Source organism: Salmo salar, unplaced genomic scaffold (genome assembly GCF_965601325.2).
Source record: "Salmo salar unplaced genomic scaffold, fSalSal1 ptg000152l, whole genome shotgun sequence".
Classification (NCBI taxonomy): Eukaryota; Metazoa; Chordata; class Actinopteri; order Salmoniformes; family Salmonidae; genus Salmo; species Salmo salar.
In genome coordinates this window covers 95,524-167,612 of record NW_027675323.1, presented here as the reverse complement: position 1 = coordinate 167,612, position 72,089 = coordinate 95,524, and the positions used below count along the sequence as shown (strand labels likewise).

Below are 72,089 nucleotides of genomic sequence, written 5' to 3'. Positions count from 1 at the left end.
TCACCTTAACTTTATTGACAACACCCAAATGGTTACTGTCATTAATGTGGTTCTTCAGTAATTAGACATAATTCTTAATACTGTAGCTGTTTAGTTACAGTCACATGTTCAACTATCATCAGCTGATCCAGAAAATCATTTTCTGAATGACAGTCATATGACAAACATCACGACATGCAACAACAACCAAAGTGCTTCTTCATTCATTACTCTGGTAAAGACAATTATGCCGTGCTCCATGTTGGATCCAACATCCCTAACAAATTGATGTTTATAATGTGTTATTGTCTGCTTGATTTACTGTAGGGTCTCGTTAGTCTGTTTGGACACAGAGATACTTAGCTCATAATGTGTAGAGAACTGTTCCTTGATGGATAGGCTATTGTACAACACACAGCTATTTTCCTATATTTGTTGTTAAGTGAAGTTATGGGTCCTACAGTAGGTCTATGTTATTGTTAGGTGAAGTTATGGGTCCTACAGTAGGTCTATGTTATTGTTAGGTGAAGTTATGGGCCATTTTGACAAACCCTCATTGTCTCATTGATGAAAAAGCCAAAGAGTTGAAGTGTTTTTTAAGTACAAAGAGGTTGATTTGCGATGATGACACAAACATTATATTAAGCAGGACATTCAAACAAGCCTTACAATTATAATCCAAAGTATTGTGAAATGAACTCATAAGCAACCTGGAAATGGAGGTTACTCCCCCAAGGAAAAATCTTTTCTCACCAGCAAACACAGAAAGGGGCTACAATCTTAGATGTTACTATTAATGTAAAAACAAGACAAAATAAGGCTATTGTTGCTCATTTTAAGACAAATGTCAAATAATAATTACATTCATTACAGACGTCAATTGTTGTCCAACATCATGGCTCCGCTGTTGGCATCACCTTTTACAGTGGATTTCTGCTGTTGTGGACCTTTAACCATCTGTCTGACTTTGTTGTTCACACAGGAGAGATACGGGACTATCGTGGATCCTCTGGGGAGCCTCAACAACCTCATGATGCTGACGAGGCAGAGAAGAGTCTCTCTAGATCAGAACTCCTCAAGAAACACCAGCAGAGACCCACAGGGAAGATAATTCACCGCTCTGACTGTGGGAAGAGATTCACCTCATCAGCAGGCATTAAAATTCATCGGAGAAGCCACACAGTAGAGAAACCTTATTGCTGTACTCAATGTGGGAAGAGTTTTGATAAATCTAGCCATCTGAAGATGCACCAAAGAACACACACAGGAGAGAAATCTTATAGCTGTGATCAATGTGGGAAGAGTTTTACTCAGCTAATCCACCTGATTTCACACCAGAGAATACACACAGGAGAGAAACCTTATAGCTGTGGTCATTGTGGGAAGAGTTTTACAACATCTGGCTCTCTGACTCTACACCAGAGAACACACACAGGAGAGAAATCTTATATCTGTGGTCAATGTGGGAAGATTTTACTACATCTGGCTCTCTGACTCTACACCAGAGAACACACACAGGAGAGAAACCTTATAGCTGTGATAAACGTGGGAAGAGTTTTACTACATCTAGCTCTGACTCTACACCAGAGAACACACACAGGAGAGAAATCTTATAGCTGTGATAAATGTGGGAAGAGTTTTACTACATCTGGCTCTCTGACTCTACACCAGAGAACACACACAGGAGAGAAACCTTATAGCTGTGGTCAATGTGGGAATAGTTTTACAACATCTGGCCATCTGACTCAACACCAGAGAACACACACAGGAGAGAAACCTTATAGCCTTATAGCTGTGAACATTCTCCGATAAGACATCTGATCAAACACCAGAAAATACATGAAGGGGTTGTTTCATGATATCAATGATATGTCACAATGTAGAATGTTTTAACATTGTAGAAGGAGTATTTTAGTGATGTCACAATGTAGAACCCTAAACGTTTGTCCCCTGTTCTATTGATTTCAGCATGATATGGATATCAGCCTCATAGAAAAATACAAGCTCTGAATTGAAAGAGTTACTATTTATGAGATTTAACAAAAAAGAGTTGTATTTCACTTACCACGTTGGTGACGCACTTGAATCAAAATGTATCTGGCTGTTTTCTACAAATTGTCCTCTAACCAGGGATGTACACATTATTCCCACATTCCGTGTGGTTTTTGAGCTGTTAGTTTTAACAGGACGTGCAACCTCATCTCCCTCCTCTCGCACAAATGATTTTAGCATGATATCGATGAGTTATGACAAATAAATGTTGTGTTCCTTTGTTTAGTGACCCCTAAATTTAAATGCATCACTCCAAAATGTAGCTGACTGTCTTCTGCAGGTTGTCCTCTAACCAGTGAGGTAAAAGATATCTCCATTTCCATCTGTTTTTTGTTTTGTTGTGTTAGTTTCAGGAGCAGATTCAACCTGATTTCCCCCCAAATGGATATAAGATTTGTGTTTTGCATTTAGCTAGTGCGTTGCTATGGATCTTTATTTATTTTGACTGCACGTTTTTCCGTATTGGAGATTAGTTTTGTTTGGGCTCGTTCCAAGGGGACGAGAGTTCTAGAAGCTAGTGAGTTTTAGGTAGAGGAGAGTTCTAGAAGCTAGTGAGTTTTAGGATTCTATAGAAAGAAAAAGGAGAAAAATAAAACTATTGTATATTATTATTTAGAAATACGTGTTTTTTTTCTTGTTTTTAATTGTTGACAGCCAGTGATTATATTGTAGAAGGTGAAGCATTGTAGTTGATTAAAATGTGAAATGGAAGTTGTTTTCTGTTGGTGGTGAGCAAACTTGTCCAACAAAAATATAGGATATATTTGTCTTAAGGGGGAAGGTGTTACAGGCTTTGGTTTTTACATTTATGTTTTGAGGTTGGACTTTAGCACGTCTAGCTGGTTAGCCCGTCTAGCTCGTTAGCACGTCTAGCTCGTTAGCACGTCTAGCTCCGTCAGCACGTCTAGCTCGTTAGCACGTAGGACGCACTGATTGGTGTCACCTCGTTAGTCAGTATGTGTTACACCTGTGCTGGCTTGTCCATCTCGTTAGTGGGAAGGTGTTTCACCTGAGCTGGTCCAGGTTCTATTTAAGAGTGTCTGGCCCAGTGCTCCAGTTGTCTTGATACATGTGGAGAGTCAACACCTTTAGTTGCTCCACCTTTTTGGTTTACTTCCTGTCTTTAAGTTTGGTGTGGGTTTTTCTTTTGTTTTCCTCTTCTTGGGCAGATTTAGTGGGTCTCATGGTGGGTGTCTTTTAGGTCCCAGTTGTTGTTACTAGTCAACTTTCAGTGGACACCCCCATAGTGTCTTTCAGAGCCCCTCCTAAAAAACAAGCTTATATTTTGGGTTGGATATTGCATCCAATTAATATTTTAATCAATGGCATTTCCTTAGAATGTTCATTAGTATTTCAGTTGTTAGTCTTCTGTTTTTTTATCCTCATATTTGTGTACTAAATTTTTCTGTTTATTTTTATTGTTTTTTCCTGTGAAGCCATTGTGTTGCATCCATGTCTGACATGTGCTGTATAAATAAAGCTTGATTTGATTTGAACATATTGCAAAACTAATGAACCCAATGACCGACCAATCAACAGACTCTTGGTCCCTCTTAGTATGAAAAACAGTATCAATCCCACTTTTCCAGCCTGCTGAAGGCGTGGTGGAGTGGTAAACACCACCCCCGGCTCTACCAGGGGCTTGAGGTGGTCTCACACAGCTCTGCTTATGTCATGTTCTGTGGCCTTGCTGTTCCATTTCTTGACTGTCCCTGCAACACAGAAACACATTTAGTCATATTATATAAAACACTCAAAGTAATGGATATGGAGCATCTATGGCCTCAGTTATACCTGGCACCTAAATGTGACTTCTGTCATCCGATCACTCCAAGCTGCATTAGGTTCAGATCTACCAGGATGGGCCTTTGACAACGTCTGGACACAGTCAGGCCACTGAATATGCATCAGCAATGTAAAGAGATGGGGTGAATGAGTGGGGACAAGTACATTCCACACAAATAACCTTCATAATATCAAAGAACAAATGTGTGTACCTGAGGGGAAATTAACTTTAATACAGCCAAAAGGAGTGAGAAATTACACCAATATCAGTAGACAATTTGCACTAATGTAAATAAACATAGATGATGGAACATATTCCCTTTTTCTGACGTGATGAACCGCTAAGGGGACATAAATATTTACCATCTAAACCATGTGTGACCTCTCACCTCTCTGGCTGTAGAAGTGTTCTTCCTAACCAGTCCCTCAACAGCTCTCTGACTGAGCTCCACCCTCACTGGGTCTTCAGAGGAGAGGAAGGCTGAGGAGGGATTTAAGGATGAATGGATCAGTCAGTCAATAAAGTGTTGAGCTGCTGTCTGACAAAATCACTATTTTTAGTAGTTCATTAAATTAAATAAGGCTTTATGACTGCTGAATACCAACTATCAATCACTTAGATCATGTATTTTCAGGTAGAGCTACATCCTTGGGACGTCCCTAGCCCATTGAAGTTGACATTTAAAATGGTTAAGGTAGGGGTTAAGGTTAGGGTTTAGGGTAGGGATGTCCCAAGGATCCCAGATAGCATTGACCATTGTGCATTCTTCTGTCTCTTTTACATAGCAGGTGATGGGTTCTGACTTCTGAACTTGAAAATATTAAATATCCTTATTATGTGAAATTGAATGAAACAATAATGTATGTTGATGGTCATATAATGTACAATATTCCATGATGTTTCTATATGATAACAATAGAGTAATATATTTAATATGATGTACAATATTCCATGATGTTTCTATATGATAACAATAGAGTAATATATTTAATATGATGTACAATATTCCATGATGTTTCTATATGATAACAATACAGTAATATATTTAATATGATGTACAATATTCCATGATGTTTCTATATGATAACAATACAGTAATATATTTAATATGTCATATTTTTTAACAATTTCACTAATTCATTTTAATGAACTTAATCATTATGACACACCCCTCTCTATTGTCATTGGTTGCACTAATTGCACTGTTTGTCTAGATAACCTGGTTCAAGTATTCATGACATCACCCTGAAGAAGGCACAGTGATGCTGAAACGTTGGTAAATACCCATTCAATTGCTGGGAGTTTATACATGGAGTGTGCGACTTTATTTATTTTGATAGTTTATAGTTTATTCGCCGTTAGTCAGCACCTCCTCACAAACTATTTTTCTGGGTGTGCGCCAGCTCATGTTTTTTAACCTGTTAGGGGTAGGGGGCAGTATTTACACGGCCGGATAAAAAACGCCCCTGATTTAATCTGGTTATTACTGCTGCCCAGAAACTAGAATATGCATATAATTGGCTTTGGATAGAAAATACCCTAAAGTTTCTAAAACTGTTTGAATGGTGTCTGTGAGTATAACAGAACTCATATGGCAGGCAAAAACCTGAGAAGATTCTGTACAGGAAGTGCCCTCTCTGACCATTCCTAGGGCTTCTTGACTCTCTTTATTGAAAACTTAGGATCTTTGCTGTAACGTGACACTTCCTACGGCTCCCATAGGCTCTCAGAACTCGGGAAAAAGCTGAATGATGTCTTTGCAGCCCCTGGCTGAAAAACATTAGCGCCTTTGGTAAGTGGTCTATCAGAGGACAATGAGACTGAGGCGCATGCACGAGGCGACCCCATGTTTTTATTTTCTCTGTCTTTGAACTAAACACGCTTTCCCGGTCGGAATATTATCGCTTTTTTACGAGAAAAATGGCATCAAAATTGATTTTAAACAGCGGTTGACATGCTTCGAAGTACGGTAATGGAATATTTAGAAATGTTTTGTCACGAAACGCGTCGGGCGCGTCACCCTTATTTACCCTTCGGATAGTGTCTTGAACGCACGAACAAAACAGAGGATATTTGAACATAACTATGGATTATTTTGAACCAAACCAACATTTGTTATTGAAGTAGAAGTCCTGGGAGTGTATTCTGACGAAGAACAGCAAAGGTAATAACATTTTTCGTATAGTAAATCTGACTTTGGTGAGGGCTAAACTTGGTGGGTGTCTAAATAGCCCTGTGATGCTGGGCTATCTACTCAAAATATTGCAAAATGTGCTTTCACCGAAAAGCTATTTTAAAATCGGACATAGCGAGTGCATAAAGGAATTCTGTATCTATAATTCTTAAAATAATTGTTATGTTTTTTGTGAACGTTTATCGTGAGTAATTTAGTAAATTCACCGGAAGTGTTCGGTGCGAATGCTAGTTCTGAACGTCACATGCTAATGTAAAAAGCTGGTTTTTGATATAAATATGAACTTGATTGAACAAAACATGCATGTATTGTATAACATAATGTCCTAGGATTGTCATCTGATGAAGATCATCAAAGGTTAGTGCTGCATTTAGCTGTGGTTTGGGTTTATGTGACATTATATGCTAGCTTGAAAAATGGGTGTCTGATTATTTCTGGCTGGGTACTCCGCTGACATAATCTAATGTTTTGCTTTCGTTGTAAAGCCTTTTTGAAATCGGACAGTGTGGTTAGATTAACGAGAGTCTTGTCTTTAAAATGGTGTAAAATAGTCATATGTTTGAGAAATTGAAGTAATAGCATTTCTAAGGTATTTGAATATCGCGCCACGGGATTACACTGGCTGTTGCGTAGCCCAGAGAGGTTTTTTAAGGGTAGGTAACAACACACCCGCCACGCTGATCCTCAACACAGGGGCCCCTCTGGGGTGCTGCTCAGTCTCCTCCTGTAGTCCCTGTTCACTCATGACTGCACGGCCAGGCACGACTCCAACACCATCATTAAGTTTGCCGATGCCACAACAGTGGTAGGCCTGATCACCAACAACGATGAGACAGCCTATAGGGAGGTCAGAGACCTGGCCATGTGGTACCAGAAAAACAACCTCCCCCTCAACGTGATCAAGACAAAGGAGATGATTGTGGACTACAGGAAAAGGAAGACAGCACGCCCCCATTCTCATCGACGGGGCTGTAGTGGAGCAGGTTGAGAGCTTCAAGTTCCTTGGTGTCCACATCACTAACAAACTATCATGGTCCAAGCACACCAAGATAATTGTGAAGAGGGCACGACAAAACCTATTCCTCCTCAGGAGACTGAAAAGATTTAGCATGGGTCCTCAGATCCTCAAAAGCTTCTACAGCTGCACCATCGAGAGCATCCTGACTGGTTGCATCCCTGCCTGGTATGGCAACTGCTCTGCCTCCGACCGCAAGGCACTACAGAGGGTAGTGCGTACAGCCCAGTACATCACTGGGGCCAAGCTCCCTGCCATCCAAGACCTCTTTACCAGGCGGTGTCAGAGGAAGCCCCCCCCCCACTCTCTGTTATCATCTATGCATAGTCACTTTAATAACTCTACCTACATGTACATATTCACCGTCTCACCTCATACTGTATTGGAGCAGCAGCAGCTGACTGCCCGGTTCAACATCAGTTCACCGTCTCACCTCATGCTGTATTGGAGCAGCAGCAGCTGACTGCCCAGTTCAACATCAGTTCACCGTCTCACCTCATGCTGTATTGGAGCAGCAGCAGCTGACTGCCCAGTTCAACATCAGTTCACCGTCTCACCTCATACTGTATTGGAGCAGCAGCAGCTGACTGCCCAGTTCAACATCAGTTCACCGTCTCACCTCATACTGTATTGGAGCAGCAGCAGCTGACTGCCCAGTTCAACATCAGTTCACCGTCTCACCTCACACTGTATTGGAGCAGCAGCAGCTGACTGCCCAGTTCAACATCAGTTCACCGTCTCACCTCATACTGTATTGGAGCAGCAGCAGCTGACTGCCCAGTTCAACATCAGTTCACCATCTCACCTCATACTGTATTGGAGCAGCAGCAGCTGACTGCCCAGTTCAACATCAGTTCACCGTCTCACCTCATACTGTATTGGAGCAGCAGCAGCTGACTGCCCAGTTCAACATCAGTTCACCGTCTCACCTCATACTGTATTGGAGCAGCAGCAGCTGACTTGATCGTTGATACTAATCATCATGTTTGAATCTGAGAGTAAATAGAGCCGACTACACTCTAAAAATGAAGGGTTCAACTGGAGTTGTTCTCAGATCCCCTAAGAACCGTAGGGTTCTTGGTCAATGAAAAACAGCCCCAAAAGGTTCTTCAAAGAACTTGTTAGAAGGTGGGTTCATCGAGGAACCTCCGTTGTTGCTGGACTTCTTCCGGGAACTTCGCAATTACAACTGAAAACGATGGTGACAAGTTTGGATGCGACAACAGTTAAAAAGGTTATGTTGGGTTGATGTTTGGCTCTGAATATGTCTCGAAATAATTTATTATAATAATATAACATACTAATAATGAATAACGAAGACAATGATGGTTTTCTGTGAATATCTTCCATAACGTTACTATAGTTAATGAACGTAAATATTAGAAAGCCGGGTTTGACCGTCGGCGTTGTATGAGCTACAGTACAGTACCGTTAGCTAGCTAGCTAACGTTATGTCCTAACTAGGCACAACTAGGTTTGGATTATTTCCTCAACTATATTCTTTCCCATATATTGTATATCGTTTCCATAAAGCCAACATGGCTTTACACTCATTAACGTAAGTTTCCAATCTAGAGCAGTTCTCACTTTTGTGATAATGAACTAGCTAATGTTAGCTTCGTTAACTAACTAACTAACTAAGGACGGTGACCTGTCCAAATGAGATGTTACAACTAACTAACTAACTAAACTCCCCCCCAACTCCTCTCATACCAGGAAGAACCCCCCCCCCCCCATTTCAAATGTAGATTTACATGTATTTGAAATATAGTACCCGGACGGAGAAAATCCAATAAGCGTTTTATAGTTACATTGTTAGGGTAACTTACCCTAAAGTGGACACACTCCCATCAGTTTCTGAGACAACTGCTCAGACTTTGTAGACAGTTTAATAATGCTTAAACCTCATCTTTATCAAATGATCCATTAAAGATACCAACTCAAAACCTACGTTCGTCTACATATGGGTTGTTTAAATTGTATCTAATTATATTCCCAGTATTACTTCATCAAATCTCTAGTAATCATTATACACACATACAATTCATCATATTTTCATATATTCACAGAATCCATATAAAACGTAAGAAATTCTCAGGTAGTCACGACAACCATTCCATTTGCTTTTTCAGGGACTCTCCATAGCAACGAAGCATCTCTCCAAACATCCTCCCAGCAGAACCAAAAATTAACTTTAGTTTCCCAGACAATGACCATGGGATCCTCAACGGTTCTCTAACCTCCCAGAGACCACGGCAAAATCAAGCCTCCCAGGAACTATAGACCTTCTGCTGCTTTCTAAAATATCATCCCGCTTATTATCCACATTTCAATCATCTGATTAAGCATATTTCTATATGTTACTATCCAGACGACAGATTAAGACTCATATCACAGTCACACAACTCTCATATCACAGTCACACAACTCGCATATCACAGTCACACAACTCTCATATCACAGTCACAACTCTCATACCACATTCACACAATGCTATTCCCAAACATACCTAATCAATTAGTTGTTTTTCAACAATATTTTAACCTGCAGGAATATTTCCACATTTCTATCTAATGGTTAGTTCCTAGGATAATGAAACTCATACATTTACATCTTTCAATACTTCTAAAATGGGGTCCAGGTTTAAAACAATTACAGGTGCACCTTACTATCTTATACTATATCATAAATGGTCATAACTAGTAAACACAGATTCTAGTTCTCATCCAGTTTACAGAGATAGCTGACTCAGCCTCAGAGCCTCCTGACTGGGCCCTGTTTACACCTACACACAGGAATACACACTCAGAGCCTCCTGACTGGGCCCTGTTTACACCTCCACAAAGGAATACACACTCAGAGCCTACGAGGATTTTCTAAAAACTCAACTTTGTGTTTCGCTCACCTCTTTCTTTTTTTAAACTACGTTCGAGATGTGGTATCCACTCGGCTCACTGCCTCTCAGATCAAAGGTGGGTCCATTTGCTCCGTTCTCTAAGTGTGGTCTCCCTGAGATCCCAAGTTAGAGGAATCCCTTGTGGACCATTTACCCAGGTCACCAGGAGCGCTCACCAAGTCAAGATTCACATCCCCATACGTGGTGGTTAATTTCTTTAATATCAATTGAGACAAACTTATCACACAAGTCAGAGTTATTCTAAAACTAAATCTTTATTCACTTACTAATACGGAAGCAGGTCAAAACAACACACACATATAAAGTGAATCAATTGAGTGCTCTACGATAAATGATGGCTGGTCGACGAATCTTGAGAGCCACGATACAAATGTACAAAGGTATTTTACAGCCAAGATACACCCCTTTCAACCTAAATGACCAACAGATGTATAGAACGGGTCACAAGGTTAAGATTTGTATGAAAGATACTTATAATTCTCAGCAGACAGTATCTGCTGTAAAAACAGTACTCTTTATGTAGAGACCAGGGTCTGGCCCTGAGGTCATCTCTCCCTGGTACCATATAGAACAGAAACATTAACTCATGTTCTGGAATGCGGTCTCTTTAGGTTTTATCACCCAAAAGACATTGTAAATCTCCTGTCAGTGTTTTCTCCCAGAGGCCCATCCTCAGTAGAACACAGACACAATAGTTCTAAGAACCCTCTATTCTGTTGCATTAAACAACCATTTGATGCAATACAAGTATAATATCATAATCTTGCAATTTTGCTCTCACAGTGTCCACTGAAAGTTGACTAGTAACAACAACTGGGACATAAAAGACACCCACCATGAGACCCACTAAATCTGCCCAAGAAGAGACAAACAAAAGAAAAACCCACACCAAACTTAAAGACAGGAAGCAAACCAAAAAGGTGGAGCAACTAAAGGTGTTGACTCTCCACATGTATCAAGACAACTGGAGCACTGGGCCAGACACTCTTAAATAGAACCTGGACCAGCTCAGGTGAAACACCTTCCCACTAACGAGATGGACAAGCCAGCACAGGTGTAACACATACTGACTAACCAGGCGACACCAATCAGTGCACCCAAGACACATTTCAGTTGAATGCATTCAGTTGTACAATCAATCAATTCAGATCAAATTTATTTATATAGCCCTTCTTACATCAGCTGATATCTCAAAGTGCTGTACAGAAACCCAGCCTAAAACCCCAAACAACAAACAATGCAGGTGTAGATGCACGGTGCCGAGGAAAAACTCCCTAGAAAGGCCAAAACCTAGGAAGAAACCTAGAGAGGAACCAGGCTATGAGGGGTGGCCAGTCCTCTTCTGGCTGTGCAGGGTGGATATTATAACAGAACATGGCCAAGATGTTTAAATGTTCATAGATGACCAGCAGGGTCAAATAATAATAATCACAGTGGTTGTCGAGGGTGCAACAAGTACCTCAGGAGTAAATGTCAATTGGCTTTTCATAGCCAATCATTCAGAGTATCTCTACAACTTCCATTTCACATTATAATCAACCACAATGCTTCACCTTCACCAATATAAACATGGTGTCTACTGGCTGTCAACAATTAAACACAAGAAAAAACACGTATTTCTAAATAATAATATACAATAGGATTATTTGTTTCTCCTTTTTCTTTCTATAGAATCCTAAAACTCACTAGCTTCTAGAACTCTCCTCTTTCTAGATCCCACTAGCTTCTAGAACTCTCCTCTTCCTAAAACTCACTAGATTCTAGAACTCTCCTCTTCCTAAAACTCACTAGCTTCTAGAACACTCGTCTTCCTAAAACTCACTAGATTCTAGAACTCTCCTCTTCCTAAAACTCACTAGCTTCTAGAACTCTCGTCTCCTTGGAACGAGCCCAAACAAAACTCATCTCCAATACGGAAAAACGTGCAGTCAAAATAAATTCTGATCCATGGCAACGCACTGCCTAAACACAAAACACAAATCTTATATCCATTTGGGGGGAAATCAGGTTGAACCTGCTCCTGAAACTAGCACAACTAAAAAAACACATGGAAACGGAGATATCTTTTTCCTCACTGGTTAGAGGACAACCTGCAGAAGACAGTCAGCTACATTTTGGAGTGATGCATTTAAATGTAGGGGTCACTAAACAAAGGAACACAACACTTATTTGTCATCACTCATCGATATCATGTTGAAATCAATTGTGCGAGAGGAGGGAGATGAAGTTGCACGTCCTGTAAAAACTAACAGCTCCAAAACCACACGGAATCTGGGAATAATGTGTACATCCCTGGTTAGAGGACAATTTGTAGAAAACAGCTATCTACATTTTGATTCAAGTGGGTCACCAATGCTGTAAATGTAACACAGCTCTTTTTTTGTTAGTCACTTTTTGTTAAATCTCATAAATAGTAATCCTCCAATTCAGAGCCTGGATTTTCCCCCTGAGGCTAATATCCATATCATGCTGAAATCAATAGAACAGGGTTCTACATTGTGACATCATTAAAATATATTGATATCATTTAACAACTCCTTCATGTATTTTCTGATATTTGATCAGAGGTCTTTTATCAGATCATCTCTGGTCACAGCTATAAGGCTGTGTGTGTTCTCTTGTGTACTGTCAGCTCTCCAGATCGACCAAAACTCTTCCCACAATGATTACAGCTAAAAGGTTTCTCTCCTGTGTGTATTCTCTGGTGCACTGTCAGCTCTCCAGATCGACCATAACTCTTCCCACACTGATCACAGCTAAAAGATTTCTCTCCTGTGTGTGTTCTCTGGTGTAAAGTCAGAGAGCCAGACTTACTAAAACTCTTCCCACATTGATCACAGCTATAAGGTTTCTCTCCTGTGTGTATTCTCTGGTGCACTGTCAGCTCTCCAGATCGACCATAACTCTTCCCACACTGATCACAGCTATAAGGTTTCTCTCCTGTGTGTATTCTCTGGTGTAGAGTCAGCGTGCTAGATGCAGCAAAACTCTTCCCACATTGACCACAGCTATAAGGTTTCTCTCCTGTGTGTGTTCTCTGGTGTAAAGTCAGAGAGCCAGACATACTAAAACCCTTCCCACATTGATCACAGCTATAAGGTTTCTCTCCTGTGTGTGTTCTCTGGTGTGATATCAGGCTGGTTGACTGAGTAAACCTCTTCCCACATTGACCACAGCTATAAGATTTCTCTCCTGTGTGGGTTCTCTGGTGTAAAGTCAGAGAGCCAGACTTACTAAAACTCTTCCCACATTGATCACAGCTATAAGGTTTCTCTCCTGTGTGTGTTCTCTGGTGCACTGTCAGATCTCCAGATCGACCAAAACGCTTCCCACACTGATCACAGCTATAAGGTTTCTCTCCTGTGTGCGTTCTCTGGTGTCGAGTCAGAGAGCCAGACTTACTAAAACTCTTCCCACATTGATCACAGATATAAGATTTCTCTCCTGTGTGTGTTCTCTGGTGTAATGTCAGCTGGCCAGATTGAACAAAACTCTTCCCACATTGACCACAGCTATAAGATGTCTCTCCTGTGTGGATTCTCTGATGAATTTTAATGCCTGATGAGGTGCATCTCTTCCCACAGTCAGAGCAGCAGTGAGTTCTCTTCCCTGTGGATCTCTGCAGGTGTTTCTTGAGGTGTTCTGATCTGGAGAGACTCTTCTCTGCCTCTTCAGCATCATGAGGTTGTTGAGGCTCCCCAGAGGATCCACGATAGTTAAGTATCTCTCCTGTGTGAACAACAAAGTCAGACAGATGATTAAAGGCCCACAACAGCGGTAATCCACTGTAAAAGGTGATGCCAACAGCGTAGCCATGATGTTATACAACAATTGACGTCTGTAATGAATGTTAAAATTATTTAACAATTGTCTTAAAATGAGCAAGAACATTCATATTTTGTCTTGTTTTCACATTAGTAGTAACATCTAAGATGGTAGGCTAGAAATAAGTTATTCATGTTGTTGAACCTCTAAGCAGTGTGCCAGACGACTTTTGGTCTCCAATATAGGCCCCTTTCTGTGTTTCCTAAAATTGCGGCACGAGGGCGATGCACATGCAATTTGGTTGTAGAAACTCCTCCCTGCTAATGAGGAAACCGATAGTTATGGATGTAGTGTATCTGCTAATGAGGAAACCGATAGTTATGGATGTAGTATATCTGCCTGGAGCAAAAATGGTGAGCAAAGATTTTAGTTTTTCACAATGTATTCTGAATGTGAACGGGGAAAAACTCAGGGAAGTAACTTCCATTTCCAGGTTGCTTATGAGTGCATTTCACGCTACTTTGGATTATAATTGTAAAGCTCGCTTGAATGTCCTGCTTAATATAATGTTTGCTACAGTATTAAGAACCGAGTTAATGACCGTATCCATTTGGGTGTTGTCAATAAAGTTATGATTTTTTAAATGTATTTTTAATTACATTTAGTTTTTCACCTTTATTTAAGCAGGTAGGCCAGTTGAGAACAAGTTCTCATTTACAACTGCGACCTGGCCAAGATAAAGCAAAGCAGTGCGACACAAACAACACAGAGTTACACATGGAATAAACAAACACACAGTCAATAACACAATAGAAAAATCTATATACAGTGTGTGCAAATGGAGTATGGAGGTAAGGCAATAAATAGGCCATAGTAGCGAAGTAATTACAATTTAACAAATGAACACTGGAGTGATAGATGTGCAGATGATGATGTGCAAGTAGAAATACTGGGGTGCAAAAGAGCAAAAAAACGTAAATAAAAACATGGGGATGAGGTAGGCAGTTGGATGGGCTATTTACAGATGGGCTGTGTACAGCTGCAGCGATCGGTTAGCTGCTCAGATAGCTGATGCTTAAAGTTAGTGAGGAAGATATATGTCTCCAACTTCAGCGATTTTTGCAATTCGTTCAAGTCATTGGCAGCAGAGAACTGGAAAGAAATGTGTCCAAAGTAGGTGTTGGCTTTGGTGATGACCAGTGAGATATACCTCTTTGAGTGCGTGCTATGGGTGGGTGTTGCTATGGTGACCTGTGAGCTGAGTGAATGCGGCCTAGCAAAGACCTATAGATGACCTGGAGCCAGTGGGTTTGGCGACGAATATGTAGAGAAGGCCAGCCAACGAGAGCATACAGGTCGCAGTGGTGGGTGGTATATGGGGATTTGGTGACAAAACGGATGGCACTGTGATAGACTGCCTCCAGTTTGCTGAGTAGAGTGTTGGAGGCTATTTTGAAAATGACATCGCCGAAGTCAAGGATCGGCAGGAAAGTCAGTTTAACGAGGGTATGTTTGGCAGCGTGAGTGAAGGAGGCTTTGTTGCGAAATATGAAGCTGATTCTAGATTTCATTTTGGATTGGAAATGCTTAACTTCATCGGGGTAGGGGGCAGTATTTTCACGTCCGGATGAAAAGCGTGCCCAGAGTAAACTGCCTGCTACTCAGGCCCAAAAGCTAGAATATGCATATAATTAGTAGATTTGGATAGAAAACACTGAAGTGTCTAAAACGGTTTGAATAATGTCTGTGAGTATAACAGAACTCATATGGCAGGCAAACCTTAGAAAAATCCAACCAGGAAGTGTGGAAATCTGAGGTTTGTAGTTTTTCAAGTGATTGCCTATCTAACACACAATATACATCCAATATACAGTGTCTATGGGGTCATATTGCACTTCCTAAGGCTTCCACTAGATGTCAACAGTCTTTAGAATGTTGTTTCAGGCTTCTACTGTGAATGGGGAGAGAATAAGAGCTGATTGAGTCAGGTGTCTGGCCGTCAGCCATTATTTTAGTTACGCACGCAGCCATGAGCACAAGCTCAGTTCTCTTTCCTTTATGAAGACAAAGGAATTATCCGGTTGGAATATTTTTGAAGATTTATGATAAAAACATCCTAAAGATTGATTCTACACATCGTTTGACGTGTTTCTACAAACTGTAATATAACTTTTTTGACTTTTCGTCTGGACTTTAGTGCGTGCGCCTTCTGCATTTGGAATAGTGAACCTAACACGCGAACAAAATGGAGGTATTTGGACATAAACATGAACTTTATCGAACAAAACGTACATGTATTGTGGAACTGGCATTCCTGGGAGTGCATTCCGATGAAAATCATCAAAGGTAAGTGAATATTTATAATGGTATTTCTGACTTCTGTTGACTCCACAACATGGCGGGTATCTGTATGGCTTGTTTTGGTGTCTGAGCGTTTTTGTGACGCCTCTCATTGCTTGGAAAATGGCTGTGTGGTTTTTCTTGTCTAGGTGGTGTCCTAACATAATCTTTCGCCGTAAAGTGTTTTTGAAATCGGACACTGTGGTTGGATTAATGAGAAGTGTACCTTTACAATGGTGTATAATACTTGTATGTGTGAGAAATTTGAATTATGAGATTTTTGTTGTTTTGAATTTGGCGCCCTGCTATTTCAATGGCTGTTGGCGAGGTGTGACGGTAGCGTCCCACCTACCCCAGAGAGGTTTTAACATGCCGGTACATACTGCTGTAATAACATGCAAGCAAATTGTCAGCCAAAATATCGTGTAAGGTAACTTACTTGAAAAGAAATGTCTTTATTACATTGCTTAACATGTTCTTAACATTTGTCATAATTAGTTAAAGCAATGAATTTGTATCGGCTCTCGTTGGACTTCGGCTGCATATTTTCCGCCATTTTCTTCAAATCTGAAAATGATGTGAAGCTACGTCCATTTCCTGAAGAATTGCATTATGGGCCCTAAAGTACTGCGTGTATACGTCATATTTTGGCGAATTTAGTACGACATCCGGGAACTTTTGGCATACTAACTACATCAACGACATCATAACCGCCATCGATAAGAGACATTACTGTGCAGCCGTATTCATCGACCTGGCCAAGGCTTTCGACTCTGTCAATCACCACATTCTTATTGGCAAACTCGACAGCCTTGGTTTCTCAAATGATTGCCTCGCCTGGTTTACCTACTACTTCTCTGATAGAGTTCAGTGTGTCAAATCGGAGGGCCTGTTGTCCGGGCCTCTGGCAGTCTATGGGGGTGCCACAGGGTTCAATTCTCAGGCCGACTCTCTTCTCTGTATACATCAATGATGTCGCTCTTGCTGCTGGTGAGTCTCTGATCCACCTCTACGCAGATGACACCATTCTGTATACTTCTGGCCCCTCTTTGGACACTGTGTTAACCTGTTAGGGCTAGGGGGCAGTATTTACACGGCCGGATAAAAAACGTACCCGATTTAATCTGGTTATTACTACTGCCCAGAAACTAGAATATGCATATAATTATTGGCTTTGGATAGAAAACACCCTACAGTTTCTAAAACTGTTTGAATGGTGTCTGTGAGTATAACAGAACTCATATGGCAGGCAAAAACCTGAGAAGATTCCAAACAGGAAGTACCCTCTCTGACCATTCCTTGGGCTTCTTGGCTCTGTTTAAAGAAAATTTAGGATATTTGCTCTAACGTGACACTTCCTACGGCTCCCATAGGCTCTCAGAACCCGGGAAAAAGCTGAATGATGTAATTCCAGCCGCTGGCTGAAAAACTTTAGCGCGTTTGGATGGAAGTCGATCAGAGGGCCATCAGACTGAGGCTCGTGCACGAGGGGATCCCATGCTTTTACTTTCTCTCTCTTTGAACGTAAACACGCTTTCCCTGTCGGAATATTATCGCTTTTTTACGAGAAAAATTGCATAAAAATTGATTTTAAACAGCGGTTGACATGCTTCGAAGTACGGTAATGGAATATTTAGAATTTTTTTGTCACAAAACGCGTCGGGCGCGTAACCCTTATTTACCCTTTCAGATAGTGTCTTGAACGCACGAACAAAACGCCGCTATTTGGATATAACTATGGATTATTTGGGACCAAACCAACATTTGTTATTGAAGTAGAAGTCCTGGGAGTGCATTCTGACGAAGAACAGCAAAGGTAATAACATTTTTCTTATAGTAAATCTGAGTTTGGTGAGTGCTAAACTTGCTGGGTGTCTAAATAGCTAGCCCTGTGATGCCGGGCTATCTACTTAGAATATTGCAAAATGTGCTTTCACCGAAAAGCTATTTTAAAATCGGACATATCGAGTGCATAGAGGAGTTCTGTATCTATAATTCTTAAAATAATTGTTATGCTTTTTGTGAACGTTTATCGTGAGTAATTTAGTACATTTTTAGTAAATTCACCGGAAGTTTGCGGGGGGTATGCTAGTTCTGAACGTCACATGCTAATGTAAAAAGCTGTTTTTTGATATAAATATGAACTTGATTGAACAAAACATGCATGTATTGTATAACATAATGTCCTAGGGTTGTCATCTGATGAAGATCATCAAAGGTTAGTGCTGCATTTAGCTGTCTTTTGGGTTTATGTGACATTATATGCTAGCTTGAAAAATGGGTGTCTGATTATTTCTGGCTGGGTACTCTGCTGACATAATCTAATGTTTTGCTTTCGTTGTAAAGCCTTTTTGAAATCGGACAGTGTGGTTAGATTAACAAGAGTCTTGTCTTTAAAATGGTGTAAAATAGTCATATGTTTGAGAAATTGAAGTAATAGCATTTCTAAGGTATTTGAATAACGCGCCACTGGCTGTTACGTAGGTGGGACGAAATCGTCCCACTGGCCCTAGAGAAGTTAACTAACCTCCAAACGAGCTTCAATGCCATACAACTCTCCTTCCGTGGCCTCCAACTGCTCTTAAACGCAGGTAAAACTAAATGCATGCTATTCAATCGATCACTGCCCGCACCTGCTCGCCCGTCCAGCATCACTACTTTGAACGGCTCTGACTTAGAATACGTGGACAACTACAAATACCTGGGTGTCTGGTTAGACTGTAAACTCTCCTTCCAGACTCACATTAAGCATCTTCAATCCAAAATTAAATCTAGAATCGGCTTCCTATATCTCAACAAAGCATCCTTCATACCCTCGTAAAACTGACCATCCTACCGATCCTCGACTTCGGTGATGTCATCTATAAAATAGCCTCCAAATCTCTACTCAGCAAACTGGATGCAGTCTATCACAGTGCCATCCGTTTTGTCACCAAAGTCCCATATACCACCCACCATTGCGACCTGTACGCTCTCGTTGGTTGGCCCTCGTTTCATACTCGTCGCCAAACCCACTGGCTACAGGTTATCTACAAGTCTCTGCTAGGTAAAGCCCCGTCTTATCTCAACTCACTGGTCACCATAGCACCACCCACTCGTAGCATGCGCTCCAGCAGGTATATCTCACTGGTCACCCCCAAAGCCAACACCTCCTTTGGTCGTCTTTCCTTACAGTTCTCTGCTGCCAATGACTGGAACGAACTGCAAAAATCTCTGAAGCTGGAGAGTCATATCTCCCTCACTAGCTTTAAGCACCAGCTGTCAGAGCAGCTCACAGATCACTGCACCTGTACATAGCCCATCTGTAAACAGCCCATCTATCTACCTACCTCATCCCCATACTGTATTTATTTATCTTGCTCCTTTGCACCCCAGTATCTCTACTTGCACATTCGTCTTCTGCACATCTACCATTCCAGTGTTTAATTGCTTTATTGTAATTATTTGACCACCATGGTCTATTTATTGTCTTAACTTACCTCATTTGCACTCACTGTATATAGACCTTTTGTTTTCTTTTGTTCTACTGTATTATTGACTGTATGTTTTGTTTATTCCATGTGTTGTTGTATGTGTCGAATTGCTACGCTTTATCTTGGCCAGGTCGCAGTTGCAGTTGCAAATGAGAACTTGTTCTCAACTAGCCTACCTGGTTAACAATTTGACCCCCACAGGAAATCTTCACTGGCAGTTATAGAAAGACCCATTTACTATATAACCATTGATTCTTGAAGAATATAAATTATAAATGCCTCAAACTGTATTACCCCACCAGAAACCAAAACATAAGCTTGTATAACGCCACTGTTTGTAAACAAGCACTGTATAGCTGTGAAATCTGGTTAAAACTATCATTTTGACCTGATGGATGGCCAGTCCTTGTATTTATAGTGTAGTCAATTCAGGGGGTAGCCCTGAGCTGGACTCAGGTCCAGCGACTGTCAAGCCAACATCTTATAACTGTTACGCCAAGATGTCTGAACTTCTTGAACAGGTCGCTAGGTGTTGGGTTAAGGTTGCTACAATAGCTTTCTCTATGAATGTGAGAGTGGTTACACTCCTCCTTCCCCCATCCCTCAGCTGTTTACCAAACCAAGACTCAGGGCGGATAATTTTTTGCTATTTAAATCCTAGGTTATCCCTATAAAATAGCCACACATCTATCAACCAATCTGCAGTTCAAACAATAACAAAGCTGTCATTCCACCACTAGTTTGGTTATAAGATGATGATGGGGCTGGAGAAATGTAACTAATCTCAAATTCATAGACAGACCTGCGGATGCAAGGACTGACCATCCATGATATCAACATTATAGTTTTAACCATGTTGAGGCTATACAGTGTTGATTTACATTGTTTCTAAACATTGGAGTAAAAAAAGCTTATTTGGGGTTCTGATGGGGTACAACAGTTGAACTAAGCTCATGAGACGTGTGTTATATTCTTCAAGAATACATGGCTATAAAAAAATCATTAAAAAGTCTAAATATGGATGTAGCTATTGCATATTTCCCCTTTAACACCAAACATCAGTTCAACAACTGCAGAGTTTGTGCCTCTGTTTTTAAGACAGTACTTACTAGTGTTAATCAGGGAACGGTTTCTCAAAACCATCTTATGGCTAAGTTCACCGTTAGAACCATTGGACGCCTTAAGATGCGTTTGGGAAACCGGGCCCAGATGTCCAGTTTCCTCCTCTTCATCTTCTTCCAATGTGACAGTCATCTCCCCCTCCTCCTCTTTCACCCCATAAACTGCATCCTCCTCTTTCTCTTCCTCCTCGTCTTTTACTGTAACATCCTCCTCCTCTTTCACTCTGAACGGGTCTTCCTCTTCTTTCACTGAAACGTCTTTCTCCTCTTTCACTCTGAACGCGACTTCCTCTTCTTTCACTGAAACGTCTTTCTCTTCTTCTTTCACAGTTACAGCCTCACCCTCCACTTGTTTTTGTATTGAAACAGCCTCCTCTTCCTTCTCCTCTTTCACGAAAACGTTCAGCCACAGTCCCTCTTTCTCCGTCCAGCAGACCTCTTCTTTAGCAGGAGGAGAGTAGCTTGGTGAGCTCATGGTCGGGGATGTTAGCTAAGCTAATGCTAACTTAACCAGCCCGCTAGCTGATCAATAACAAAAACACCGTAAATATGAAATTAAAACGGATAACTAACTAGACGACAGAAGTGGGTTTAAAACACAGTGGCTAATATACACTAAAGCATCTAAAGAGCTTTATTGGTTCGGCTATTTTGTCTAGCAAGCTACCGAGGTGGCTGAATAACTGTTGTTGCTGTTGAAAGAAGCGTTCCGTCCACTAGATTATACGTCACAACAACAGCATTACCTTAAATTCCCAGACCGCCATCTGCTGACTGGAGTGGGTAACGCAGTTGAGTAAAATGTCTATTTTATTTTCAGACAAGTTTGATTGTAGGAAGATTTTTTTACTCACCAGTGTAACAACACGGTGTGGTTAAAGACTTAGTAAGCTAGTTGTAGTCACGATCTGGTTCCCTATAAGGACAAACAGTTATGTTTTTTGCGTTATTACAAATGTATTGTAATGAAACAGCAGGGAGCAGGTCTCGAACCCTCGACCTTCAAGCCCGAAGTCCAGCGCGCTATCGACTGTGCCGCAAAAGCTCGAACGGCAGAGTCAATATCCGTGCTTATAAACCCAGGGTCGTTACAGTATTAACTTATTTAGGGAAATCTTCTAAACTACCCACAATGCACTATTTTCCAACGTCATATGTATTATCAACTCTATGCTACCGGGTTTGTATGCCAGTGTAACGGTGTAATGAAGTTACATTTAAAACATTTATTTAACCTTTATTTAACAAGGCAAACCAGCTAAGGACAAATTCTTATTTACAATAACGGACCCGTGTCTGTAGTTTTGATCCCGGGTCTGTAGTGATGCCTCTACCACTGAGATGCAGGACCTTAGACTGCTGCTCGTGTGTTTACATTACATTCAGTGATAAAGGTATGGGATTCTGGGTAATCCACAATAGATTTATGGAGAATTTGAAAATTGGGTGGTCCTGGGATAGAAATGTATAAAGTTGACATTAGATCATAAAATCCACCTTTTAAATCATAAATTAGCAATTTATGTTTTAGTAACTTCTGTTGTTGGTTTGGCCTCTCTTTATATGTTATTTGCCGAATCTCAGTTTTCCATGTGGGTTTTATGCTAAAGTTCCCTCTATCAAGTTGGTAGCAAACTGGAAAATGCCTCATCTATAGGAGTGCTATTTATATCCTGATCATTCATCCACACTGCATCTTCTTTAGGAGTGCTATTTATATCCTGATCATTCATCCACACTGCATCTTCTTTAGGAGTGCTATTTATATCCTGATCATTCATCCACACTGCATCTTCTTTAGGAGTGCTATTTATATCCTGATCATTCATCCACACTGCATCTTCTTTAGGAGTGCTATTTATATCCTGATCATTCATCCACACTGCATCTTCTATAGGATTGCTATTTATATCCTGATCATTCATCCACACTGCATCTTCTTTAGGAGTGTTATTTATATCCTGATCATTCATCCACACTGCATCTTCTTTAGGAGTGCTATTTATATCCTGATCATTCATCCACACTGCATCTTCTTTAGGAGTGCTATTTATATCCTGATCATTCATCCACACTGCATCTTCTTTAGGAGTGCTATTTATATCCTGATCATTCATCCACACTGCATCTTCTTTAGGAGTGCTATTTATATCCTGATCATTCATCCACACTGCATCTTCTTTAGGAGTGCTATTTATATCCTGTCACTACTGATCATTCATCCACACTGCATCTTCTTTAGGAGTGCTATTTATATCCTGATCATTCATCCACACTGCATCTTCTATAGGAGTGCTATTTATATCCTGATCATTCATCCACACTGCATCTTCTTTAGGAGTGCTATTTATATCCTGATCATTCATCCACACTGCATCTTCTTTAGGAGGGCTATGTATATCCTGATCATTCATCCACACTGCATCTTCTATAGGAGTGCTATTTATATCCTGATCATTCATCCACACTGCATCTTCTTTAGGAGTGCTATTTATATCCTGATCATTCATCCACACTGCATCTTCTTTAGGAGTGCTATTTATATCCTGATGATTCATCCACACTGCATCTTCTATAGGAGTGCTATTTATATCCTGATCATTCATCCACACTGCATCTTCTTTAGGAGTGCTATTTATATCCTGATCATTCATCCTCACTGCATCTTCTTTAGGAGTGCTATTTATATCCTGATCATTCATCCACACTGCATCTTCTTTAGGAGTGCTATTTATATCCTGATCATTCATCCACACTGCATCTTCTTTAGGAGTGCTATTTATATTCTGATCATTCATCCACACTGCATCTTCTTTAGGAGTGCTATTTATATCCTGTCACTACTGATCATTCATCCACACTGCATCTTCTTTAGGATTGCTATTTATATCCTGATCATTCATCCACACTGCATCTTCTTTAGGAGTGCTATTTATATCCTGATCATTCATCCACACTGCATCTTCTTTAGGAGTGCTATTTATATCCTGATCATTCATCCACACTGCATCTTCTTTAGGAGTGCTATTTATATCCTGTCACTACTGATCATTCATCCACACTGCATCTTCTTTAGGAGTGCTATTTATATCCTGATCATTCATCCACACTGCATCTTCTTTAGGAGTGCTATTTATATCCTGATCATTCATCCTCACTGCATCTTCTTTAGGAGTGCTATTTATATCCTGATCATTCATCCACACTGCATCTTCTTTAGGAGTGCTATTTATATCCTGATCATTCATCCACACTGCATCTTCTTTAGGAGTGCTATTTATATCCTGATCATTCATCCACACTGCATCTTCTATAGGAGTGCTATTTATATTCTGATCATTCATCCACACTGCATCTTCTTTAGGAGTGCTATTTATATCCTGATCATTCATCCACACTGCATCTTCTTTAGGAGTGCTATTTATATCCTGATCATTCATCCACACTGCATCTTCTTTAGGAGTGCTATTTATATCCTGATCATTCATCCACACTGCATCTTCTTTAGGAGTGCTATTTATATCCTGATCATTCATCCACACTGCATCTTCTTTAGGAGTGCTATTTATATCCTGATCATTCATCCTCACTGCATCTTCTTTAGGAGAGCTATTTATATCCTGTCACTACTGATCATTCATCCACACTGCATCTTCTTTAGGAGTGCTATTTATATCCTGATCATTCATCCACACTGCATCTTCTTTAGGAGTGCTATATATATCCTGATCATTCATCCACATTGCATCTTCTTTAGGAGTGCTATTTATATCCTGATCATTCATCCACACTGCATCTTCTTTAGGAGTGCTATTTATATCCTGATCATTCATCCACACTGCATCTTCTTTAGGAGTGCTATTTATATCCTGATCATTCATCCACACTGCATCTTCTTTAGGAGTGCTATTTATATCCTGATCATTCATCCACACTGCATCTTCTTTAGGAGTGCTATTTATATCCTGATCATTCATCCACACTGTGTGTCTCATCAATGCAGGTAATTTATGACATGTATAAAGTATGTGTTTTATAAACTCATGAACACCAGCCAGTTTATCAGCCCGGTTCTGTTAGTTTAGGTGGATTATACTTCTTCACCACCAGAGGGGGACGTTGAGTAATATTTCAGGTTAATTTGATATATTTTGATACTAAAATGGATGACAGTTTATTCTGATGTTGTATTTATTTTATTATAGTAAATTAGGAATTATTAGGAATTGTTAAATCCACTATATGATCACAATAACTTTGACAGACATCTTGATAGTTTTTTGATAGTATATTATAGGGCAGATTTATGGATAATTACTATGGGAGTGCTATTTATATCCCGTCACTACTGATCATTCATCCATACTGTGTGTGTCCCATCATTGCAGCTTTGGAAATAAATGAACTGTCCATCCATTGCTCTTTCCTGTGTTGACTCACTGACTTGAGGGACAGGAACAGGAAGGTCACACTAGGTTGATATCTAGCTCAAGCTTGCAAACGTTAACCACACCTTTCCATGTACTGTGTGATTGGGTTATCTAGAGGGAACCCGTTAGCACGGTAGGCTCTGGTGCCTTTTTGCTGTGGGCTCAAATCGACAGAGGAAATCAACCTGCTTGCTACTTTTTGTTTTGTCAACTTTTCATTAGGGATGTTATGTTTGATACCGGAGCTACGAGGGCTGCGTCCAAATCGCTAAGCAGTAAACTTCAAAGCAGTGTACCGATGCCTGTATCACTTTATCAGCAGCACGTCATCAATGGCGTCTGAAGCTTCATTTGATCAAACAACCACCTGATTGGTTTGGTATTGGGCTTGTTCGACATTGCAGGCGACTGCCAACTGACTGATCTACAAATCACCTTACATCATAAATAACTACTCATTATTATTTATAAATCAGTCAGCCAGTCACCATTTACCCACAATGCAGCATGGAATTGATGCTCTCGAACACGGCCAGTGGTTTAGTAGATGACAAAAAGGCCACACTGCGCATGCGATTCGGTGCTCAAACCTGTTGAACCTACATTGCCGTTCAAAAGTTTGGAGTCAATTAGAAATGTCCTTGTTTTCCATGAAAACATTCATGAAATGAGTTGCATAATGAATAGTAAATATAGTCAAGACCTTGACAAGGTTTTAAATAATGATTTTTAATTGGAATAATAATTGTGGCCTTCAGACTTTGAATCCTCCATTTGCAGCAATTACAGCCTTGCAGATCTTTGGCATTCTAGTTGCCAATTTGTTGAGGTAATCTGAAGAGATTTCACCCCATGTTTCCTGAAGCACCTCCCACAAATTGGATTGGATTGATGGGCACTTCTTACGTATCATACGGTCAAGCTGCTCCCACAACAGCTCAATAGGGTTGAGATCCAGTGACTGTGCTGACCACTCCATTATAGACAGAATACCAGCTGAATGCTTCTTCCCTAAATGGAGCTGTGCTTTGGGTCATTGTCCTGGTGTAGGAGGAAGTTGGCTCCAATTAAGCGCCGTCCACAGGGTATGGCACGGCTTTGCAAAATGGAGTGATAGCCTTCCTTCTTCAAGATCCCTTTTACCCTGTATAAATCTTCCACTTTACCACCACCAAAGCACCCCAGACCATCACATTGCCTCCACCATGATGACAGAAGGCGTCAAGCACTCCTCCAGCATCTTTTCATTTTTTCTGCATCTCACGAATGTTCTTGTTTGTGATCCAAATACCTCAAACTTAGATTCGTCTGTATATAACACTTTTTTCCAATCTTCCTCTGTCCAATGTCTGTGTTAGTTTGCCCATCTTAATCTTTTCTTTTTTTAAACGGTCTTTACTGTTGACGTTTAGACTGGTGTTTTGCAGGTACTATTTGATAAAGCTTCCAGTTGAAAACTTGTAAGGCGTCTGTTTCTCAAATTAGACACTAATGTACTTGTCCTCTTGCTCAGTTGTGCACTGGGGCCTCCTATTCTGGTTAGAGCCAGTTTGCACTGTTCTGTGAAGGGAGTAGTACACAACATTGTACGAGATCTTCAGTTTCTTGGCAATTTCTCACATGGAATAGCCTTCATTTCTCAGAAAAAATAATAGACTAATGATTTTCAGAAGAAAGTTATTTGTTTCTGGCCATTTTGAGCCTGTAATCGAACCCACAAATGCTGATGCTCCAGATACTCAACTAGCTTAAATAAGGACAGTTTTATTGCTTCTTTAATCAGCACAACAGTTTTCAGCTGTGCTAACATAATTGCAAAAGGGTTTTCTAATGATCAATTAGCCTTTTAAAATGATAAACTTGGATTAGCTAACACAACGTGCCATTGGAACACAGGAGTGATGGTTGCTGATAATGGGCCTCTGTTCGCCTATGTAGATATTCCATAAACAATCAGCTGTTTCCAGCTACAATAGTCATTTACAACATTAACAATGTCTACACTGTATTTCTGATCAATTTGATGTTATTTTAATGGACAAAAAAAGTGTTTTTCTTTCAAAAACAAGAACATTTCTAAGTGACTCCAACCTTTTGTTACACCATGTAGGAGCAGTATAGACCTAGTCTGTTCATTATATACATCTACATGATGTATTGTTACACCCTGTAGGAGCAGTATAGACCTAGTCCGTTCATTATATATATCTACATGATGTATTGTTACACCATGTAGGAGCAGTATAGACCTAGTCTGTTCATTATATACATCTACATGATGTATTGTTACACCATGTAGGAGCAGTATAGACCTAGTCTGTTCATTATATACATCTACATGATGTATTGTTACACCATGTAGGAGCAGTATAGACCTAGTCTGTTCATTATATATATCTACATGATGTATTGTTACACCGTGTAGGAGCAGTATAGACCTAGTCTGTTCATTATTATACATCTACATGATGTATTATTACACCATGTAGGAGCAGTATAGACCTAGTCTGTTCATTATATACATCTACATGATGTATTGTTACACCATGTAGGAGCAGTATAGACCTAGTCTGTTCATTATATACATCTACATGATGTATTGTTACACCATGTAGGAGCAGTATAGACCTAATCTGTTCATTATATACATCTACATGATGTATTGTTACACCATGTAGGAGCAGTATAGACCTAGTCTGTTCATTATATATATCTACATGATGTATTGTTACACCGTGTAGGAGCAGTATAGACCTAGTCTGTTCATTATATACATCTACATGATGTATTGTTACACCATGTAGGAGCAGTATAGACCTAGGCGGTTCATTATATACATCTACATGATGTATTGTTACACCATGTAGGAGCAGTATAGACCTAATCTGTTCATTATATACATCTATATGATGTATTGTTACACCATGTAGGAGCAGTATAGACCTAGTCTGTTCATTATATACATCTACATGATGTATTGTTACACCATGTAGGAGCAGTATAGACCTAGTCTGTTCATTATATATATCTACATGATGTATTGTTACACCGTGTAGGAGCAGTATAGACCTAGTCTGTTCATTATTATACATCTACATGATGTATTATTACACCATGTAGGAGCAGTATAGACCTAGTCTGTTCATTATATACATCTACATGATGTATTGTTACACCATGTAGGAGCAGTATAGACCTAGTCTGTTCATTATATACATCTACATGATGTATTGTTACACCATGTAGGAGCAGTATAGACCTAATCTATTCATTATAAACATCTACATGATGTATTGTTACACCATGTAGGAGCAGTATAGACCTAGTCTGTTCATTATATATATCTACATGATGTATTGTTACACCGTGTAGGAGCAGTATAGACCTAGTCTGTTCATTATATACATCTACATGATGTATTGTTACACCATGTAGGAGCAGTATAGACCTAGGCGGTTCATTATATACATCTACATGATGTATTGTTACACCATGTAGGAGCAGTATAGACCTAATCTGTTCATTATATACATCTATATGATGTATTGTTACACCATGTAGGAGCAGTATAGACCTAGTCTGTTCATTATATACATCTACATGATGTATTGTTACACCCTGTAGGAGCAGTATAGACCTAGTCTGTTCATTATATACATCTACATGATGTATTGTTACACCATGTAGGAGCAGTATAGACCTAATCTGTTCATTATATACATCTACATGATGTATTGTTACACCATGTAGGAGCAGTATAGACCTAGTCTGTTCATTATATACATCTACATGATGTATTGTTACACCATGTAGGAGCAGTATAGACCTAGTCTGTTCATTATATACATCTACATGATGTATTGTTACACCATGTAGGAGCAGTATAGACCTAATCTGTTCATTATATACATGTACATGATGTATTGTTACACCATGTAGCAGCAGTATAGACCTAGTCTGTTCATTATATACATCTACATGATGTATTGTTACACCATGTAGGAGCAGTATAGACCTAGTCTGTTCATTATATACATCTACATGATGTATTGTTACACCATGTAGGAGAAGTATAGACCTAGTCTGTTAATTATATACATCTACATGATGTATTGTTACACCATGTAGGAGCAGTATAGACCTAGTCTGTTCATTATATACATCTACATGATGTATTGTTACACCATGTAGGAGCAGTATAGACCTAGTCTGTTCATTATATACATCTACATGATGTATTGTTACACCATGTAGCAGCAGTATAGACCTAGTCTGTTCATTATATACATCTACATGATGTATTGTTACACCATGTAGGAGCAGTATAGACCTAGTCTGTTCATTGTATACATCTACATGATGTATTGTTACACCATGTAGGAGCAGTATAGACCTAGTCTGTTCATTATATACATCTACATGATGTATTGTTACACCATGTAGGAGCAGTATAGACCTAGTCTGTTCATTATATACATCTACATGATGTATTGTTACACCATGTAGGAGCAGTATAGACCTAGTCTGTTCATTGTATACATCTACATGATGTATTGTTACACCATGTAGGAGCAGTATAGACCTAATCTGTTCATTATATACATCTACATGATGTATTGTTACACCATGTAGGACCAGTATAGACCTAGTCTGTTCATTATATACATCTACATGATGTATTGTTACACCATGTAGGAGCAGTATAGACCTAGTCTGTTGATTATATACATCTACATGATGTATTGTTACACCGTGTAGGAGCAGTATAGACCTAGTCTGTTCATTATATACATCTACATGATGTATTGTTACACCATGTAGGAGCAGTATAGACCTAATCTGTTCATTATATACATCTACATGATGTATTGTTACACCATGTAGGACCAGTATAGACCTAGTCTGTTCATTATATACATCTACATGATGTATTGTTACACCATGTAGGAGCAGTATAGACCTAGTCTGTTGATTATATACATCTACATGATGTATTGTTACACCGTGTAGGAGCAGTATAGACCTAGTCTGTTCATTATATACATCTACATGATGTATTGTTACACCATGTAGGAGCAGTATAGACCTAATCTGTTCATTATATACATCTACATGATGTATTGTTACACCATGTAGGACCAGTATAGACCTAGTCTGTTCATTATATACATCTACATGATGTATTGTTACACCATGTAGGAGCAGTATAGACCTAGTCTGTTCATTATATACATCTGCATGATGTATTGTTACACCATGTAGCAGCAGTATGGAGGTACAGTGGGGGACAAAATTGTTGACACCCTTGATAAAGATGAGCAAAAACAACTCTATAAAATAAAGAATTCAAATACTTCTATGTAAAAAAAAGGGTGAATTATATTATTGTATGCTGAAACAATTGCTCAGAGAAAGAGATTTAGTTGAACATGTTATTCTCAAAAGGTAAGGGTCTGAATTACTGCCACCCATGTTTTCAATACTCCAGCACCCTCCCCTTGGGAGGATAACGACACTGAAATGTTTAATGAGATTAGAGAACACATTGGGTGGGATCTTAGACCAATCCTCCATACAGAATCTCTCCATGTCCTTGATTTATTTTGTCTGCGCTTGTGGACTGCCCTGTTCAATTCAAACCACAGGTTTTCAATGGAGTTCAAGTCCGAAGACTGAGATGGCCATTGAAAATGTTGATTTTTGTGCCCAATTAACCATTTCTTTGTGGATGTTGATGTGTCTTGCTGGAAGATCCACTTATGGCCAAGTTTCAGCCTCCTAGCAGAGAGGTAACCAGGTTTTGGGCTAAAATATCCTGGTAGTGGGTAAAGTTAATTTATTTATTTCATACAGTCATTTTAGCTCATCTTTATCAAGGGTATCAATAACTAGGTGCTTATTTTGATATCTAGTTATTTGACTGAATCAGAAATACAGATGTGGAGTAGATGTAGAGTTTGTTTTAAATTCTCATTAAAATCTGAACTAATCAAACAACACTTGTTGCTCTTTATACGTGTTGATATAATATTCATATTTAATGGAGAGAAAAAAACGTTTCCCTGAACTGCTTTATAATATTATAATTCAATGAAGAATAAAAATAGTTTTCCCTCCTCAACTGCGTTTCCTCCCTCCAGACAGCAGATGGCGATATGTGTCTTTCAGGCGATGTTTCTAGTGTGACGTATAATCTAGTGGACGGAACGCTTCTTCAACAACTGCAGCCACCTCGGTAGCTCGCTAGCCGACAAAGTCGGAACATTCAAGTTCTTTAGACAATTTCGTGTTGTATTTGCCATTTTGCTTTAAACATACTTATGTGTAAACAACTAGCTACCCCATTTAATTTCATATTTACGTTGTAAGTCAACTAGCTGGCTGGTTAAGTTAGCACTAGTCTAGTCGCTAATGCTAACTCGCTATTATCCCCGACCATGAGTTCACTAAGCTACTCTCCTCCTGTTAAAGAAGAAGTCTGCTGGACGGAGAAAGAGGGAGTGTGGCAGAACGTTGTCGTGAAAGAGGAGAAGGAAGAGGAGGATGTCACAGTAAAACAAGAAGTAGAGGGTGAGGCTGTTACAGTGAAAGAAGAAGAGAAAGACGTTACAGAGAAAGACACCTTCAGAGTGAAAGATGAGGGGGATGTTACTGTGAAAGAAAAGGAGGAAGATGCCGTTTTTGGAGTGGAGGATGAAGTGAAAGAAGATGAAGACGTTTTTGGAACGAAGGATGAAGAGGGGGAGATTACTGTCACATTAGAGGAGGACGAAGAAGAGAAGACTGGAGAACTGATTAACACCAGTAAATACAGTGAGTACTATCTAATAAAACAGGGACATTGATCTGATTAACACCAGTAAATACAGTGAGTACTATCTAATAAAACAGGGACATTGATCTGATTAACACCAGTAAATACAGTGAGTACTATCTAATAAAACAGGGACATTGATCTGATTAACACCAGTAAATACAGTGAGTACTATCTAATAAAACAGGGACATTGATCTGATTAACACCAGTAAATACAGTGAGTACTATCTAATAAAACAGGGACATTGATCTGATTAACACCAGTAAATACAGTGAGTACTATCTAATAAAACAGGGACATTGATCTGGTTAACACCAGTAAATACAGTGAGTACTATCTAATAAAACAGGGACATTGATCTGGTTAACACCAGTAAATACAGTGAGTACTATCTAATAAAACAGGGACATTGATCTGGTTAACACCAGTAAATACAGTGAGTACTATCTTATAAAACAGGGACATTGATCTGATTAACACCAGTAAATACAGTGAGTACTATCTAATAAAACAGGGACATTGATCTGATTAACACCAGTAAATACAGTGAGTACTATCTAATAAAACAGGGACACAAACTCTGCAGTTGTTGAACTAATGTGTGATTTTTAAAAGTGCATTCTACACTCAAATATGTTTTTGTACTGTCGGAATTGTCCATGAAGTCCTACAGTGATTTTTTTAAAACTTTTGCTGTTGAAAAGTGATAAATACAGTGAAGTATAAACACACTAAAAGGAAACAAATAAATGTTTTGAGTAAAATAGTGTTTTTTTTAACAACTGCAAACTAGAAGGAGTGAGTGATGTCATAGTAAGGCCTCCAAGGAGTTGGCTTGATGGGAAGTCATGATGTCATCCAATAGGAGGCTGATCTTCATGTGAATATTCATTATTCTTTTTAAAATCCTTCCTGTTCTGTCAAGTATGTTGTTGATCATTGCTAGAAAGCCATTTTCAAGTCTTGCCATAGACTTTCAAGATGATTTAAGTCCAAACTGTAACTAGGCCACTCAGGAACATTCAATGTCATCTTGGTAAGCTCCTCCAGTGTAGATTTGGCCTTGTGGTTTAGGTTATTGATCTGAATCTGAATCCTACAGTAGGTCTATGTTGTTGTTAGGTGAAGTTATGGGTCCTACAGTAGGTCTATGTTATTGTTAGGTGAAGTTATGGGTCCTACAGTAGGTCTATGTTGTTGTTAGGTGAAGTTATGGGTCCTACAGTAGGTCTATGTTATTGTTAGGTGAAGTTATGGGTCCTACAGTAGGTCTATGTTATTGTTAGGTGAAGTTATGGGTCCTACAGTAGGTCTATGTTGTTGTTAGAAGTTATGGGTCCTACAGTAGGTCTATGTTGTTGTTAGGTGAAGTTATGGGTCCTACAGTAGGTCTATGTTGTTGTTAGGTGAAGTTATGGGTCCTACAGTAGGTCTATGTTATTGTTAGGTGAAGTTATGGGTCCTACAGTAGGTCTATGTTGTTGTTAGGTGAAGTTATGGGTCCTACAGTAGGTCTATGTTGTTGTTAGGTGAAGTTATGGTTCCTACAGTAGGTCTATGTTGTTGTTAGGTGAAGTTATGGGTCCTACAGTAGGTCTATGTTGTTGTTAGGTGAAGTTATGGGTCCTACAGTAGGTCTATGTTATTGTTAGGTGAAGTTATGGATCCTACAGTAGGTCTATGTTATTGTTAGGCGAAGTTATGGGTCCTACAGTAGGTCTATGTTATTGTTAGGTGAAGTTATGGGTCCTACAGTAGGTCTATGTTGTTAGGTGAAGTTATGGGTCCTACAGTAGGTCTATGTTATTGTTAGGTGAAGTTATGGGTCCTACAGTAGGACTATGTTGTTGTTAGAAGTTATGGGTCCTACAGTAGGTCTATGTTGTTATTAGGTGAAGTTATGGGTCCTACAGTAGGTCTATGTTATTGTTAGGTGAAGTTATGGGTCCTACAGTAGGTCTATGTTATTGTTAGGTGAAGTTATGGGTCCTACAGTAGGTCTATGTTATTGTTAGGTGAAGTTATGTTAAACACTTAGTGGACAAACCCTCATTGTCAGGCTGATGGCAAAGCTAGCCAAATAGCATTTGAAGTGTTAAGTATAAAGCAGTTGATTTGCAACAATAACACAAACATTATTTTTTTACATTTTAGTCATTTAGCAGACGCTCTTATCTAGAGCGACTTAAAGTAGTGAATGCATACATTTCATACATTTTTTTATTTTTGTACTGGCCTTCAGTGGGAATCGAACCCACAACCCTGGCGTTGCAAACACCATGCTCTACCAACTGAGCCACAGGGAAGACTATTATATTATATTATATTAAACAGGACATTCAAACGAGCCTTACAGTTATAATCCAAAGTAGTGTGAAATGCACTCATAATCAACCTGTAAATGGAGGCTATTTTTGCTGTCAGCCTATGAGAACTCCCCTGAGTTTCCCCCACGGTGGTGAATTAGTGAATAGACACAGAGCTTAATGTGAGTTTCCTTGAGTAGCACTCCTGATCTTGTGCTGTAATATTCAGAATACATTGTGAAAACGAAAATCTTTGCTCACCATTTTTTGCTCCAGGCAGATATACTACATCCATAACTAGTGGTTTCCTCATTAGCAGATATACTACATCCATAACTAGTGGTTTCCTCATTACCAGATATACTACATCCATAACTAATGGTTTCCTCATTACCAGATATACTACATCCATAACTAGTGGTTTCCTCATTACCAGATATACTACATCCATAACTAATGGTTTCCTCATTACCAGATATACTACATCCATAACTAGTGGTTTCCTCATGACCAGATATACTACATCCATAACTAGTGGTTTCCTCATTAGCAGATATACTACATCCATAACTAGTGGTTTCCTCATTAGCAGATATACTACATCCATAACTAGTGGTTTCCTCATTACCAGATATACTACATCCATAACTAGTGGTTTCCTCATTAGCAGATATACTACATCCATAACTAGTGGTTTCCTCATTACCAGATATACTACATCCATAACTAGTGGTTTCCTCATTACCAGATATACTACATCCATAACTAGTGGTTTCCTCATTACCAGATATAGTACATCCATAACTATCGGTTTCCTCATTAGCAGGGAGGTGTTTCTGCAATCAAATTGCCCTCGTGCTGCAATTTTAGCAAACACAGAAAGGGGCCTATATTGGAGACCAAAAGTCGTCCGGCACACTGCTTAGAGCTTCAACAACATGAATAACGTATTTCTAGCCTACAATCATCAATGTCACTACGAATGTGAAAACAAGACAAAATATGACTATTCTTGCTCATTTTAAGACATTTGTCCAACAATTTTAACATTCATTACAGATGTCAATTGTTGTCCAACATCATGGCTCCGCTGTTGGCATCACCTTTTACAGTGGATTACCGCTGTTGTGGGCCTTTAACCATCTGTCTGACTTTGTTGTTCACACAGGAGAGATATGGGACTATTGTGGATCCTCTGGGGAGCCTCAACAACCTTATGATGCTGAAGAGGCAGAGAAGAGTCTCTCCACATTAGAACACCTCAATAAACACCTGCAGACATCCACAGGGAAGAGAACTCACTGCTGCTCTGACTGTGGGAAGAGATTCACCTCATCAGGCATTAAAATTCATCAGAGAACACACACAGGAGAGAAACCTTATAGCTGTGATCAATGTGGGAAGAGTTTTAGTCAATCTGGCCATCTGATATCACACCAGAGAACACACACAGGAGAGAAACCTTATAGCTGTGGTCAATGTGGGAAGAGTTTTGGTCGATCTGACTCTCTGACTCAACACCAGAGAACACACACAGGAGAGAAACCTTATAGGTGTGATCAATGTGGGAAGTGTTTTGGTCAATCTGGCCATCTGGTATCACACCAGAGAATACACACAGGAGAGAAATCTTATATCTGTGGTCAATGTGGGAAGAGTTTTGCTGCATCTCGCAGTCTGACTCTACACCAGAGAACACACACAGGAGAGAAATCTTATAGCTGTGATCAATGTGGGAAGAGTTTTAGTCAATCTGGCTCTCTGACTCTACACCAGAGAATACACACAGGAGAGAAATCTTATAGCTGTGATCAATGTGGGAAGAGTTTTAGTCAATCTGGCTCTCTGACTCTACACCAGAGAATACACACAGGAGAGAAACCTTATAGGTGTGATCAATGTGGGAAGAGTTTTGGTCGATCTGGCTCTCTGACTCTACACCAGAGAATACACACAGGAGAGAAACCTTATAGGTGTGATCAATGTGGGAAGAGTTTTGGTCAATCTGGACATCTGACTCAACACAAGAGAACACACACAGGAGAGAAACTTTAACTGTGGTCAATGTGACAAGAGATACTCTGATAAAAGATCTCTGATCAAACATCAGAAAATACATGAAGGAGTTGTTTCATGATATCAATGAAATGATGTCACAATGTAGAATGTTTTAACATTGTAGTAGGAGTATTTTAATGATGTCACAATGTAGAACCCTAAACGTTTGTCCCCTGTTCTATTGATTTCAACATGATATGGATATTAGCCTCAGGGGGAAAATCCAGTCTCTGAAATGGAAGAGTACTATTTATGAGATTTAACTAAAAGTGACTAACAAAAAAAGAGCTGTGTTACACTTACCATGTTGGTGACCCACTGGAATCAAAATGCACCACTTCAAAATGTAGCTAGCTGTTTTCTACAAGTTGTCCTTTAACCAGGGATGTACACATTATTCCCAGATTCCGTGTGGTTTTTGAGCTGTTAGTTTTAACAGGACGTGCAACCTCATCTCCCTCCTCTCGCACAATTGATTTCAACATGATATCTATGAGTTATGACAAATAAGTGTTGTGTTCCTTTGTTTAGCGACCCCTAAATTTAAATGCATCACTCCAAAATGTAGCTGACTGTCTTCTGCAGGTTGTCCTCTAACCAGTGAGGTAAAATATATCTCCATTTCCATGTGTTTTTTGTTTTGTTGTGTTAGTTTGAAGAGCAGATTCAACCTGATTTCCCCCCAAATGGATATCAGTGATTTATTGCTACTTGTCAAACCAACAGCGTTTTTCGTGCTTGTGCAGTTTATAAGCTGCTTGTTTTAAATAATACAAGTAATATGATTATTGTGGCAGATGTTTGTGTATATAGCACATTTTATGTTTAGATTTGGACATGTTAAAATTGTGTTTTGACATTGGGGATATCCCACCTAGCAACATGTAATTGAAAAGCTGTTGAAAATAAGACTATGCAACCAAATATTTCATATTTACATTTCATGTAACATTTAGTAATAATTATTTATGTAACCAACTGACTATTATATTGACATTGTTACCCTGTTTTTATAATATCAGGGTTCATTCTCAGATGTGCCAACCCAAATGTACTAGAGCATGACATTGGGGACTGGGCCCCGATCCAACAACATGCCTATGTAGTGAACCCTGAGAAGAGAGAGAAGCTCCGCAGTGAGGTGGAAAGTTACTATGGATATTGCAGGAGTTTCCTCTTGAAATCAGACATGTCCGTGGTAAGGACAACTTGGTTGCTGATTGTCTCAAGGGTGGGCAGTCAAAAAGATTTGTGTTTTGTGTTTAGCCAGTGCGTTGCCATGGATCACAATTTATTATGACTGCACGTTTTTCCGTATTGGAGATGAGTTTTGTTTGGACTCGTTCCAAGGGGACGAGAGTTCTAGAAGCTAGTGAGTTTTAGGAAGACTAGAGTTCTAGAAGCTAGTGAGTTTTAGGAAGACTAGAGTTCTAGAAGTGTATATATATTGTCTTGAATTGTTGACAGCCAGTGGACACCATGTTTATATTGGTGAAGCATTGTAGTTGATTATAATGTGAATTGGAAGTTTTTTTCTGTTGTTGGTAAGCATTCTCTTAAGGTGTTAGTCTTTGGTTTTTCCATTTTTGTTTTGAGGTTTGGAATGTAGCACGTAGGACGCACTGATTGGTGTCACCTCGTTAGTCAGTATGTGTTACACCTGTGCTGGCTTGTCCATCTTGTTAGTGGGAAGGTGTTTCACCTGAGCTGGTCCAGGTTCTATTTAAGAGTGTCTGGCCCAGTGCTCCAGTTGTCTTGATACATGTGGAGAGTCAACACCTTTAGTTGCTCCACCTTTTTGGTTTACTTCCTGTCTTTAAGTTTGGTGTGGGTTTTTCTTTTGTTTGTCTCTTCTTGGGCAGATTTAGTGGGTCTCATGGTGGGTGTCTTTTAGCTCCCAGTTGTTGTTACTAGTCAACTTTCAGTGGACACTGAGAGCAAAACTGCAACATTATGTTATAATACTTTTATTGCATCAAATGGTTGTTTTATGCAACAGAATAGAGGGTTCTTAGAACTATTGTGTCTGTGTTCTACTGAGGATGGGCCTCTGGGAGAAAACACTGACAGGAGATTTGCAATGTCTTTTGGGTGATAAAACCTAAAGAGACCGCATTCCAGAACATGAGTTAATGTTTCTGTTCTATATGGTACCAGGGAGAGATGACCTCAGGGCCAGACCCTGGTCTCTACACAAAGAGTACTGTTTTTACAGCAGATACTGTCTGCTGAGAATTATAAGTATCTTTCATACAAATCTTAACCTTGTGACCCGTTCTATACATCTATTGTTCGTCATGTAGGTTGAAAGGGGTGTATCTTGGCTGTAAAAGACCTTTGTACTTTTGTCTCGGGGCTCTCAACGAATCATCTGGGGGTGATTCATCTCTCAACGAATCATCTGGGGTTGATTCATCTCTCAACGAATCATCTGGGGGTGATTGTTCGACCAGCCATCATTATCATAGGGCACCCAATTGATTGACTTTATGTGTGTTGTATTGACCTGCTCCCTTATAAGTGAATAAAGATTTACTTTAAGAATAACTCTGACTTGTGTGATAAGTTTGTCTCAATTAATATTAAAGAAATTCACCACATTTGGCGATGGGGATGTGAATCTTGACTTGGTGACCGCTCCTGGTGACCTGGGTAAATGGTGCACCAGAGATCCCTCTAACTTGGGATCTCAGGGAGACCACACTGCGGGAACAGAACAAATGGACCCACCTTTAATCTGAGAGGCAGCGAGCCGAGTGGATACCACATCTCGAACGTAGTTTAAAAAAAGAGGTGAGTGAAACACGCAAAGTGTAGTTTTTAGAAAAGCCTCGTAGGATCTGAGTGTGTATTCCTGTGTGGAGGTGTAAACAGGGCCCAGTCAGTAGGCTCTGAGTGTGTATTGCTGTGTGGAGGTGTTAACAGGGCCGAGTCAGGAGGCTCTGAGTGTGTATTCCTGTGTGGAGGTGTAAACAGGGCCCAGTCAGAAGGCTCTGAGTGTGTATTCCTGTGTGGAGGTGTAAACAGGGCCCAGTCAGGAGGCTCTGAGTGTGTATTCCTGTGTGGAGGTGTTAACAGGGCCCAGTCAGTAGGCTCTGAGTGTGTATTCCTGTGTGGAGGTGTAAACAGGGCCCAGTCAGGAGGCTCTGAGTGTGTATTCCTGTGTGGAGGTGTAAACAGGGCCCAGTCAGTAGGCTCTGAGTGTGTATTCCTGTGTGGAGGTGTTAACAGGGCCCAGTCAGTAGGCTCTGAGTGTGTATTCCTGTGTGGAGGTGTAAACAGGGCCCAGTCAGGAGGCTCTGAGTGTGTATTCCTGTGTGGAGGTGTAAACAGGGCCCAGTCAGGAGGCTCTGAGGCTGAGTCAGCTATCTGTGTGAACTGGATGAAAACTAGAATCTGTGTTTACTAGTTAAGACCATTTATGATATAGTATAAGATAGTAAGGTGCACCTAAAATTGTTTTATATCTGGACCCCATTTTAGAATTATTGAAAGATGTAAATGTATGAGTTACATTATCCTAGGAACTAACCATGAGATAGAAATGTGAAAATATTCCTGCAGGTTAAAATATTGTTGAAAAACAACTAATTGATTAGGTATGTTTGAGAATAGCATTGTGTGACTGTGATATGAGAGTTGTGTGAATGTGGTTGAAATATGGTCATTGTCTGGGAAACTAAAGTTTATTTTTGGTTCTGCTGGGAGTATTTTTGGAGAGATGCTTCGTAGCTATGGAGAGTCCCTGAAAAAGCAAATGGAATGGTTGTCGTGACTACCTGAGAATTTCTTACGTTTTATATGGATTCTGTGAATATATTAAAATATGATGAATTGTATGTGTGTATAATATATATATGCCCTGGTAACTTCACCCCAACTTCTCTTATCCCCAGAACACATTAACTAAAGAACATAAGTGTTTTTCTGAAATTTTGGGGAAATTTAACATAAAATAAAACATCCAGTCGTAGCAGAGCTCCAAGTCCCATGGGGACGTCCTCGAGGGCCTGGATGTTCTCCCCATCAAAGGCCAGCGGGATTTCACTCTCATGGTGAAATGGATTTCCACCGATGTGTAGTAAAGGAGTGAAGAGCGGTGAAATCTGTGTCAACAAAAGTAAGAAATGATTAATACACATACAATTAACAAAGAACAGAACAAATGTTCAGCTGTAGTTTTATATAAGCATGCACACCTATGTTTATGAAGAAACAGATGATTGGTGCATAGGCATACCTTGTCACGGACATAAAGGCCACTCGGGTCCTCATTGAAGAGGTAGGGCAAGAGCAGAATCACTGCTGTGGTCTCCAGTCCTAATAAAGTAAAGCAATGATCTTACTACACTTGCTAATTTTATTACAAAATACATTAGAGAAAAGGAAGGAATAAGAGCAAATCCCTCTTCTGTATTGTCCTTCAGGGACTGTCAAAATAGCAGGATGATGTCATCACCCCTGCCTCGCCTCTCTACCTCTGATAGTCCTTGAATTATCTTTTTGTCTATATCCATTCCATGGACTTGATTCATTTCTGAGAAGATCTGAAAAGATCATTTGCACACATTTGTATGCTAATAGATGTCAGTTTGTATTGACTGCTATGTAGGTTAAATGTACACTTCAAATGCAGCTGTCCTACAACATATCTGTACCTTCTTCTTGATCCCAATTGCATTGTGTCCATGTTCTGTACCATCTAAGATATTAATTTCCCTCCACAAGGGGGCGGACATGTAACGTTTCCAAAATGGGATAGTATTGTCCATGTAACGTTTCCAAAATGGGATAGTATTGTACATGTAACTTTTCCAAAATGGGATAGTATTGTCCATGTAACGTTTCCAAAATGGGATAGTATTGTACATGTAACGTTTCCAAAATGGGATAGTATTGTACATGTAACGTTTCCAAAATGGGATAGTATTGTCCATGTAACGTTTCCAAAATGGGATAGTATTGTCCATGTAACGTTTCCAAAATGGGATAGTATTGTCCATGTAACGTTTCCAAAATGGGATAGTATTGTACATGTAACGTTTCCAAAATGGGATAGTATTGTACATGTAACGTTTCCAAAATGGGATAGTATTGTACATGTAACGTTATGCCCCCTTGTGAGTTAATAGTATTGCATGCTGTAGCAGCCTATATAAAGAGGAAGACCTCCATTGACGATTCAGTTCGTTGTAACATCTGGTCTGGACAGGTCACCGTCCTTAGTTAGTTAGTTAGTTAGTTAGTTAGTTAGTTAGTTAGTTAGTTAGTTAACGAAGCTAACGTTAGCTAGTTGTACATGTAGATTGGAAACTTAGGTTAATGAGTGTAAAGCCATGTTGGCTTTATGGAAACGATATACAATATATGGGAAAGAATATAGTTGAGGAAATAATCCAAACCTAGATGGTGAACTGATGTTGAACTGGGCAGTCAGCTGCTGCTGCTCCAATACAGTATGGGGTGAGACGGTGAACTGGGCAGTCAGCTGCTGCTGCTCCAATACAGTATGAGGTGAGACGGTGAACTGATGTTGAACTGGGCAGTCAGCTGCTGCTGCTCCAATACAGTATGAGGTGAGAGGGTGAACTGATGTTGAACTGGGCAGTCAGCTGCTGCTGTTCCAATACAGTATGAGGTGAGACGGTGAACTGATGTTGAACTGGGCAGTCAGCTGCTGCTGCTCCAATACAGTATGAGGTGAGAGGGTGAACTGATGTTGAACTGGGCAGTCAGCTGCTGCTGCTCCAATACAGTATGAGGTGAGACGGTGAACTGATGTTGAACTGGGCAGTCAGCTGCTGCTGCTCCAATACAGTATGAGGTGAGACGGTGAACTGATGTTGAACTGGGCAGTCAGCTGCTGCTGCTCCAATACAGTATGAGGTGAGACGGTGAACTGATGTTGAACTGGGCAGTCAGCTGCTGCTGCTCCAATACAGTATGAGGTGAGACGGTGAACTGATGTTGAATCATAATGATTAAGTTAATTAAAATGAATTTGTGAAACGGTTAAAAAATAGTATTTGTCATATTAAATATATTACTCTATTGTTATCAGATAGAAACATCATGGAATATTGTACATCATATTAAATATATTACTCTATTGTTATCATATAGAAACATGATGGAATATTATACATCATATTAAATATATTACTCTATTGTTATCATATAGAAACATCATGGAATATTGTACATCATATTAAATATATTACTCTATTGTTATCATATAGAAACATCATGGAATATTATACATCATATTAAATATATTACTCTATTGTTATCATATAGAAACATCATGGAATATTGTACATCATATTAAATATATTACTCTATTGTTATCATATAGAAACATCATGGAATATTGTACATCATATTAAATATATTACTCTATCGTTATCATATAGAAACATCATGGAATATTGTACATCATATTAAATATATTACTCTATTGTTATCATATAGAAACATCATGGAATATTGTACATCATATTAAATATATTACTCTATTGTTATCATATAGAAACATCATGGAATATTATACATCATATTAAATATATTACTCTATTGTTATCATATAGAAACATCATGGAATATTGTACATCATATTAGCATCAACATACATTATTGTTTCATTCAATTTCACATAATAAGGATATTTAATATTTTCAAGTTCAGAAGTCAGAACCCATCACCTGCTATGTAAAAGAGACAGAAGAATGCACAATGGTCAATGCTATCTTGGATCCTTGGGACATCCCTACCCTAAACCCTAACCTTAACCCCTACCTTAACCATTTAAAATGTCAACTTCAACGGGCTAGGGACGTCCCAAGGATGTATCTCTACCTGAAAATACATGATCTAAGTGATTGATAGTTGGTATTCAGCAGTCATAAAGCCTAATTTACTTTAATGAACTACTAAAATTGTGATTTTGTCAGACAGCATAGACAGCAGCTCTACACTTTATTGACTGACTGATCCATTCATCCTTCCATCCCTCCTCAGCCTTCCTCTCCTCTGAAGACCCAGTGAGGGTGGAGCTCAGTCAGAGAGCTGTTGAGGGACTGGTTAGGAAGAACACTTCTACAGCCAGAGAGGTGAGAGGTCACACATGGTTTAGATGGTAAATATTTATGTCCCCTTAGCGGTTCATCACGTCAGCAAAAGGGAATATGTTCCATCATCTATATTTATTTACATTAGTGCAAATTGTCCACTGATATCGGTGTAATTTCTCACCCCTTTAAGCTGTATGAAAGTGAATTTCCCCTTAGGCATACATACATGTTTTTTGTTATTACCCGAGCCACCTGAGCCACTGCCTGTTCACCCGCTATCATTCAGAAGGCGATATCAGTACAGATGCATCAAAGCTGGGACCGAAAGACTGAAAAACAGCTTCTATCTCAAGGCCATCAGACTGTTAAACAGCACAGAGAGGCTGCAGCCTACATATAGACTTGACATCATTGGCCACTTTAATAAATGGAACACTAGTCACTTTAATAATGTTTACATATCTTCCATTTCTCATCTCATATGTATAAACTGTATCTCAGTCTATGCTGCTCTGACATTGTTTATCCATATATTTATATATTCCTAATTCCATTCCTTTACTTAGATTTGTGTGTATTAGGTATTTGTTGTGAAATTGTTAGATATTAATTGTTAGATATTACTGCACTGTGGGAACTAGAAGGACAAGCATTTCACTACACCTGCAATAACATCTGCTGAACACCTGTATGTGACCAACAACATTTATTTATTACGAAGGTAATTTGTGTCAAATGTACTTTTCCCCTCATTCACCCCACCTCTTTACATTGCTTATGCATATTCAGTGGTCTGACTGCGTCCAGACTATGTCAAAGGCCCATCCTGGTAGATCTGAACCTAATGCAGCTTGGAGTGATCAGATGACAGAAGTCACATGTAGGTGCCAGGTGTAACTGAGGCCATAGATGCTCCATATACATTACATTGAGTGTTTTATATAATATGACTAAATGCATTTCTGTGTTGCAGGGGCAGTCAAGAAATGGAACAGCAAGGCCACAGAACATGACATAAGCAGAGCTGTGGGAGACCACCTCAAGCCCCTGGTAGAGCCGGGGGTGGTGTTTACCACTCCACCACGCCTTCAGCAGGCTGGAAAAATGATACTGTTTTTCATACCAAGAGTCTGTTGATTGGCCAGTCATTGGGTTAATTTGTTGAAATCAAATCCAGCTTTATTTATACAGCACATTTCAGACATGGATGCAACACAATGGCTTCACAGGAAAAAATAAAAAAATGGAAATAAACAGAAATATTTAGTAAACAACAAACAGAAGACTAACAACTGAAAGACTAATGAACATTCTAAGGAAATGCCATTGATTAAAATATTAATTGGATGCAACATCCAACCCAAAATATAAGCTTGTTTTTTAGGAGGGTCTCTGAAAGACACTATGGGGGTGTCCACTGGAAGTTGACTAGTAACAACAACTGGGACATAAAAGACACCCACCATGAGACCCACTAAATCTTCCCAAGAAGAGGAAAACAAAAGAAAAACCCACACCAAACTTAAAGACAGGAAGCAAACCAAAAAGGTGGAGCAACTAAAGGTGTTGACTCTCCACATGTATCAAGACAACTGGAGCACTGGGCCAGACACTCTTAAATAGAACCTGGACCAGCTCAGGTGAAACACCTTCCCACTAACGAGATGGACAAGCCAGCACAGGTGTAACACATACTGACTAACGAGGTGACACCAATCAGTGCGTCCTACGTGCTAACGAGCTAGACCTGCTGACGAGCTAGACGTGCTAACGAGCTAGTGGTGCTAACGAGCTAGACGTGCTAACGAGCTAGACGTGCTGACGAGCTAGACGTGCTAACGAGCTAGACGGGCTGACGGAGCTAGACGTGCTAACGAGCTAGACGTGCTAACGAGCTAGACGTGCTAACGAGCTAGACGCGCTAACGAGCTAGACGTGCTGACGAGCTAGACGTGCTAACGAGCTAGTGGTGCTAACGAGCTAGACGTGCTAACGAGCTAGACGTGCTGACGAGCTAGACGTGCTAACGAGCTAGACGGGCTGACGGAGCTAGACGTGCTAACGAGCTAGACGTGCTAACGAGCTAGACGTGCTAAAGTCCAACCTCAAAACATAAATGGAAAAACCAAAGCCTGTAATACCTCCCCCCTTAAGACAACAAATATATCCTATATTTTAGTTGGACAAGTTTGCTCACCACCAACAGAAAACAACTTCCATTTCTCATTATAATCAACTAGAATGATTCACCTTCACCAATATAAACATGGTGTCTACTGGCTGTCAACAATTAAAAACAAGAAAAAAACACGCATTTCTAAATAATAATATACAATAGTATTATTTGTTTCTCCTTTTTCTTTCTATAGAATCCTAAAACTCACTAGATTCTAGAACACTCGTCTTCCTAAAACTCACTAGCTTCTAGAACTCTCGTCTTCCTAAAACTCACTAGCTTCTAGAACTCTCGTCTTCCTAAAACTCACTAGCTTCTAGAACTCTCGTCCCCTTGGAACGAGCCCAAACAAAACTCATCTCCAATACGGAAAAACGTGCAGTCAAAATAAATTGTGATCCATGCTTTAAGCACTGGTTAAATGCACAACACAAGTCTTTTTGACTGCCCACTTTGAGACAATCAGCAACCAAGTTGTCCTTAACACGGACATGTAACTTTCCACCTCACTGCAGAGCTTCTCTCTCTTTTCAGGGTTCACTAGATAGGCATGTTGTTGGATCGGGGCCCAGTCCCCAATGTCATGCTCTAGTACATTTGGGTTGGCACATCTGAGAATGAACCCTGATATTCTAAAAGCAGGGCAACAATGTCAATATAATTGTACCCAAAAAATGGTCAGTTGGTTGCATGAATAATTATCACTACTAAATGTTACATGAAATGTAAAAATGAAATGTTTGGTTGCATAGTGTTATTTTCAACGACTTTTCAATGACATGTTGCTAGATGGGATATCCCCAATGTCAAAACACAGTTTTAACGTGTCTAAATCAATAACCAACATGCAGAAACAGAAACAGTTTGTGATAAATTGAAAACCTAAACATAACATGTGCTATGTACACAAACATCTGCCACAATAATCATATTACTTGTATTTTTTTGACAAGTAGCAATAAATCACTGATATCAATTAGAGGGGAAATCAGTTCTACACGTTGTTGAAATTAACACAACAAAAAAAAACACATGGAAATGGGAGATATCTGTTACCTCACTGGTTAGAGGACAACCTGCAGAAGACAGTCAGCTACATTTTGGAGTGATGCATTTAAATGTAGGGGTCGCTAAACAAAGGAACACAACACTTATTTGTCATAACTCATCGATATCATGTAGATTTTTTTTCTACCGTTGTTTTACCAGTTAAGTTGACTGAGAACACATTCTCATTTACAGCAACAACCTGGGGAATAGTTACAGGGGAGAGGAGGGGGATGAATGAGCCAATTGTAAGCTGGGGATGATTAGGTGGCCGTGATGGTATGAGGGCCAGATTGGGAATTTAGCCAGGACACCGGGGTTAACACCCCTACTCTTACAATAAGTGCAATGGGATCTTTAATGACCTCAGAGAGTCAGGACACCCGTTTAAACGTCCCATCCGAAAGACGGCACCCTACACTGGGCAGTCACTGCCCTGGGGCATTGGGATATTGTTTAGACCAGAGGAAAGAGTACCTCCGACTAGCCCTCCAGCAGCATATGGTCTCCCATCCAGGGACTGACCAGGACCAACCCTGCTTAGCTTCAGAAGCAAGCAAGCAGTGGGATGCAGGGTGGTATGCTGCTGGCAATCAATTGTGCGAAAGGAGGAAGATGAGGTTACACGTCCTGTTAAAACGAACAGCTCAAAAACCACATGGAATCTGGGAATAATGTGTACATCCCTGGTTAGAGGACAATTTGTAGAAAACAGCTCACTACATTTTGAAGTGTTGCGTTTTGATTCAAGTGGGTCACCAACATGGTAAGTGTAACACAACTCTTTTTGTGTTAGTCACTTTTTGTTAAATCTCATAAATAGTAACTCTTTCAATTCAGAGCCTGGATTTTCCCCCTGAGGCTAATATCCATATCATGTTGAAATCAATAGAACAGGGGACAAACGTTTAGGGTCCTACATTGTGACATTAAAATACTCCTTCTACAATGTTAAAACATTCTACATTGTGAGATTTCATTTCATTGATATCATGAAACAATTCCTTCATGTATGTATTTTCTGATGTTTGATCAGAGATCTTTTATCAGAGTATCTCTTCCCACATATATCACAGCTATAAGGTTTCTCTCCTGTGTGTGTTCTCTGGTGCACTGTCAGCTCTCCAGATCCACCAAAACTCTTCCCACATTGGTCACAGCTATAAGATTTCTCTCCTGTGTGTATTCTCTGGTGTGATACCAGCTGGCCAGATTGACTAAAACTCTTCCCACATTGACCACAGCTATAAGGTTTCTGTCCTGTGTGTATTCTCTTGTGTTGAGTCAGATGGCTAGATCGACCAAAACTCTTCCCACATTCACCACAGCAATAAGGTTTCTCTCCTGTGTGTGTTCTCTGATGAATTTTAATGCCTGATGAGGTGAATCTCTTCCCACAGTCAGAGCAGCAGTGAGTTTTCTTCCCTGTGGATGTCTGCAGGTGTTTATTGAGGTGTTCTAATGTGGAGAGACTCTTCTCTGCCTCTTCAGCATCATGAGGTTGTTGAGGCTCCCCAGAGGATCCACGATAGTTAAGTATCTCTCCTGTGTGAACAACAAAGTCAGACAGATGATATAAAGGCCCACAACAGCGGTAATCCACTGTATAAGGTGATGCCAACAGCGGAGCCATGATGTACAACAACTGACGTCTGTAATGAATGTTACAATTATTTAATTTCTTAAAATGAGCAAGAATAGTCATATTTAGTCTTGTTTTCACATTAGTAGTAAAACTGATGATTGTAGGCTAGAAATCAATTATTAAAGTTGTTGAAATCCTAAGCAGTGTGCCAGACGACTTTTGGTCTCCAATACAGGCCCCTTTCTGTGTTTGCTAAAATTGCGGCACGAGGGCAAAGCACACACAATATGGTTGCAGAAACTCCTCCCTTCTAATGAGGAAACAGCAAGTTATGGATGTAGTATATCTGGTAATGAGGAAACCACTAGTTATGGATGTAGTATATCTGGTAATGAGGAAACCACTAGTTATGGATGTAGTATATCTGGTAATGAGGAAACCACTAGTTATGGATGTAGTATATCTGGTAATGAGGAAACCACTAGTTATGGATGTAGTATATCTGGTAATGAGGAAACCACTAGTTATGGATGTAGTATATCTGGTAATGAGGAAACCACTAGTTATGGATGTAGTATATCTGGTAATGAGGAAACAGCAAGTTATGGATGTAGAATATCTGGTAATGAGGAAACCACTAGTTATGGATGTAGTATATCTGGTAATGAGGAAACCACTAGTTATGGATGTAGTATATCTGGTAATGAGGAAACCACTAGTTATGGATGTAGTATATCTGGTAATGAGGAAACCACTAGTTATGGATGTAGTATATCTGGTAATTAGGAAGCCACTAGTTATGGATGTAGTATATTTGGTAATGAGGAAACCACTAGTTATGGATGTAGTATATCTGGTAATGATGAAACCACTAGTTATGGATGTAGTATATCTGGTAATGAGGAAACCACTAGTTATGGATGTAGTATATTTGGTAATGAGGAAACTACTAGTTATGGATGTAGTATATTTGGTAACGAGGAAACTACTAGTTATGGATGTAGTATATTTGGTAACGAGGAAACCACTAGTTATGGATGTAGTATATCTGGTAATGAGGAAACCACTAGTTATGGATGTAGTATATCTGGTAATGAGGAAACCACTAGTTATGGATGTAGTATATCTGGTAATGAGGAAACCGCTAGTTATGGATGTAGTATATTTGGTCATGAGGAAACCACTAGTTATGGATGTAGTATATCTGGTAATGAGGAAACCACTAGTTATGGATGTAGTATATCTGGTAATGAGGAAACCACTAGTTATGGATGTAGTATATCTGGTAATGAGGAAACCACTAGTTATGGATGTAGTATATTTGGTCATGAGGAAACCACTAGTTATGGACGTAGTATATCTGGTAATGAGGAAACCCCTAGTTATGGATGTAGTATATCTGCCAGGAGAAAAAAATGGTGAGCAAAGATTTTAGTTTTTCACGATGTATTCTGAATATTACAGCACAAGATCAGGAGTGGTACTCAAGGAAACTCACATTAAGCTCTGTGTCTATTCACTAATTCACCACCATGGGGGAAATCTCAGGGGAGTTCTCATAGGCTGACTGCAAAAATAGCCTCCATTTCTAGGTTGATTATGAGTGCATTTCACACTACTATTAGATTATAACTGTAAGGATCGTTTGAATCTCCAACTTAACTTTGTGATATAAACCAACTGCTTTATACTTAAACACTTCAACCAGTAAAATGCTCTTTGGCAAGTTTAGCTTTGCCATCAGCCTGACAATGAGGGTTTGTACGCTAAGTGTTTAACTTCTTACGGATCAGTGTTCTGCTAGCGTTCCACTTAGACAACATCCGGTAAATTGCAGAGCGTGAAATTCAAAATACAAAAATCGTAATATTAAACATTCATGAAAATACAAGTGTCATACATGATTCTTTAGTTTAGAATCTTGGTAATCGAACCGCATTGTCCGATTTACAATAGGCTTTACGGTGAAAGCATAGCATTTTATTATCTGAGGACAAAGCTAACCTACAAAGCATTACATGGGCTTCCTCCTACCTATCTTTCCGATTTGGTCCTGCCGTACATACCTACACGTACGCTACGGTCACAAGACGCAGGCATCCTAATTGTCCCTAGAATTTCTAAGCAAACAGCTGGAGGCAGGGCTTTCTCCTATAGAGCTCCATTTTTATGGAATGGTCTGCCTACCCATGTGAGAGACGCAGACTCAGTCTTAACCTTTAAGTCTTTACTGAAGACTTATCTCTTCAGTAGGTCCTATGATTAAGTATAGTCTGGCCCAGGAGTGTGAAGGTGAACGGAAAGGCTGGAGCAACGAACCGCCCTTGCTGTCTCTGCCTTGCCGGTTCCCCTCTTTCCACTGGGATTCTCTGCCTCTAACCCTATTACAGGGGCTGAGTCACTGACTTACTGGTGTTCTTCCATGCCGTCCATGGGAGGGGTGCGTCACTTGAGTGGGTTGAGTCACTGACATGGTCTTCCTGTCTGGGTTGGCGCCCCCCCCTTGGGTTGTGCCATGGCGGAGATCTTTGTGGGCTTTACTCGGCCTTGTCTTCGGACGGTAAGTTGGTGGTTGTAGACATCCCTCTAGTGGTGTGGGGGCTGTGCTTTGGCAAAGTGGGTGGGGTTATATCCTGCCTGTTTGGCCCTGTCTGGGGGTATCATCGGATGGGGCCACAGTGTCTTCTGATCCCTCCTGTCTCAGCCTCCAGTATTTATGCTGCAGTAGTTTATGTGTCGGGGGGCTAGGGTCAGTCTGTTACATCTGGAGTATTGTCTTGTCTTATCCGGTGTCCTGTGTGAATTTAAATATGCTCTCTCTAATTCTCTCTTTCTCTCTTTCTTTCTTTCTCTCGGAGGACCTGAGCCCTAGGACCATGCCTCAGGACTACCTGGCATGATGACTCCTTGCTGTCCCCAGTCCACCTGGCCATGCTGCTGCTCCAGTTTCAACTGTTCTGCCTGCGGCTACGGAACCCTGACCTGTTCACCGGACGTGCTTGTTGCACCCTCGACAACTACTATGATTATTATTATTTGACCATGCTGGTCATTTATGAACATTTTAACATCTTGACCATGTTCTGTTATAATATCCACCCGGCACAGCCAGAAGAGGACTGGCCACCCCTCATAGCCTGGTTCCTCTCTAGGTTTCTTCCTAGGTTTTTGGCCTTTCTAGGGAGTTTTTCCTAGCCACCGTGCTTCTTTCACATGCATTGCTTGCTGTTTGGGGTTTTAGGCTGGGTTTCTGTACAGCACTTTGAGATTTCAGCTGATGTACGAAGGGCTATATAAATAAATTTGATTTGATTTGATTTGACAGCGCCCCGCATACTTGCTGCATAGAAATATTTCTCAAACCAGCACAGCCGTCACAAAAATAAAAAATAGCGATAAAATAAATCACTTACCTTTGAAGATCTTCCTCTGTTTGCAATCCCAAGGGTCCCAGCTACACAATAAATGGTTGTTTTGTTTGATAAAGTCCCTCTTTATATCCCAAAAACTCAGTTTTGGTTGGCGCGTTTTGTTCAGTAATCCACCCGTTCAACATGCAGACAAAATAATCCAAAAAGGTTACCAATAAACTTCATCCAAACAAGTCAAACAACGTTTCTAATCAATCCTCAGGTACCCTAATATGTAAATAAACAATAAAACTGTAAATCAAGCAAAGTGTTTTCTATCAAATACAACCAATTATATGCATATCCTAGCTTCTGGGTCTGAGTAACAGTCAGTTTCCTTTGGGCATGCCAGACTCTCCGAACTTCCGAACACTGCCCCCTAGCCCGAAGAAGTTAACAAATTGGCCCATAACTTCAACAAACAATAACATAGACATACTGCAGGACCCATAACTTCACCTAACAACATAGACCTAGGACTATAAATAATTTCATACTTCAGGTGAAACATGGAAACTAAAATGTCTTTCATGACATTTCATAACCTGATCACCAGATAATTTTGTGAATAATCCCACTAGGCTATTCTGTAATGTGTTGTCATTCTAAATGTCCTGAATAAAGGAAAATAGCTCTGTGTGTTGTACAGTAGCCTATCCATCAAGGAACAGTTCTCTACACATTATGAGCTAAGTATCTCTGTGTGCAAACAGACTAACGAGACGCTACTGTAAATCAGGCAGACAATAACACATTATAAACATCAATTTCTTAGGGATGTTGGATCCAACGTGGAGCACGGCATAACTGTCTTTACCAGAGTAATGAATGAAGAAGCACTTTGGTTGTTGTTGCATGTCGTGATGTTTGTCATGTGACTGTCATTCAGAAAATGATTTCCTGGATCAGCTGATGATAGTTGAACATGTGACTAACTAAACAGCTACAGTATTAACCTGTTAGGGCTAGGGGGCAGTATTGACACGGCTGGATAAAAAAACATACCCGATTTAATCTGGTTACCACTCCTACCCAGTAACTAGAATATGCATATACTTATTACATATGGATAGAAAACACCCTACATTTTCTAAAACTGTTTGAATGGTGTCTGTGAGTATAACAGAACTCATTTGGCAGGCAAAACCCTGAGACATTTTCTGACAGGAAGTGGATACCTGATGTGTTGTATTACCTTTAAACCTATCCCATTGAAAAACACAGGGGCTGAGGAATATTTTGGCACTTCCTATTGCTTCCACTAGATGTCACCAGCCTTTACAAAGTGTTTTGAGTCTTCTGGAGGGAGATCTGACCGAACAAGAGCCATGGAACGATGATGGCCCATTAGACACCTGGCGCGCGAGTTCATGTTGGGTACCCTCGTTCCAATACGTTATAAAAGAGTATGCATTCGTCCACCTTGAATATTATTCATGTTCTGGTTAAAAAAAGGCCCTAATGATTTATGCTATACAAGGTTTGACATGTTTTAACGAACGTAAATATATTTTTTCCCCTCGTTCATGACGAGAAGTCCGGCTGGCTTAGATCATGTGCTAACAAGACAGAGATTTTTGGACATAAATGATGAGCTTTTTTGAACAAAACTACATTCGTTATGGACCTGTGATACCTGGAAGTGACATCTGATGAAGAGAATCAAAGGTAATGGATTATTTACATAGTATTTTCGATTTTAGATCTCCCCAACATGACGTCTAGTCTGTATCGCAACGCGTATTTTTCTGGGCGCAGTGCTCAGATTATTGCAAAGTGTGATTTCCCAGTAAGGTTATTTTTAAATCTGGCAAGTTGATTGGGTTCAAGAGATGTAAATCTATAATTCTTTAAATGACAATATAATATTTTACCAATGTTTTCTAATTTTAATTATTTAATTTGTGGTGTTGACTTGACTGCCGGTTATTGGAGGGAAACGATTTCCTCAACATCAATGCCATAGTAAAACGCTGTTTTTGGATATAAATATGAACTTGATAGAACTAAAAATGCATGCATTGTCTAACATAATGTCCTAGGAGTGTCATCTGATGGAGATTGTAAAAGGTTAGTGCATCATTTTAGCTGGTTTTATGGTTTTGGTGACCCTGTCTTTGAATTGACAAAACATTACACACAACTCTTGTAAATGTACTGTCCTAACATACTCTAAATTTATGCTTTCGCCGTAAAACCTTTTTGAAATCGTAAAATGTGGTTAGATTAAGGAGATGTTTATCTTTCAAAGGGTGTAAAATAGTTGTATGTTTGAAAAATTTGAATTTTGACATTTATTTGGATTCAAATTTGCCGCTCTTGAAATGCACCTGCTGTTGATGGAGTGCACCACGGGTGGGACGCTAGCGTCCCACCTAGCCCATAGAGGTTAAGAATTATGTGTAATTATTGAAGAACTGCGTTAATGACAGTATCCATTTGGGTGTTGTCAATAAAGTAAAGATGACTCTTGGTTAGAACCATTGGATTTAGCAAACTCTGAAATGATTTAGGATTTCTGTGCCCATGAAAACTATTTTCCCAGCGTACCATAAGGAGACACTAAATGTTACGTAATTAGAGAGCATTTCAGAGATCTGAATACAAAAAAACTGTCCGACAGCAAGATCCAGTATTTAAGTTAAAGTTCATCATTTGACAAGCGTAACGTTATGACTATAACTACTGTTCCCTGAAGGAGGGAAACTAGGTACATCATACTATTAAATCCACACGTTATGACTATAACTACTGTTCCCTGAAGGAGGGAAACTAGGTACAACATACTATTAAATCCACGCCTCGCTGGAAGCCCCGCCTTCTACAGGTGATGAGCGCGAGGCTCGGATTTCTTCCTTAAATTTAATACCGCTCTTCACCGACCCAGGAAGGGGTGGGGCCAAACAGGTGTTGTACCTCGTTTCCCTCCTTCAGGGAACAGTAATTATAGTCAAAGTTACATTTGGGGATGTCTGATAGTATTTCTGATTGTCTTAACACACCACCACTAATGAGTTGGCGTGTTTAAATTTTTGGGCTTTATGTAGGTCATTTTAAACTTAGCAATGGAAATAAAAATGTATATTTATAATTTTCATTTAAATAGAATGTAGATTAACCACAGAGAATGATGTTGAGATAAAGACAATTATAATTATTAATACTATTATAAATTAAATGAAACTGTTCCAGTAAAATGTGAATATGAAAATCATAACTAGCACCAGATCAGTAGAAATGATCAGAAATTGGCACCAAATGGAAAAGGTTGCTGACTGCTGGTGTAGCCTAATACCAGAAACTATAGGAGCATAACGACTGCTGGTGTAGTCTATTACCAGAAACTATAGGAGCATAACGACTGCTGGTGTAGTCTATTACCAGAAACTATAGGAGCATAACGACTGCTGGTGTAGTCTATTACCAGAAACTATAGGAGCATAACGACTGCTGGTGTAGCCTATTACCAGAAACTATAGGAGCATAACGACTGCTGGTGTAGCCTATTACCAGAAACTATAGGAGCATAACGACTGCTGGTGTAGTCTATTACCAGAAACTATAGGAGCATAACGACTGTAGTCTATTACCAGAAACTATAGGAGCATAACGACTGCTGGTGTAGTCTATTACCAGAAACTATAGGAGCATAACGACTGCTGGTGTAGCCTATTACCAGAAACTATAGGAGCATAACGACTGCTGGTGTAGCCTATTACCAGAAACTATAGGAGCATAACGACTGCTGGTGTAGCCTATTACCAGAAACTATAGGAGCATAACGACTGCTGGTGTAGCCTATTACCAGAAACTATAGGAGCATAACGACTGCTGGTGTAGTCTATTACCAGAAACTATAGGAGCATAACGACTGCTGGTGTAGCCTATTACCAGAAACTATAGGAGCATAACGACTGCTGGTGTAGTCTATTACCAGAAACTATAGGAGCATAACGACTGCTGGTGTAGTCTATTACCAGAAACTATAGGAGCATAACGACTGCTGGTGTAGCCTATTACCAGAAACTATAGGAGCATAACGACTGCTGGTGTAGTCTATTACCAGAAACTATAGGAGCATAACGACTGCTGGTGTAGTCTATTACCAGAAACTATAGGAGCATAACGACTGCTGGTGTATCCTATTACCAGAAACTATAGGAGCATAACGACTGCTGGTGTAGTCTATTACCAGAAACTATAGGAGCATAACGACTGCTGGTGTAGTCTATTACCAGAAACTATAGGAGCATAACGACTGCTGGTGTAGTCTATTACCAGAAACTATAGGAGCATAACGACTGTAGTCTATTACCAGAAACTATAGGAGCATAACGACTGCTGGTGTAGTCTATTACCAGAAACTATAGGAGCATAACGACTGCTGGTGTAGTCTATTACCAGAAACTATAGGAGCATAACGACTGCTGGTGTAGCCTATTACCAGAAACTATAGGAGCATAACGACTGCTGGTGTAGTCTATTACCAGAAACTATAGGAGCATAACGACTGCTGGTGTAGCCTATTACCAGAAACTATAGGAGCATAACGACTGCTGGTGTAGCCTATTACCAGAAACTATAGGAGCATAACGACTGCTGGTGTAGTCTATTACCAGAAACTATAGGAGCATAACGACTGCTGGTGTAGCCTATTACCAGAAACTATAGGAGCATAACGACTGTAGTCTATTACCAGAAACTATAGGAGCATAACGACTGCAGGTGTAGTCTATTACCAGAAACTATAGGAGCATAACGACTGCTGGTGTAGCCTATTACCAGAAACTATAGGAGCATAACGACTGCTGGTGTAGTCTATTACCAGAAACTATAGGAGCATAACGACTGCTGGTGTAGCCTATTACCAGAAACTATAGGAGCATAACGACTGCTGGTGTAGCCTATTACCAGAAACTATAGGAGCATAACGACTGTAGTCTATTACCAGAAACTATAGGAGCATAACGACTGCAGGTGTAGTCTATTACCAGAAACTATAGGAGCATAACGACTGCTGGTGTAGTCTATTACCAGAAACTATAGGAGCATAACGACTGCTGGTGTAGTCTATTACCAGAAACTATAGGAGCATAACGACTGTAGTCTATTACCAGAAACTATAGGAGCATAACGACTGCTGGTGTAGTCTATTACCAGAAACTATAGGAGCATAACGACTGCTGGTGTAGCCTATTACCAGAAACTATAGGAGCATAACGACTGCTGGTGTAGCCTATTACCAGAAACTATAGGAGCATAACAACTGCTGGTGTAGCCTATTACCAGAAACTATAGGAGCATAACGACTGCTGGTGTAGCCTATTACCAGAAACTATAGGAGCATAATGACTGCTGGTGTAGTCTATTACCAGAAACTATAGGAGCATAACGACTGCTGGTGTAGCCTATTACCAGAAACTATAGGAGCATAACGACTGCTGGTGTAGCCTATTACCAGAAACTATTGGAGCATAACGACTGCTTGTGTAGCCTATTACCAGAAACTATAGGAGCATAACGACTGCTGGTGTAGCCTATTACCAGAAACTATAGGAGCATAACGACTGCTGGTGTAGTCTATTACCAGAAACTATAGGAGCATAACAACTGCTGGTGTAGTCTATTACCAGAAACTATAGGAGCATAACGACTCTTCTAAGGAAGAGGTTTTTCTGATGGTTAGGCTATCTATATTCAGAGGGGTGTCATCAATAGCCCATAATGACAAAGTGAAAACAGGTAAAAAACAGAAATACCTTATTTACTGAAGTATTCAGACCCTTTGCTATGAGACTCGAAATTGCTTTCAGGTGCATCTTGTTTCCATTAATCATCCTTGAGATGTATCTACAACTTGTTTGGAGTCCACCTGTGGTAAATTCAATTGATTGGATATGATTTGGAAGGCACACACCTGTCTATATAACGTCCCAGAGTTGACAGTGCATGTCAGAGCAAAAACCAAGCCATGAGGTCGAAGGAACTGTCCGTAGAGCTCCAGGACAAGCTTGTGTCGAGGCACAGATCTGGGGAGGGTACCAAAAACAAATTCTGCAGCATTGAAGGTCCCCAAGAACACAGTGACCTCCATCATTCTTAAATGGAATACTCTTCTTAGAGCTGGTCACCCAGCCAAACGGAGCGATTGGGGGAGAAGGGCCTTGGTCAGGGAGGTGACCACAAACCTGATGGTCACTCTGACAGAGCTCCAGAGTTCCTCTGTGGAGATGGGAGAACCTTCCAGAAGGACAACCATCTCTGCAGCACTCCACCAATCAGACCTTTATGGTAGTGGCCAGACAGAAGCCACTCCTCAGTATAAAGCATATGACAGCCCTCTTGGAGTTTGACAAAAGGCACCTTAAGGACTCTAAGACCATGAGAAAGAAGATTCTCTGGCTTGATGAAACCAAGATTTAACTCATTGGCCTGAATGCCAAGAGTCACATCTGGAGGAAACCTGGCACCATCCCTACGGTGAAGCATGGTGGTGGCAGCATCATGCTGTGGGGATGTTTTTCAGCAGCAGGGACTGGGAGACTAGTCCGGAAAGTATTATGTGAAATTATTTTGATGTGATATTTAAATATTGTGTGAAATTATTTTGATGTGATATTTAAATATTGTGTGAAATTATTTTGATGTGATATTTAAATATTGTGTGAAATTATTCTGAATTGATATGAAAGTATATGTGAAATTATTTTGATGTGATATTTAAGTATTGTGTGAAATTATTTTGATGTGATATGAAACTACAGCAATTTATGTTTCTAGAAACGTATCGCAATTGAGAATCGATTCACATTTAGATGGAATATTTGACTATTTTAGCTGCCAGAGCCAGTCTACCTCTGAAAATAACATACAGTCCTTGGACCTTGAGGAGTAACGGGGGCAGCAATCAGCAGCAGAAACAATAACAAAGCGTCCTCCCTGCCCGTTTCAGTAAAAAGCTGAGGGATGGGGCTGGAGAAATGTAACCATCCATGATATCAACATTCTAGTTTTAACCATGTTTTGAGGATATACAGTGTTTGTTTATATTTACTGACAAACATTGGAGTAAAAGAAGCTTATATTTTGGGTTCTGATGGGGGTTCGACAGTTGAACTAAGCTCATGAGGCATTTATAAGTGATTTATTCAAGAAACAGATGGGTACATATCATTAATGTATAAGTCCCAAAATGGATGTAACAACTGCTGATTGCCCCTTTAAGAGAACATATTGGGCTAATCTAATAGGAGATATTGAGGACTACAGTATTTCAGGCATTGTCATTGGATGCATTTGATCAATTGTTAACGTTTTGTTGATGGTCCAGTCTTGATGTTTTACACGTTACAGTGAAGCTTCAGCCATTCCTACAGAACAACATTAAAGTGTAGAACCCCTTTACTGCATATTGGTTCGACTGCAGAGACGGTACTTACTGGTGTTAAACAGATCTCCAACCTCCTCTTCTTCCTCCAATGTGACAGTCATCTCCCCCTCCTCCTCTTTCACTCCATAAACTGAATCCTCCTCTTCCTCTTCCTCCTCTTCTTTTACAGTAACATCCTCCTCCTCTTTCACTCTGAACGCGTCTTCCTCTTCTTTCACTGTAACGTCTTTCTCTTCTTCTTTCACTGTAACAGCCTCATCCTCTACTTCTTGTTTTACTGTAGGAGGAGAGTAGCTTAGTGAACTCATGGTCGGGGATGTTCACTAGCTAGCATTAGCGACTAGCTTAGTTCTAAGCTAACTTAGCAAACCAGCTAGCTGACAAACAACGTAAATATATCATTAAATGGACCAACAAGTACATACGACAGAAGTGTGTTTAATACACAGCGACTAATATACACCAAAACAGTGTAAAGAGCGTGAATGTTGTAGCTATGTTTGCTAGAAAGCTACCGAGGTGTCTGACTAGTTGTTGTTGTTGAAGGAGCGTCCCGTCCACTAGATTATACGTCACACTGGCAGCATCGCCTGAACCTAAAAGACGCACATCGCCATCTGCTGACTGGACTGGGCAACGCAGTTGAGGAACCAAACGTTTATTTTTCATTTATTTCAGAAAAGTTTAAGATTATATTAACCTCTCTAGATATTTACAACACATGGACACTTACCGAGGCTGAATCAAAGGTACTGAAAACATACTACGATCGTTTTGAAGCATATGTTGTGCCGAAGACTAATACAATTTTCGCTAGGTACAAATTCCATGAGAAAGTACAGGGAGCTAGCGAGTCTTTTGAACAGTTTGTGACTGAGCTGCGTCTGCTTGTGAAAGACTGTGATTATGCAAACAAGGATGAGATGGTCAGGGACCGTATTGTATTTGGAATACACTCACCGCGAGTGAGAGAGAAACTTTTGAATGTTGGGTCTGAGCTAACGCTGGACAAAGCTATCGACATAGCCAGATCTCATCGCACAGGCTCAGATGAAAAGCATTTCGCGCCGCAGCACGAGCGCATCACGTGAACAAGCAGTGCACGCAGTCAGGCAGACATCAAAGCACACCTCCGGTGCCCAGAGAGAGCGTTTCAGAACGGAGAGAGACATGACTCCAAAACAGAGCGACACAGACTCAAAACATGTGGATATTGTGGATACAAAGTGCATGGCGAACAAGGAAATTGCCCAGCTAAAGGCAAACAGTGTACTAAATGTGGTAAATGGAATCACTTTGCAAAAGTGTGCAGAGCTTACCGTGGAAAAACAGTACACACAGTGAGTGAAGATGAAATGTCAATCAAAGAGTCAAACGCTGATGAACTGTTTATTGATTCAGTGACACAAAAAAGTCACATATCAGAGACAGAGCAAGCCTTTGCTGACATTGAGATTGGAACACAAGGCACAAAGCTAAAGTTCAAACTAGACACTGGTGCACAAGTAAACATTCCTCTGAATAAGTACCGCAGCTTGACATCTGAGTGCAAGCTACAGCCCACCATGCTCAGACTGACTGGTTATGGTGGTGAACAGCTCCCAGTAAAAGGCACATGCACTTTCAAATGCAAATACAAGGAAAGTGACATGATGTTGGACTTTTACGTTGTTGACACTAGAGCACCTGCAGTGCTAGGTCTTAAAGCATGTTTAGACATGGACCTCATCAAGCTAGTTTTATCAGTAACAGCACCAGTAGAGACAGGAAATGTACTGGAGGAGTTTGCTGATGTCTTTACAGGAATAGGATTATTCCCAGGAGAATGTACCATTCACCTTGACCCAGACGCAACCCCTGTGGTCTACCCACCGAGAAAGATTCCCCTTGCTCTCCGTGCCCGTCTGAAGAAAGAGTTGGAGAGCATGGAGCAATCTGACATAGTCACCAAGGTTACAGAACCGACTGACTGGGTAAACGCGTTAGTGGTGGTGGAGAAACCACGCACAGGCAAGCTCCGAGTATGCCTCGACCCAAGAGACTTGAACAAGGCTATCAAACGGCCCCATTACCCTTTACCGACGCTAGATGGTATCACGCACAAGCTAGCGGGAGCACACTACTTCAGTGTCATGGACGCTAGATCAGGCTACTGGGCTATCAAGCTCACAGAAGAGTCATCTAAGCTCACAACATTCAACACACCGTTTGGACGCTACAGGTTCCGTCGCCTGCCTTTTGGGATTATCTCAGCCCAAGACGAGTTTCAGCGAAAGATCGACGAAGTGTATGAAGGCCTCGACGGAGTTGTGGCAATTGTGGACGACATCCTTGTTTATGGTCGAACCAAAGAGGAGCACGACCGAAACCTCCGCGCGATGCTGCAAAGGTCCCGTGAGAGAGGAGTCCGGCTCAACCCAGAGAAGAGCACAGTCAGCGCTACAGAGGTCAGCTACTTCGGACATCTTCTCACAGCGAATGGAACCAAGCCAGATCCACAGAAGATCTCAGCCATAAAAGAAATGGAGCCACCAAAGAACCGTGCAGAGCTGGAAACAGTGCTTGGCATGGTCAACTTCTTAGCCAAGTTCGCACCCAGCCTCTCCAATGCTAATGCACCCCTTCGTCAACTGCTAAAGCAGTCCAGTGAGTTTCTCTGGGACAAGCAACACGACATTGCTTTCCAGAATTTGAAAGACTTGATCACGAGAGAACCAGGACCAATCCTTGCCTACTACGACCCCAACAAAGAGCTCAGACTCCAAGTGGACGCGTCGAAGTATGGACTAGGTGCAGTGCTACTTACATGTTGCTACTGCAAGAAGGAAAGCCCATCGGCTACGCTTCCAAATCTCTCACAGACTGTGAAATCAACTACGCTCAAATCGAAAAGGAGCTCTATGCCATTCTGTTCGGATGTAAACGTTTCTATCAGTACGTATATGGACGACAAGTCATTGTGGAATCCGACCACAAGCCCCTTGAGTCAATCATGAGGAACCCACTAGCTGCAGCCCCGCCAAGGCTACAGAGAATGATCCTTCAACTACAAAAATACGACTTCACAATCCCTCACCGTCCAGGCAAAGACATCCCTGTCGCAGACACACTCTCCAGGAAGTTTCTGACCTACAAGGACAGCAGCCTCAGTGAGGGCATGGACATGCAAGTACATACTGTGTACAGCAACTTACCAGTTAGTGACACGAAACTGAAGGAGATCCAAGCAGAAACAGAAAAGGACTCACAACTCACACAGCTGAGGAAAGTCATACAGGATGGATGGCCTGAGGAGAGGAGAAAATGCCCTCAGAGCGTCTCAGAATTCTGGAACCATCGTGATGAACTATCACAGATCAACGGAATCATTTTCAAAGGAGAGAAAATCATTATTCCTACCAGTCTCAGAGAAGAGATTTTGACAAAGATCCATGCTGGACACATGGGCATGGAAAAGTGCAAACAGAGAGCACAGGACATTTTGTTTTGGCCTGGAATGTGCAAACAAATAGAGGACATTGTTGGTAGATGCACCATCTGTCTTGAAAGACGCCCCTCAAACACCAAAGAGCCAATGTTACCTCACTGTATCCCAGACCGACCCTGGCAGGTCGTGGCAACCGATCTGTTCACCTGGAACAACGAGGACTACATCGTAACAGTGGACTACTACAGCAGATACTTCGAACTCGACAAGCTTCACAGCACCACATCTGCAGCTGTGATACACAAGCTGAAAGCAGCCTTTGCCAGGCATGGCATTGTAGAGACTTTAATATCTGACAATGGGCCCTGTTACAAATCAAATGAGTTTGAATCCTTCACAAAAGCATGGGAGTTTACACATGTCACCACAAGCCCACATTACCCTCAAAGTAATGGCCTTGCTGAAAAATCTGTGCAGATTGCTAAATCACTCATGGACAAAGCAAAAGCAGACAAGAGAGACCCCTACCTCAGTCTCCTTGAATACCGCAACACTCCAGTTGACAACTTCAAATCACCAGCCCAGCTGTTGATGAGCCGCAGACTTCGCTCAACCCTTACCAGCACCAACCAGCAGCTGCAACCTGAGGTCGTCTGCTACAATGAAATGCATGAAAAACGTGCACAGAGACAACAACAACAAAAGCGATACTACGACAGGTCAGCTAGACCACTGCCACCACTGATCGACGGAGAGTCAGTTAGAATCCAGGAGCATGGCCTCTGGAAGCCAGCAGTCATCATCCAGCCAGCTGACACTGAACGTTCATATCACGTCCGCACAGCAGAAGGAGCGGTGTACCGCCGCAATCGTCGTCACTTACTGAACACAAAAGAACAACACACTGATGAGATGAACTGTTCCCCTGAAAGAGAACGTGATGGACTAAACACACACACAGCACAACATACACCACACTTACCTGCAACACCACAAGAGCTGTTGACTGACACAGAAGCATGCTCAACATCATATCGCACAAGGTCAGGAAGAGAGGTCAAGCCCAGAGCTGTCCTCGACCTGTGAAATGTCAAAGGGTGTAGGCGGATCGCTGCCCTAAAAGCGTTCCAGACTGTAAACTTGTTATTGAAAGTTCACTTGACATGCTTTGGTATTGTATTTGTTTGAAATGTTAAGATGTAATTTCTACAGTGAAGCTGAGTTGCTGAGAATCCCTTGTTTGAAAAGTAACAGTATGTTGGATCCTTGTTTCAGAGTCTATGTTGATTCAGTTGGTGTATTATGCAATATAAATGGTTACTTACCTTGAGTTCAAACTACAGAGCATGTATTCAAAAGAAAAGCTTAGAATATGTAAAACATTTGTATTTTGTTTAAAAGAAGGGGGATGTAATATTCATATGTGAATACATACTGAATTATAATTGGATGCATTTTACCGCCGTATCATACTGTGCGGTGATTGGTTAAGTCGGTCAAAGAGAAGCATGTGTTGATTGATTCGTGTTTAATGAGTGAGAATTTAAAACCAACTTTACACCCACTACATATTTGCATTGAACCATACTTCTGACATGGATCATTTTCACCCCAGAGGCATATCTTTTATCATAGCAAAAATATAGTTTATTCAATTCTTCATGACTTTGTCAATCAACTTGTTCTTAATAAATCTAAATCATGGTTTAGTGTTTCTGTATCAATATGGACTTTTAACAAATTCAAATCCTTTGGAGTCATTTTGACTCCAGCCAAAAGCACCTTTGATAAATAGGACGTTTGTTTCAAATCAAATCACATTTTATTGGTCACATACACATGTTTAGCAGATGTTATTGCAGGTGTAGTGAAATGCTTGTGTTTCTAGCTGCGACAGTGCAGTAATATCTAACAAGTAATATCTAACAATTTCACAACATATACCCAATACACACACATCTAAGTATTTGAATCTAGGTTTCTCTATAGACATGATCCATCCCACCAGAGGGTGGAGGGGCTCCTGTATCAGTGGTTTTGACCAGATAGACACCTGCAGATACACAGTATAGTGCCTCCCATGTACTCTCCTAAGATTGGACCTTTCTATACCACGTATCACATGACTGTGTACAAAACTGCCAATGGTAGACAACTCTGCCAGTGGTATACAGTGCATTCGTTAAGTATTCAGACCCCTTCACCTTTTCCAGATTTTGTTACGTTACAGCCTTATTCCGAAATTGAATCATTTCCCCCTCATCAATCTACACACAATACCCCATAATGACATCACAATAACCCATAATGACATCACAATAACCCATAATGACATCACAATACCCCATAATGACAAACCAAAAACATGTTTTTACTTAAGTATTCAGACCCTTTGTTATGAGACTTGAAATTGAGCTCAGGTACATCCTGTTTCCATTGATCATCCTTGAGATGTTTCTACAACTTGATTGGAGTCCACCTGTGGTAAATTCAATTGATTGGACATGATTTGGAAAGGCACACACCTGTCTATGTAAGGTCCCACAGTTTACAGTGCATGTCAGAGCAAAAACCAAGCCATGAGGTCGAAGGAATTGTCTGTAGAGCTCCGAGACAGGATTGTGTCGAGGCACAGATCTGGGGAAGGGTACCAAAACATTTCTGCAGCATTGAAGGTACCCAAAAACACAGTGGCCTCCATCATTCTTAAATGGAAGAAGTTTGGAACCACCAAGACTCTTCCTAGAGCTGGCCGCCCGGCCAAACTGAGCAATCAGGGGAGAAGGGCCTTGGTCAGGGAGGTGACCAAGAACCCGATAGTCACTCTGACAGAGCTCCAGAGTTCCTCTGTGCAGATGGGAGAACCTTCCAGGACAATCATCTCTGCAGCACTCCACCAATCAGGCCTTTGGCCACTCTACCATAGACGGAAGCCACTCCTCAGTAAAAGGCACATGACAGCCAGCTTGGAGTTTGACAAAAGGCACCTAAAGGACTCTCAGACCATTGAAAAACAAGATTCTCTGGTCTGATTAAACCTAGATTGAACTCTTTGGCATGAATGTCATGTGTCACATCTGGAGGAAAATTGGTACCATCCCTACGGTGAAGCATGGTGGTGGCAACATCATGCTGTGGAGATGTTTTTCAGCAGCAGTGAAAATTGTCCACTGATATGGGTATAACTTCTCACCCCTTTTGGCTGTATGAAAGTTAATTTCCCCTCAGACACACATTTGTTCTTTGATATAATGAAGGTCATTTCTGTAGAATGTACTTTTACCCACTCATTCATCTTTATTTTTTTTTCAAGAGAAAAACTGCTGATGTACTTTTCGAAATTACACTGTCTATTCTTCTATTCTAACTCTCAACAGTAAGTTTAGACCCCGACTGATTTAAAAATATATGTATATATTATTATTTATTACAAACAACACAAGGAAGGGGTAACATTAAACTTTTTCCTTTACTTTTCCCCTCATTCACCCCACCTCTTTACATTGCTTATTTATATTCGGTGGCCTGACTGTATCCATACTATATCAAAAGCCCATCCTGGTAGATCTGAACCTAATGCAGCTTGGAGTGATCAGATGACAGAAGTCACATTTAGGTGCCAGGTGTAACTGAGGCCATAGATGCTCCATATCCATTACTTTGAGTGGTTTATATAATATGACTAAATGTGTTTCTGTGTTGCAGGTGCAGTCAAGAAATGGAACAGCAAGGCCACAGAACATGACATAAGCAGAGCTGTGGGAGACCACTTCAAGCCCCTGGTAGAGCCGGGGGTGGTGTTTACCTCTTCAGCAGTCTGTTGATTGGTCAGTCACTGGGTTCATTTGTTTTATTATATGGTCAAATCAAATCAAGCTTGATTCATACAGCACATTTCAGACATGGATGCAACAAAATGGCTTCACAGGAAAAATATTTTTAAAAACATTGAAAATAAACAGAAATATTTAGTACACAACAAACATAAGAGGATAAAAAACAGAAGACTAAACTGAAAAACTAATGATTAAAATGTTAATTGGATGCAATATCCAACCCAAAATAGAAGCTTGGGACACTGAAAGTTGACTAGTAACAACAACTGGGACCTAAAAGACACCCACCATGAGACCCACTAAATCTGCCCAAGAAGAGACAAACAATAGAAAAACCCACACCAAACTTAAAGACAGGAAGCAAACCAAAAAGGTGGAGCAACTAAAGGTGTTGACTCTCCACATGTATCAAGACAACTGGAGCACTGGGCCAGACACTCTTAAATAGAACCTGGACCAGCTCAGGTGAAACACCTTCCCACTAACGAGATGGACAAGCCAGCACAGGTGTAACACATACTGACTAACGAGGTGACACCAATCAGTGCGTCCTACGTGCTAACGAGCTAGACGTGCTAACGAGCTAGACGGGCTAACGAGCTAGACGTGCTAACGAGCTAGACGTGCTAACGGGCTAGACGTGCTAACGAGCTAGACGTGCTAAAGTCCAACCTCAAAACATAAATGGAAAAACCAAAGCCTGTAACACCTTCCCCCTTAAGACAACAAATATATCCTATATTTTTGTTGGACAAGTTTGCTCACCACCAACAGAAAACAACTTCCACTCCACATTATAATCAACTACAATGCTTCACCTTCTACAATATAAAATTCTTCCTAAGAATCAGAACTCTAGAACTCAAACAAAACACATCTCCAATATGGAAAAAAGTCCAGTCAAAATAAATTGTTATCCATGGCAACGCACTGGCTAAACGCAAAACACAAATGTTTTTGACTGCCCACCCTTGAGACAATCAGCAACCAAGTCGTCCTTATCACAGACATGTCTGACTTCAAGAGGAAACATATTATTATTTTATATTATATTTTGCTAGGTGGGATATCCCCAATGTCAAAACACAGTTTTAACGTGTCTAAATCAATAACCAACATGCAGAAACAGTTTGGGATAAATTGAAAACCTAAACATAAAATGTGCTATATACACAAAACATGTGCCACAATAATCATATTACTTGTTTTTTTTTAAACCAAGCTCCTTATAAACTGCACAAGAACCAAAACACTGTTGTTTTGACAAGTAGCAATAAATCACTGATATCCATTAGGGGGGAAATCAGGTTGTACATGATGTTGAAACTAACACAACTAAAAAACACATGGAAATGGGAGATATATTTTACCTCACTGATTAGAGGACAACCTGCAGAAGACAGTCAGCTACATTTTGGACTGATGCATTTAAATTTAGGGGTCGCTAAACAAAGAAACACAACACTTATTTGTCATCACTCATCGATATCACGATGAGATCAATTGTACTAAACAAAGGAATGATCAATTGTGTGACAGAAGGGAGATGAGGTTACTCATCCTGTTAAAACGAACAGCTCAAAAACCACACGGAATCTGGGAATAATGTGTACATCCCTGGTTAGAGGACAATTTGTAGAAAACAGCTAGCTACATTTTGAAGTGTTGCATTTTGATTCCAGTGGGTCACCAACGTGATAAGTGGAACACAACTCTTCTTTTGTTAGTCACTTTTTGTTAAATCACATAAATTGTACTCTTCCATTTCAGAGCCTGGATTTTCCCCCTGAGGCTAATATCCATATCATGTTGAAATCAATAGAACAGGGGACAAACGTTTAGGGTTCTACATTGTGACATCATTAAAATACTCCTACTACAATGTTAAAACATTCTACATTGTCACATTATATCATTGATATCATGAAATAACTCCTCCATGTATTTTCTGATGTTTGTTCAGATGTCTTTTATCGGTGAATCTCTTCCCACATTGATCACAGCTATAAGGTTTCTCTCCTGTGTGTGTTCTCTGGTGTACAGTCAGAGAGCCAGATGTTATAAAACTCTTCCCACATTGATCACAGCTATAAGATTTCTCTCCTGTGTGTATTCTCTGGTGTACAGTCAGAGAGCCAGATGTTGTAAAACTCTTCCCACATTGATCACAGCTATAAGATTTCTCTCCTGTGTGTGTTCTCTGGTGTACAGTCAGAGAGCCAGATGTTATAAAACTCTTCCCACATTGATCACAGCTATAATATTTCTCTCCAGTGTGTATTCTCTGGTGTCGTGTCAGATGGCAAGATGTAGTAAAACTCTTCCCACATTGATGACAGCTATAAGGTTTCTCTCCTGTGTGTGTTCTCTGGTGCACTGTCAGCTGTCCAGATTGACAAAAACGCTTCCCACATTGATCACAGCTATAATATTTCTCTCCAGTGTGTATTCTCTGGTGTACAGTCAGAGAGCCAGATGTTATAAAACTCTTCCCACATTGATCACAGCAATAAGGTTTCTCTCCTGTGTGTATTCTCTGGTGTAGTGTCAGATGGCCAGATGTAGTAAAACGCTTCCCACATTGATGACAGCTATAAGATTTCTCTCCTGTGTGGATTCTTTGATGAATTTTAATGCCTGAGGAGAAAAAAAGTCAGACAGATGGTTAAAGGCCCACAACAGCGGTAATCCACTGTAAAAGGTGATGCCAATAGCGGAGCCATGATGTTGTACAACAATTGACATCTGTAATGTCATGTTAAAATTGTTGGACAAATGTCTTAAAATGAGCAAGAATAGTCATATTTTGTCTTGTTTTCACATTAGTAGTGAAATCGATGATTGTAGGCTAGAAGTAAGTTAGTAAAGTTGTTGAAACTCTAAGCAGTGACGTCTGGTCTCCAATATAGGCCCCTTTCTGTGTTTAATAAAATTGCGGCACGTTTGGGAATTGGGCAATTTGATTGCAGAAACACCTCCCTGCTAATGAGGAAACCACTAGTTATGGATGTAGTATATCTGCTAATGAGGAAACCACTAGTTATGGATGTAGTATATCTGGTAATGAGGAAACCACTAGTTATGGATGTAGTATATCTGGTAATGAGGAAACCACTAGTTATGGATGTAGTATATCTGGTAATGAGGAAACCACTAGTTATGGATGTAGTATATCTGGTAATGAGGAAACCACTAGTTATGGATGTAGTATATCTGGTAATGAGGAAACCGCTAGTTATGGATGTAGTATATCTGGTAATGAGGAAACCACTAGTTATGGATGTAGTATATCTGGTAATGATGAAACCACTAGTTATGGATGTAGTATATCTGGTAATGAGGAAACCACTAGTTATGGATGTAGTATATCTGCCAGGAGAAAAAAATGGTGAGCAAAGATTTTAGCTTTTTACGATGTATTCTGAATATTACAGCACAAGATCAGGAGTGGTACTCAAGGAAACTCACATTAAGCTCTGTGTCTATTCACTAATTCACCACCATGGGGGAAATCTCAGGGGAGTTCTCATAGGCTGACTGCAAAAATAGCCTCCATTTCCAGGTTGATTATGAGTGCATTTCACACTACTATTAGATTAGAACTGTAAGGATCGTTTGAATCTCCAACTTAACTTTGTGATATAAACCAACTGATTTATACTTAAACACTACAACCAGTAAAATGCTCTTTGGCAAGTTTAGCTTTGCCATCAGCCTGACAATGAGGGTTTGTACACTAAGTGTTTAACTTCTTACGGATCAGTGTTCTGCTAGCGTTCCACTTAGACAACATCCGGTAAATTGCAGAGCGTGAAATTCAAAATACAAAAATCGTAATATTAAACATTCATGAAAATACAAGTGTCATACATGATTCTTTAGTTTAGAATCTTGGTAATCGAACCGCATTGTCCGATTTACAATAGGCTTTACGGTGAAAGCATAGCATTTTATTATCTGAGGACAAAGCTAACCTACAAAGCATTACATGGGCTTCCTCCTACCTATCTTTCCGATTTGGTCCTGCCGTACATACCTACACGTACGCTACGGTCACAAGACGCAGGCATCCTAATTGTCCCTAGAATTTCTAAGCAAACAGCTGGAGGCAGGGCTTTCTCCTATAGAGCTCCATTTTTATGGAATGGTCTGCCTACCCATGTGAGAGACGCAGACTCAGTCTCAACCTTTAAGTCTTTACTGAAGACTTATCTCTTCAGTAGGTCCTATGATTAAGTATAGTCTGGCCCAGGAGTGTGAAGGTGAACGGAAAGGCTGGAGCAACGAACCGCCCTTGCTGTCTCTGCCTTGCCGGTTCCCCTCTTTCCACTGGGATTCTCTGCCTCTAACCCTATTACAGGGGCTGAGTCACTGACTTACTGGTGTTCTTCCATGCCGTCCATGGGAGGGGTGCGTCACTTGAGTGGGTTGAGTCACTGACGTGGTCTTCCTGTCTGGGTTGGCGCCCCCCCCTTGGGTTGTGCCATGGCGGAGATCTTTGTGGGCTTTACTCGGCCTTGTCTTCGGACGGTAAGTTGGTGGTTGTAGACATCCCTCTAGTGGTGTGGGGGCTGTGCTTTGGCAAAGTGGGTGGGGTTATATCCTGCCTATTTGGCCCTGTCTGGGGGTGTCATCGGATGGGGCCACAGTGTCTTCTGATCCCTCCTGTCTCAGCCTCCAGTATTTATGCTGCAGTAGTTTATGTGTCGGGGGGCTAGGGTCAGTCTGTTACATCTGGAGTATTTCTCCTGTCTTATCCGGTGTCCTGTGTGAATTTAAATATGCTCTCTCTAATTCTCTCTTTCTTTCTTTCTTTCTTTCTTTCTTTCTTTCTTTCTTTCTTTCTTTCTTTCTTTCTTTCTTTCTTTCTTTCTTTCTTTCTTTCTCTCGGAGGACCTGAGCCCTAGGACCATGCCTCAGGACTACCTGGCATGATGACTCCTTGCTGTCCCCAGTCCACCTGGCCATGCTGCTGCTCCAGATTCAACTGTTCTGCCTGCGGCTACGGAACCCTGACCTGTTCACCGGACGTGCTTGTTGCACCCTCGACAACTACTATGATTATTATTATTTGACCATGCTGGTCATTTATGAACATTTTAACATCTTGACCATGTTCTGTTATAATATCCACCCGGCACAGCCAGAAGAGGACTGGCCACCCCTCATAGCCTGGTCCCTCTCTAGGTTTCTTCCTAGGTTTTTGGCCTTTCTAGGGAGTTTTTCCTAGCCACCGTGCTTCTTTCACATGCATTGCTTGCTGTTTGGGGTTTTAGGCTGGGTTTCTGTACAGCACTTTGAGATTTCAGCTGATGTACGAAGGGCTATATAAATAAATTTGATTTGATTTGATTTGACAGCGCCCCGCATACTTGCTGCATAGAAATATTTCTCAAACCAGCACAGCCGTCACAAAAATAAAAAATAGCGATAAAATAAATCACTTACCTTTGAAGATCTTCCTCTGTTTGCAATCCCAAGGGTCCCAGCTACACAATAAATGGTTGTTTTGTTTGATAAAGTCCCTCTTTATATCCCAAAAACTCAGTTTGGTTGGCGCGTTTTGTTCAGTAATCCACCCGTTCAACATGCAGACAAAATAATCCAAAAAGTTACCAATAAACTTCATCCAAACAAGTCAAACAACGTTTCTAATCAATCCTCAGGTACCCTAATATGTAAATAAACAATAAAACTGTAAATCAAGCAAAGTGTTTTCTATCAAATACAACCAATTATATGCATATCCTAGCTTCTGGGTCTGAGTAACAGTCAGTTTCCTTTGGGCATGCCAGACTCTCCGAACTTCCGAACACTGCCCCCTAGCCCGAAGAAGTTAACAAATTGGCCCATAACTTCAACAAACAATAACATAGACATACTGCAGGACCCATA

General features: G+C 40.3%; 1 protein-coding gene and 2 pseudogenes across 1 annotated transcript in view; 1 reads left to right on the top strand and 2 right to left on the bottom strand.

The window, feature by feature from the left end:
- Positions 1-12,539: 12,539 nt before the first annotated feature.
- Positions 12,540-48,726, bottom strand: LOC145866963 (uncharacterized; annotated as a pseudogene).
- On the top strand, positions 30,502-37,377 carry LOC145867041 (uncharacterized; annotated as a pseudogene).
- A 19,174-nt stretch (positions 48,727-67,900) lies between the features above and the next one.
- LOC145867018 (uncharacterized) overlaps positions 67,901-72,089 on the bottom strand; it is a 12,447-nt gene continuing 8,258 nt past the window's right edge. The window contains exon 2 of the mRNA XM_082971062.1: positions 67,901-68,831. Within this exon, the coding sequence (XP_082827188.1) occupies positions 68,116-68,831 (716 nt within the window). The 3' untranslated portion in view covers positions 67,901-68,115. The remainder of the gene's footprint in view (positions 68,832-72,089) is intronic.